At 43.8% G+C, this 72089-nt stretch overlaps 2 protein-coding genes across 4 annotated transcripts; one reads left to right on the top strand and one right to left on the bottom strand.

The window, feature by feature from the left end:
- The first annotated feature begins 28202 nt into the window (after nt 1-28202).
- LOC123448034 (cyclin-T1-3-like) lies at nt 28203-33000 on the top strand. 3 transcript variants are annotated; one of them, XM_045124803.1, is made up of 7 exons: nt 28203-28349; nt 29248-29513; nt 30128-30209; nt 30575-30709; nt 30895-31070; nt 31156-31307; nt 32117-33000. In XM_045124803.1, exons 2-7 carry the CDS (start codon nt 29278-29280, stop codon nt 32773-32775), a joined length of 1440 nt encoding a protein of 479 aa, XP_044980738.1. In that variant the 5' UTR covers nt 28203-28349; nt 29248-29277; the 3' UTR covers nt 32776-33000. The 3 variants fall into 3 exon arrangements, with proteins under 3 accessions (XP_044980738.1, XP_044980737.1, XP_044980739.1); XM_045124802.1 differs by having other exon boundaries at nt 28203-28385; XM_045124804.1 differs by lacking the exon at nt 28203-28349 and adding an exon at nt 28471-28547.
- A 1160-nt stretch (nt 33001-34160) lies between these two features.
- Nucleotides 34161-37127, bottom strand: LOC123448033 (pentatricopeptide repeat-containing protein At3g26782, mitochondrial). The gene has a single exon (XM_045124801.1). It carries the CDS (start codon nt 36986-36988, stop codon nt 34979-34981), a length of 2010 nt encoding a protein of 669 aa, XP_044980736.1. The 5' UTR covers nt 36989-37127; the 3' UTR covers nt 34161-34978.
- Nucleotides 37128-72089: the final 34962 nt, after the last annotated feature.

Raw genomic sequence — 72089 nt, 5'->3', positions numbered from 1 at the left:
CACCGGCGGCGAGGTCGTCCTCGCCGGCAGTGAGCCTCCGGCGACACTAGAGACGGAGGAGGGCATCGGAAACTCGTCTCCGACGACCAAACGCACGGCGGTGACCACAGGGAGATCGGCCACTCGACGGCGCGCATGATGGGGCAAACCCCAGGGGCTGGGGTGGCCGGAATCGACGCCGGCGACGATCTCGGCGGCGACCAAAGCTCGGCCATCGTCGAGGTCATCGGAAACAGGGTCAAATCGCGCGGGGGTGGGCTCCTAAAGCATCCACGCGATGGCCTAAAGCTGCTGGTGGCCTCAGATGGACCAACCCTTCACCGGAGGGCTACCGGCGACGAGCTGCAGCGGCGGTCCTCGTCGGGCTCCGGCGGAACTAGGCCTACAGGAAGATATCGACGGGGAAAACTTGGGGGAAAGCTGCACAAGCTCACGGGGAGTGCAGTGGTGGCGCTAGCTTGCTCGGGGAGGCGCTGTAGGCGACGAATCAATCGGAGCTCGCCGACGGCTGAAGCTTGAAGACGACGGTGCCGTGGGCGTTGCATGGCTCGGGGGACCTTCGGCTTCTGCAGGGAGGACCAGCTCGTCGAGACGGAGGGAATGGGGCACTCGGGGGGAGAACTAAGGTCCAGAGGCACGGGCAGCTCGAGCTCGAGCTCCTGTCAATGGCGACAGTGGGGGAGGAAGAAACCGAGAGGAGAGGGGGGAAATGGTGCATGGGAATGGATAGGCCAGAGCTCGGGGAGGTTATCCCTGTTGTCGCGCTGTCCTGGGGAGCACCGGAGCGTGCCACGGCGAAGCAGGAGGTGGAGGAGACGTCGTGGGCGTTCGCTCCTCTGCCAGAAGGCACGAGGAAGAAGACGCCCCTGGCCCTGCTGGGCTGGGCCTCCTCAGGGCGACAGGTAAGCTTCTTTCCATTTTCTTCTGTTTTGTTTCTTTTTGCTAACTATTTGCTTTGCTATTTATTTCAGCTCCAAAATAGTTTACAAAAAATATTTTGAGCACACCAGAATATTTGTTGGAATATATCCAACCATTCCTGAAGTTTTCAACATTTTTGAAAACTTAAAGTTTTTGAATTCAAATTTTAAACTTGAAACCAGTAGCTTTTTGCATTTATTTAAAATGCCAAATGTGTTATGAAAATAGTTTTCTTCACTGCTTATTTGCTTCCAAGAATTATCAGAAAAGTTGAACTTTTCTTGAGGCCATTTTGGGTTCATTGATTTGAACAAGTTTATAATTTCTGTGAATTTGAGAAGTGGCTAGGGTTTTTGAGTTTTGCTTCACCACTTGCTTTGATCTTGTTGAAATTTTCATGGATGCAATGCAAAGAAGATATGAGCACAATGCTATACTTGATTAGGGTTTCAGGGATGTGACACTTGCTCACGAAGACCTAGGGCAATTTTGAGGAAGCCCATCATTGGAATATACAAGCCAAGTTATATAATGAAGATTCCAACTAGCATATGGTAGTGACAAAGCAAGAAGCTCTCAATCATGAAGAACATGGTGCTATTATGAAGCACAAGTGTGGAAAAAGATAGTAGCATTGTCCCTTCTCTCTTTTTCTCTCTTTTTTTCATTTGGGCTCTTAGGCCTCTCTTTTTTCTCTTTTCTCTTTTTTGGCTCTTTGGCCTCTTTTTTTTTCCTCACATGGGACAATGCTCTAATAATGATCATCACACTTTTGTTTACTCACAGCTCAAAGCTTAGAACGATGATGACTCTATAGGAAATGCCTCCGGCAGTGTACCGGGATGTGCAACGATCTAGCTTGGTGTATGACGTTGAAACATCTCGCTAGCTATCTTATGATCATGCAATGGCAATATGAGAGTGACAGCACAAGTCATTAGACGTAACGGTGGGAGTTGCATGACAATATATCTCGGAATGGCTATGAAAATGCCATAGTAGGTAGGTATGGTGGCTGTTTTGAGGAAGGCATATGGTGGGTTTGTGCACCTCTGAGAATTGCGCGGCACTAGAGAGGCTAGCAAAGGTGGAAGGTGAAAGTGCATCTATACCATGGACTCACATTAGTCATGAAGAACTCACATACTTGTTGCGAAAAAATTTATTAGTAATCGAAACAAAGTGCTAAACGCATACTCCTAGGGGAAGGGTTGGTAGGTGTTAACCATCGCGCGATCCCGACCTCAACACAAAGGATGACAATCAATAGATCAATTATGCTCCGACTTCCTAACATAGCGGTTCACCATACGTGCATGCTACGGGAATCACTAACTTCAACACAAGTATTTCTAGATTCACAACACCCTACTAACATAGCTCTTAATATTACCAAATCCACGTCTCAAAACTATTTGAGAGGAATCTAGACTTCTCTTTCTACTCAATGCACATGAAGATGGAGGTTTTTGTATCCTCTTCGGGTACCTATCACCTTTGGAACTACTTTCATAGAATAAGCCAACTACCAAGTCACGCACCGTCGTGCTCTAAAAGATATAAGTGAAGCACATAGAGCAAAATTATCTAGCTCAAAAGATATAAGTTAAGCACTATGAGCATTCTTAGCAAAATCACGATGAGTGCATGTCTCTCTCTCAAAAAGGTGTGCAGCAAGGATGATTGTGACACAACAACAAAAAAAGACTCCTACGATGCAAGACGCTCCAAGCAAAACACATATCATGTGGTGAATAAAAATATAGCTCCAAGTAATATTACCGATGGATTGGAGACGAAAGAGGGGATGCCTTCCCGGGGCATCCCCAAGCTTAGGCTTTTTGGTGTCCTTGAATTTGGCTTGGGATGCCTTGGGCATCCCCAAGCTTGAGCTCTTTCCACTCCTTATCTCTTTGTCCATGAGAACATCACCCAAACCTTAAAAACTTCACAACACATAACTTAAACAGAAACTTGTGATAACATTAGCACAAGAAAACAAACTACCACCTCTTTTGGTACTGTAGCAAACTTGAATTCTATCTATATTGCTGTTGGGCTACTGTATTCTCACTTTTCCATGTGTTAGAGCATATATCTCCATATGTGGTTTTGGTAATTGATGACAATTCCTATGGACTAATGGTTGCCTTAAGTTATATTTATAGGATTTGTCCATAGGCACTTCTTGAAGTCCATCTGTTGGGTTCAAGGAGTTTATATGATGACCAAGATGTTATTCAAGGTATTATCCAAAGAATGTTCATAGAAATACTAGGTTGATCAAGACCTCATACAAAGAGTAAATCAAGATGATCAACACACAAAGCGTATAAGATGTACCGAGAGGGATCAAGTGATCCCATGGTATGGTAAGCATTGTCCATTACGTGTTTGTGTACTAACCCATGGTCTTTGTGAGACTCCTATGTGGGGGTTAGGTGTGCTTCCATTGGGCTTGCGTCAAAAGGAAGATCTCATACAACTCATGAAGGATGACGTCAAGTGGTGATCGTCATCATGATCGTGGTGTGCAAGTTCAAGTGGATCAGCACGAATATATCATTGAAACTATTGTCAATGATCATGTGTTGATAAGGACAACCTCATGTGCTAACAAGGACAAGATCAAGATAAGCATTCCTGAGCACTACATGCTTGATTCTTGTGGATGTTCACATGGTGGACAAATGAAGATGAATACATAAGCTAGGCTTTCCACATTGTGTATGGGAGATCTACTTGAAGACTTCATCATGTCTTGCTTTCAACTTGAGCTAAGAAGGAACAGCAACATCAAGCTCAAGTGAAAGGGCTAACTCAAAGGTATCAGTTCCTTTGACGTTAGTGGTGCGGAGTGATGATCAGCGAATAAAAGTATACACTCACATCATCAGTACCCTTTTATGATTCTTGAGTCCTTAGGGATCCCGCACTATTAAGAGGGGATCACAGGTTTTGCGATGAACTTGCTCAAACTACATCTCCACTGTTCTGCTCAGACCACATCTTCACTGCTCTCCTGTTATCTGGAAATAGAACCAGTGTCTCGGACATCCGGTTTCCTCCGGACATCCGAGGGCCGGACGACCGACAGCTTCGGAAATCCGGAATCCTATGCCAGAGAAATCAGAGCCATATAACTCGGACTTCCGGCTCCCTCCGGACGTCCGAGGCTCGGACGTCCGGGAAGCTTCGGAAATCCGGAGCCCTGCACCAGTAGAACATGAGCTCTATAACTCAGATTTCCGGCTCCCTCCGGACGTCCGAGGGCCGGACGTCCGACCCCCGTCGGAAATCCGGAACCTACCACCAGTAGAAGATGAGTTGTATAACTCGGATTTCCGGTCCCCTCCGGACGACCGGTCGCTGTTTAATTCAAAATAGTTTCAGTCGTATCTACAGGCCTCGGACGACCGACCCCTGTCGGACGTCCGACCCCTCGCGGACGCCTGGACTTCCGACAACTGTCGGACGTCCGGACCCTGTGTAACTTAAAGTGTCCCCAGTATTTTCAGTGATATCTTCAGGCCTCGGACGACTGACCGCTGTCAAACGTCCGACCCCTCGCGGACACCCGGACTTCCGACAACTGTCGAACGTCCGGACCCTGTGTGTCTTAAAGTACCTCCAATGGCTGGATTTCACTCCACACTATAAATACCCCCCTCCCACTTCGTGAGAGGGCAGCCCAACACAGCCTTATCCTCATACGAACACATTTCCACCTCACACACATTTGCTCACTCCAAATCTTAGATCCCAAGAGCATTTGTGAGCCCCTCTCCTTCTCTCAACCCAAGCTATTTGTGATTTGAGCAAGTTTTGAGCATTCCCCGTGATCTTGTTACTCTTGGAGGTTGGAGACTCCTAGGCGGTAGGAGTTCTTCGGAGAGGAATCAATCCGTGTGATTTCCCCCGGAAAAGTTTGTGAGGGTTTGGAAGCCACCTCAAAGGCTTACCACTGGTGGTTGAGAAACGCCTTCGTGGTGTTATCTCAAAGGGAGAATAGGGTGAGCCTTCGTGGCGTTGGTGTGCCTTCGTGGTAACATCCACCTCTCTAACGGTGACTAGCTTCCCTCCAAGGAAGTGAACATCGGGATACATCTTCGTCTCGGTGACCTTGGTTATCCTTAACCCTAACTCCTTACTTGTGGTTTACTTGTGTTATTTGAGCATACATACATTGCATATTGTTTGTTCTCATTATATTGTGTTGGCTATTTCTTGTACAAGATTAATCATTCAAGCATACCCTCTATATCCACACGTTCATACTTGCAGCCTTTGATATATCATGTGATATAGTGTGATCTAGTATCTTGTGTTGTTCACCTACTTGTCGTATAGCTCAAGTAAGTTTGTGTAACTTACATGTGCTTGTTAGTAACTGTATTGTGTCCATCTTTGTAGATCGTTTTGTTAATACACGTTCCAGTGCCTAGTGCATTTAGGATTTGTGCTTGACAAGTACCCTCTTAGTTTATTTCCGCATTAGGTTCAAGCCAAATCCGAAGAAGTTTTTAAATAGCCTATCCATCCCCCCTCTAGGCGTCATCGAGGTCTTTTCAATTGGTATAAGAGCTAGGTCTCTCTTTAATTAGGTTTCACGACCTAGAGAGTATCGATGTCGACTACTGGATTAGTGCACAATGGCATCTTTGACTTTGATGGCACAAATTATACCCTATGGAGAATTCGTATGCTTCATCACTTTCGGGCCATGGGCCCAAATACTTTATGAATTGTTCTTGTAGGGATTGCCGACAAAAAGGATGATGCATCTTCATCTACTAATGAAATGTATCTTGATTGTGAGGCTTTTCTTGCCATTCATCGAACCATAAGTCCTAAAGTGTTTAAGTCTATCTCGACTTGCAAGTCAGCTCATGAAGTTTGGACTAAACTTGAAGATATATATGGTGGGTCCAATCTTGATGAAGACAGTATTATGATGAAGGAGTTGGTGCATGAGCTCTTCACTCTTTTCGATATTAAAGAGTCTACCACTACTTCCATATCCGATTGCTTGCACACCTCAGCATCTTCAATCTCACAAGGTAATGAAATGGTGAGTGAAGAAATATATGTTGATGAAAATGTCATAGCCTCTATGGACACGAGCATATCTAGCACCACACATAGTGTAAATTATTGTGCTGATAGGTCATGCATTTCACCTAAATATTCCTCGACAAATGTCTGTGGTGATATGCCTGCTTCCTCGTGTCCTCTTGATCAAAATATCTTGTTTCTCCCTAGTTGCTCTATGACTAATCATTTAAGGGAAATCAAGAAATATGAAGTACTTTTGACTAATGAAGAATCTGATTCACCAAAAGAATTGTCATCAACTCCTCCAATTCACATGTGCCTCATGGCAAGAGGTAATAATGAGGTATCATCTTCCCTGTGCAATAACGATGATATTTGCGATGAGGATGATGATGATGACTTGACTGAAAATATATATGTGATTAGTAAAATTCTTCACAAAACTAAAAATAATGCTCTTCAAAGATTCCAAGATGTTCTTGCTTACTTTGAAAATTGTAATGATTCAGTTAATCATGAACAAGCTAAAAGTGAACAACTTGAACATGAACTTGAGAAGAGTCATCAAGCATGTAGAGACTTAAGATCTTCAAAAGGAGAGATTGAAGTTGCTCATGATAAACTTAAAAAGGATTTTGAGGTCCTTCTCCTTGAATGCAATAATGTCAAGGGAGAGCTCATCAAAACCTCTAAGATCTATGAGGAGCTTCAATCTACTCATGATAAGTCTCTATTTGCTACTTACTCCTCTCATATTGTTGATGATACTTGTACATCTAACTCTACCTCATTTGAAGTATCAACATTGAAGGAGAATGTTGAGCTACGTGCTCAACGTGATTTACTAACTAGCAATTATGGGAAGTTGGAAGGAAACCATGTAATGCTCACAAGCTCTCATGCCGATCTTCTAACATCCCATAATGTGCAAAAGTTAGCTCATGAGGCTATCATCACCAAGGTAACATCAAGTGAGTCTCATGTGGACAATGGCACTACTTCTAGTCAAAGTACTATATTTCCATGTGTTAGTCCTCGTAATTCGTCTACTCATAATATTGCTACCTCGTGTGATGAATTACTTTCCTTGCCTTGTTGCTCTAACATTGAAGCTTACACTTCCTCTAGTACTTGCATTGATACTAACCGTGCAGAGGAAATCAAAGAGCTCAAGGCCCAAGTCACTTCTTTGAAGAAATACTTGGAACAGTGTCATGAAGGGATGCCCACACTCAACAACGTCCTGTGTGAGCAAACATCTCCGAATGACAAAAATGATGTTGGAGTAAACTCAAACAAGAACAAGAGGGGCCTAGAACAAGTCAAGAATTCGGCCAAAATCATTTGCTTCAAGTGAAAAGTTAAAGGGCACCATGTTAGATCTTGCCCTCTGAAGACGAAGTCTAAAAGTCACAAGCAACAAGGGAAGCGGCCACAAACTCAATCACATATTCAACTACAACTTGAAGGAAGGCCTCTTCCCAATAAGACCCAAGCCAACACTCCCTGAGTTGAGAAATCAACTGGGAAGAAAGCAAAGGGTAGATGTTGCTACTTATGTCATGAGAAGGGTCACGTCGTTTCGTCTTGCACAAGAGGTAACTTATCCAACCCAATCACTATTTATGATATCTATTCCCTTGGGAAGGATAAGGTTGGCAATGTGTTTGCCAAGTTTGTTGGTACTCAAAATGGTGTCAAGAAAAGAACCATTTGGCTTGCCAAGCCTATTGTGATTAACCTCTTAGGACCCAACGTAGTTGGGGACCAACAAGCTCAAACTTGATCAATAGGTGACTATGGAGGACATTAGAGACTTGGATACATAATGAAGAATTAAGGGGTCTTCATCATTAATATTATCTCAAGCCAAGTCATTTGGATTATCGAGTTCTATCTTATATCCAATGTGCCTCCTTACGGTAACTTATACTTAAACTGTTTACATTGTTAGGTGCTTGCCCCTTTGCATGTTGTGGTTTTGTACCTTGCATGCGTTTGTATATGTTGTGCTTCCAACTTGCTTATCTTGAGTAATCGAGTATGTGTATGTTGGTTTGCACATCATGTACATGTGAGTCTTGTATTGAGCCTATTTGCATCTTGTCTGTATTTTTGTTGGCTCTTGTGAGAGATTAATGGATTATCCCATTGTGGGGGAGTGATGTGCTTTGCACACCTCACAATCCTATAAATGTGTATACATGGGAATACCACTTAGTTTTGATGCTTCAAGATTATCTAGTGTCTATGTGGTATGTCTTACTCATGAGAAATTCAAATTCTATATGGTCCATTAAGTATCTCCTGTTGGTTTTAATTTGCCACTTGTTAATGTTATTGGTTTATCACATTATGGGGGAGTAATATGCTATGTGCATATTACAAACCTAGAAAATGTGTACATTTGACGTATTGCCACTTAGTGTTGATATTGTAAATTATCTTGTTTCTAGGTGGCATGTTAGCTCTACAAGTGTCATTTGCTTGCATTTTTATGGGTAAAGATGATCTTTGACATATTTGTGATCTACCAATGAGTATCATTTCAAAAATACTTCTTGTCCTTGACAATTGGTATTCCCATCATGTGATTGGAATTGGTAAGCATCTTTACATTGGATTTTGTGTTTCGTTTGTCTTCCTTGCCTCTTATGAATCTATTTTTAACATGTCTAGTGTTTTTATAGATATAGAGAAAGTGATGATCCCATCGTGTGTGTTTTGTATTCAAATGCAAATTCTATATAATGCACGTCCCTTGGGGGAGCTATCCTATTCTCTTTAAAACACTCTCTTTATTCACCCATCATAAAATCATTTGATCCCCATCAAGTGTGTGTTGATGGGAGACAAGTCGTGCTCTTTATGATGCTTTGTGCCATCATGAAAATTTGTAGAGGGCTTTGTTTGTTGGAACCTAGCTCTCTCTTGGAAACTAGATACCTCGTGTTTGTTTTCCTTCAATTGGTTTCTTGTTGCCTTCTATTTGGCATGTGTCAGTGGATATCTCATTCCTTGAGGTATCTTTTAATTGATATCCTTCAAGTGATAGTTCTTTTTGTTTTAGGATCTTATTATCACTTGATACCTTGTCTTTTGGTGACTTACAACTTTGTGTTGAGTTGATTCTTGAGAGTCTTGAGCATGCGTATCTAGCTACTATATACAACTTCTTTTGCTTGCTTTCCTTCTTTGACCCAATATATAGGGGAAACTCCACCTTGTCATAAATTGGCTAAAGTGTGCATGAAATTCAAATTCATATCTATATGCACATATGTATGTGGAGTTTGTCCTATGTATTGCTGGTTTTCTAACTCTTTGGTCCCAATGAGTTTGGGCACCATTTTGTTTGTTTTGTTGTTCCAGGAACAACTGGAGATGCATTGGATGCTCGACTCACCTATAAGGAAGGTGTTGAGACCATGTGACTATTGGAGCCAAGTTAGGATGATCAAAGAACAACTATCTACTACATCAATCCAATGTTGTCTCGGTAACAAGTATCCACTTCATGCATTCTTTTCTTGCAAAGGACCCAACCTGCCTTTTCTTTTCCAGGTTGCATCATGGCATGAATCTCTTGATTTGTTCTCGTAGTACTTGTTTGCTTTCTCAAAGCATCCGAACGATGATGTCTTACTGCTAGTTGGGATGTCTTTGATGTTCGTATGTTGGAAGTTCATATTATACAATAAGAAAATATTAGGCCATGTGCTATGCTTCCAAGCAAAAGATCTCATTGATATATTTATGACTTCCTTTTTGGATATCTATTTTGTTCCTTCTTGTAACCATTTCGTGTGTACATCCTTCTTTGTGGATATATATCATCATGATTGTCTTCTACTTAGAATCTTTTACACATGAGAGAAGTTACATCTCTAATTGATATCCTCTTTTCTTTCACGTCCATCGTTGCATTTCCTTTTTCGGTTTTTGGTGGCAACGTGAAAGGATTTGTTTTGAGTGCGTATCTGATTTTCCTACATCTTGATGCACTCTCTGGCCGTGAAGATTATTTTTCCTCATGCTTGTCTTGATGAGGGTCTTGCCATTTTCAATTAGTATCACTCCTCTTGACAAGGTTCTTACTTCCTATCTTCACAATGGGGTGTCACAAGCGTTGGTTCTTATTTTGTTTATGAGTAAGCTTGTGAACCCATTTTCTAGTATGTGTGTGTGGGAATGATATGTCTTGCACTTTGTATCTCATTCCATCAAGACTATGTTGATGAGTAATGCTCATCCTTATCTTAGTCTTCTCAAGTGTTTTGCCATGACTCGCACACATTACTTTGTTTGAGCCTATTCTTAAGTTGCTTCTATTACATGTTGCTCAACCATTTGTTTTGTGCAATTGATATGCTTATTGTCTCATCTATATTCTTGCACTCATTGTGAGTTTTATAAATTCTGGGGGAGCAACGATCCTATTTTGTGCACCTGTGTCAAATACAAAAATCTCATATTAGTGCACAAATCATGGGGAGCTTCTCTAGTTTTTGATAAAGCACTATGTTGCCTTTATCATAATATCTTTTATTCATGTGGTTCGAAGGACCATATGATTGTTTGTTCCATCTGGAATCCTTTGATTGCTTGCCTCTATCTTTGTATGTCTTTGTGGCATACGATCCTTTTATCTGCAATCTTTGGGTCCTCAATATAGTTTGTTTTCCTCCAACTACTTATCATTGTATTTGTGTATTTTTTTTTGCACTCATTTGCTGAGAAGTACACACTTTTTTGGAGGACCACCTACTATATTGGCTTTCTAAACTTTTCGTCCATTTTGGCAATCGATGCCAATGGGGGAGAAGTTTAGAGAGTTTACTTTGGATATGTTTAGAGGGTTTTGCTTTTATTGCGTAAGCATTTACATCTTGCACACATGCATTATTACCTTGTATGTGTGTGCTTGGTTATGCTTATTTCCTTATATAAACTCTCTTGAAGTGGTTGTCTTCAATTACCAAAATGGGGGAGATTGTTAGAGCATATATCTCCATATGTGGTTTTGGTAATTGATGACAATTCCTATGGACTAATGGTTGCCTTAAGTTATATTTATAGGATTTGTCCATAGGCACTTATTGAAGTCCATCTGTTGGGTTCAAGGAGTTTATATGATGACCAAGATGGTATTCAAGGTATTATCCAAAGAATGGTCATAGAAATACTAGGTTGATCAAGATCTCAGACAAAGAGTAAATCAAGATGATCAACACACAAAGCGTATAAGATGTACCGAGAGGGATCAAGTGATCCCATGGTATGGTAAGCATTGTCCATTACGTGTTTGTGTACTAACCCATGGTCTTTGTGAGACTCCTATGTGGGGGTTAGGTGTGCTTCCATTGGGCTTGCGTCAAAAGGAAGATCTCATACAACTCATGAAGGATGACGTCAAGTGGTGATCGTCATCATGATTGTGGTGTGCAAGTTCAAGTGGATCAGCACGAATATATCATTGAAACTATTGTCAATGATCATTTGTTGATAAGGAAAACCTCATGTGCTAACAAGGACAATATCAAGATAAGCATTCCTGAGCACTACATGCTTGATTCTTGTGGATGTTCACATGGTGGACAAATGAAGATGAATACATAAGCTAGGCTTTCCACATTGTGTATGGGAGAGCTACTTGAAGACTTCATCATGTCTTGCTTTCAACTTGAGCCAAGAAGGAACAACAACATCAAGCTCAAGTGAAAGGGCTAACTCAAAGGTATCAGTTCCTTTGACGTTAGTGGTGCGGACTGATGATCAGCGAATAAAAGTATACACTCAAGTATGGATCATCAGTACCCTTTTATGATTCTTGAGTCCTTAGGGATACCGCACTATTAAGAGGGGATCACAGGTTTTGCGATGAACTTTCTCAAACTACATCTCCACTGTTCTGCTCAGACCACATCTTCACTGCTCTGCTGTTATCTGGAAATAGAACCAGTGTCTCGGACATCCGGCTTCCTCCGGACGTCCGAGGGCCGGACGACCGACAGCTTCGGAAATCCGGAATCCTATGCCAGAGAAATCAGAGCCATATAACTCGGACTTCCGGCTCCCTCCGGACGTCCGAGGCTCGGACATCCGAGAAGCTTCGGAAATCAGGAGCCCTGCACCAGTAGAACATGAGCTCTATAACTCAGATTTCCGGCTCCCTCCGGACGTCCGAGGGCCGAACGTCCGACCCCCGTCGGAAATCCGGAACCTACCACCAGTAGAAGATGAGTTGTATAACTCGGATTTCCGGTCCCCTCCGGACGACCAATCGCTGTTTAATTCAAAATAGTTTCAGTCGTATCTACAAGCCTCGGACGACTGACCCCTGTCTGACGTCCGACCCCTCGCGGACGCCCGGACTTCCGACAACTGTCGGACGTCCGGACCCTGTGTAACTTAAAGTGTCCCCAGTATTTTCAGTGATATCTTCAGGCCTCGGACGACCGACCGCTGTCGGACGTCCGAGCCCTCGCGGACGCCTGGACTTCCGACAACTGTCGAACGTCCGGACCCTGTGTGTCTTAAAGTACCTCCAACGGCTGGATTTCACTCCACACTATAAATACCGCCTCCCACTTCGTGAGAGGGCAGCCCAACACAGCCTTATCCTCATAAGAACACATTTCCACCTCACACACATTTTCTCACTCCAAATCTTAGATCCCAAGAGCATTTGTGAGCCCCTTTGAGAGTTGTTCCAATCAAAAGATAGATCGTCTCCCTCTCCTTCTCTCAACCCAAGCTATTTGTGATTTGAGCAAGTTTTGAGCATTCCCCGTGATCTTGTTACTCTTGGAGGTTGGAGACTCCTAGGCGGTAGGAGTTCTTCGGAGAGGAATCAATCCGTGTGATTCCCCCGGAAAAGTATGCGAGGGTTTGGAAGCCACCTCAAAGGCTTACCACTAGTGGTTGAGAAACGCCTTCGTGGTGTTATCTCAAAGGGAGAATAGGGTGAGCCTTCGTGGCGTTGGTGTGCCTTCGTGGTAACATCTACCTCTCTAACGGTGACTAGCTTCCCTCCAAGGAAGTGAACATCGGGATACATCTTCGTCTCAGTGACCTTGGTTATCCTTAACCCTAACTCCTTACTTGTGGTTTACTTGTGTTATTTGAGCATACATGCATTGCATGTTGTTTGTGCTCATTATATTGTGTTGGCTATTTCTTATACAAGATTAATCATTCAAGCATACCCTCTATATCCACACGTTCATACTTGCAGCCTTTGATATATCGTGTGATCTAGTATCTTGTGTTGTTCACCTACTTGTCGTATAGATCAAGTAAGTTTGTGTAACTTACCTGTGCTTGTTAGTAACTGTATTGTGTCCATCTTTGTAGATCGTGTTGTCAATACACGTTCCAGTGCCTAGTGCATTTAGGATTTGTGCTTGACAAGCACCCTCTTAGTTTATTTCCGCATTAGGTTCAAGCCAAATCTGAAGAAGTTTTTAAATAGCCTATTCACCCCCCCCCCCTCTAGGCGTCATCGAGGTATTTTCACCATGGCTAGTACCCCCCCCCCCCCCCGATACTAACCATAGTTTCATCAAAACAAGCAACCAACTCAACAAAAACAGAATCTGTCAAAAACAGACCAGTCTGTAGCAATCTGTATTCTTCGTATACTTTTGGTACCTCAAAATTCTGAAACATTACGACTACCTGGGAAAAAGGCATATCAACCAGCAGCAAAAAGAATCAACTCAAAAGCTCTTTCTGAATAAAAATGAAAAATCATCTCGTGAGTGAAAATTTTCTGTCTTTTTCCAGCAGGATCAAACAACCATTACCAAGACTAGTCATAAAGGTTTTGCTTGGCTCAAACACAAAAAGAAACACAAAAAACACAATCACAACAGAATTATGATGGTGTGGACGCAACAAAACAGAAAGAAAAAGATAAATTCATTGGGTTTGCCTCCCAACAAGCGCTATTGTTTAACGCCCTTAGCTAGGCATTGATAATTCAATGATGCTCACACAAAAGACAAGAATTGAAGCACAACGAGAGCATCATAAAGCATGTGAAAATCTCATCTAAGTCTAACATAGTTCCTATGCATAGGCATTTTATAGAAAAACAGATTGTCAAGACAAGCAATAACTGCCAAATGCAAGGAAGAAGAAAGAGACAAGAGCAATCTCAACATAACGAGAGGTGACTTAGTGATATGAAAGTTTCTACCACCATATTTTCCTCTCTCATAATGATTACATGTGGGATCATATTCGAATTCAACAATGTAACTATCACATAGGATATTCTTTTCATGATCCGCATGCATGCAAAGTTGACGCTCTTCAAAAATAGTGGGATTATCATCAACTAAAGTCATGACTTCTCCAATCCCACTTTCAATATTGTTGCAAATATCATAATCATCATGAGGCTTAAAAAAAATTTCAAGATCATAAGAAAAATCATCACCCCAATCATGATCATTGCAACAAGTAGAGGACATAGCAAAACTAGCATCCCCAAGCTTAGGGTTTTGCATATTTTTAGCATGATTGTCACTAATAGAATTTATAGTGAAACCATTGCAATCATGCTTTTCATCCAAGGAGCCCTCGTGAATCACTTCATAAATTTCTTCCTCACAATTTTCAGATTCACGCATCTCAAGCAAAACTCCATAGAGAAAGTCAAGTGCACTCAACTCACTAGCAATTGGTTCCTCATAAGTGGATCTCTTAAAGAGATTAGCAAGTGGGTGAGGATCCATATCACTAGATTTTCAGCAAGCGAAGATGCAAGCATATTGAAGGCACATAGCACAAAGGAAAAGGAAAGGCAAACGAAAAAAAAAGGGCAAATCTTTTTGTAAATTTTTGTTTTTCAGAAGCGGGGGAGAGGAAAACGAGAGGCAAAAAAGTAAATGCAAGAGATGAGTTTGCGACACTTACTTGGATGAGTTCTTGACTTGATCCTCCCCGGCAACGGCGCCAGAAATTCTTCTGCTGCGGCAACAAAAGTCCTTCCCCGGCAACACCAGGAATTCTTCTTGCTACTTCTCTTGGTTGTGTCGGTTTTTCCCTTGAAGAGGAAAGGGTGATGCAGCACAGGAGCAGTAAGTATTTCCCTCAGTTTGAGAACCAAGGTATAAATCCAGTAGGAGAATCTCGTCAAGTCCAGAGTACCTGCCCAAACACAAAAGAGCTTGCACCCAATGCTATAAAGGGGTTGTCAATCCCTTCAAGATTGATTGCAAAGTGAGATCTGAAGGCGGAAAGTGCAACGAAGAAAAAGTGTAAGGCTGAAAATATGGTGTGGAGTAGACCCGGGGGCATAGTGTTCACTAGAGGCTTCTCTCAAAATAGCAAATATCACGGTGGGTGAACAAATTACTGTCGAGCAATTGATAGAACCACGCAAAGTCATGACGATATCTAAGGCAATGATCATACATATAGGCATCACGCCCGAGACAAGTAGACTGATACTTTCTGCATCTACTACTATTACTCCACACATCGACCGCTATCCAACATGCATTTAGTGTATTGAGTTGATGACGAACAGAGTAACGCCTTAAGCAAGATGACATGATGTAGAGGGATAAACTCAAACCAATGATGAAAACCCCATCTTTTTACCCTTGATGGCAACAACATGATGCATGCCTCGCTACTCCTTCTGTCACTGGGTGAGGTCACCGCACGATATGAACCCAAAACCAAGCACTTCTCCCATTGCAAGAATCATAGATCTAGTTGGCCAAACAAAACCCACAACTCGAAGAGAATTACAAGGATATGAAATCATGCATAAGAGAGATTAGAATAAACTCAAATAAGATTCAAAGATAATCTGATCCTAAATCCACAATTCATCGGATCTTGACAAACACACCGCAAAATAAGATTACATCGGATAGATCTCCATGAAGATCATGGAGAACTTTGTATTGAAGATCCAAGAGAGAGAAGAAGCCATCTAGTTACTAGCTATGGACCCGTAGGTCTATGGTGAACTACTCACGCATCATCGGAGAGGTCATGGTGTTGATGAAGAAGCCCTCCGTATCCGAATCCCCCCTCCGGCAGGGCACCAGAACATGCCCTAGATGGGATCTTGCGGAGTTAGAAGCTTGCGGCGGCGGAAAAGTACTTTTGATGATCTCCTGATTTTTTATGGGATTTTAGGCAATATATAGGCGCAAAACCAAGGGCAAAGGAGGCTGAAAGAGCCCACAAGCCAGGGGCGCCCCTGGCCGCGCCATGAGGGCTTGTGGGGTCCCTGGTGGCCCCCTGCCCTGATTCTCCGACTTCCCAATCTTTTTCTGTTCCGGAAAAAATCTTTTTGGCAGTTTCATTACGTTTGGACTCCGTTCAAAATCCTCCTCTGAAAGGGGTAAAAAACATGGAAAAAACAGGAACTGGCACTTGGCACTGAGTTAATAAGTTAGTCCCAAAAAGTATATAAAAGGCATGCAAAACATCCAAAGTTTGACAAGATAATAGCATGAAACCATCAAAAATTATAGATACGTTGGAGACGTATCATTGTTCAACAACATGACCTCCAAGACAGGATTACCGTACCACTCTGGAGTAGTGTGTATCCTTGTCGACCTACGAGGTTTGTAGTAACTTGATCCGAAGCTTCATGATCACTATCATCAGCTTCCACTTCAATTGGTGTAGCGGCCACAGGAACAACTTCCTACGCCCTACTACACACTGGTTCAAGTGACGGTTCAATAACCTCATCAAGTTTACACCATCCTCACACTCAATTCTTTCGAGAGAAACTCTTCCTCGAGAAAGGACCCATTTCTAGAAACAAACACTTTGATTCCGGATCTGAGACAGGATGTATACCCAACTGTTTTGGGTGTCCTATGAAGATGCATTTATCCGCTTTGGGTTCGAGCTCATCATGCTGAAACTTTTTCACATAAGCGTCGCAGCCCCAAACTTTTAAGAAAACGACAGCTTAGGTTTCTCCAAACCATAGTTCATATGGTGTCATATCAATGAAATTACGTGGTGTCCTATTTAAAGTGAATGTGGTTGTCTCTAATGCCTAACCCATAAATGATAGTGGTAATTCGTTAAGAGACAGCATAGTATGAACCATATCAAATAGGACGCGGCTATGACGTTCGGACACACCATCGCACTATGGTGTTCCAAGTGGCATGACATGTGAAACAATTTTCACATTGTCTTAATTGTGTACCAAACTCGCAACTCAGATATTCATCTCTATGATCATATCGTACACATTTTATCCTCTTGTCACGAGGATCTTCAACTTCACTCTAAAATTACTTGAACCTTTCAATAATTCAGATGTGTGTTTCATCAAGCAAATACACTATTATCTACTCAAATCATGTGTGAAGTAACAACATAACGATATCCACTGTGTACCTCAACACTCATTGGACTGCATAGATCAAAATGTATTACTTCCAACAAGTTACTCTCTTGTTCCATATCACTGGAAAACGAGGCCTTCAGTCATCTTGACCATGTGGTATGATTTGCATGTCTCAAGTGATTCAAAATCAAGTGAGTCTAAACAATCCATCTGCATGAATTTTCTTCATGCGTTTACACCAATAGGCATGGTTCGCATGTCTCAAATGATTCAAAAACGAGTGACTGCAAAGACCATCAGTATGGAGCTTCTTCGTGCATTTTACACCAATATGACTCAAGCGGCAGTGCCACAAGTAAGTGGTACTATCATTACTACTTTGTATCTTTTGGTAACAATATCATGAACATGTCCATCACTACGATCGAGATTCAATAAACCATTGGAAGTATTTATTCAAGCAAATAGAATAATAATTACTCTCTTTAAATGAATAATTGTATTGCAATAAACATAAGCTAATCATGTTCATGCTCAACGCAAACACCAAATAACATTTATTTAGGTTCAACACTAATCCCGATGGTGGAGGGAGCGTGCGATGGTGATCACATCAACCTTGGAAACATTTCCAACACACATCGTCACCTCGCTTTTAGCTAGTCTCTGTTTATTTCGTAGCCTTTATTTCAAGTTACTAACACTTAGCAACCGAACCGGTATCTTATACCCCGGTGCTACTAGGAGTACTAGTAAGATACACATCAATATCATGTATACTTTCAGCGATTTTGCCAGCCTTCTTATCTACCAGGTATCTAGGGTAGTTCCGCTTTAGTGACCGTTCCCCTCATTACAGAAGCACTTAGTCTCAGGTTTGGGTTCAACCTTGGGTTTCTTCACTAGAGCAGCAACTGGTTTGCCGTTTCATGAAGTATCCCTTCTTGCCCTTGCCCTTCTTGAAATTATTGGTTTTTACTAACCATCAACAATTGATGCTCCTTTTTGATTTCTACTTCCGTAGTGTCAAAACATCGTGAATAGCTCAAGGATCATCATATCTATCCCTGATATGTTATAGTTCATCACGAAGCTCTAGTAGCTTGGTGGCAGTGACTTTGGAGAACCATCACTATCTCATCTGGAAGATTAACTCCCACTCGATTCAAGCGATTGCAACACTAAGACAATCTGAGCACATGCTCAACGATTGAGCTTTTCTCCCTTACTTTGTAGAGAAAGAATCTTGTCGGAGGTCTCATACCTCTCAACAAGGGCACGAGCATGAAATCTGAATTTCATCTCTTGGAACATCTCATATGTTCCATGATGTTTAAAACGTCTTCGGTGCCTTAATTCTAAGCCATTTAAGCATTACACACTGAACTATCATGTAGTCATCAAAAACGTGTATGTCAGATGTTCGCAACATCCACAGACGACGCTCGAGGTTCAGCACACCGAGCGGTGCATTAAGGACATAAGCCTTCTGTGCAATAATGAGGACAAACCTCGGTTTACGGACCCAGTCCACATAATTGCTACTATCAACTTTCAACTAAATTCTCTCTAGGAACATATCTTAAACAGTAGAACTACAACGTAAGCTACAACATTATTTGCAAAGACCTTTTGACTATGTTCATGATAATGAGTTCAATTAATCATATTACTTAAGAACTCCCACTAAAATAGACATCCCTATAGTCATTCGAGTGGCGCATGATCCAAATCCACTAACTCAAGTCCGATCATCACGTGAGTTGAGATTAGTTTCAATGGTGAACATCTCCATGTTGATCATATCAACTATATGATTCATGCTCGACCTTTCGGTCTCTCGTGTTCCGAGGCCATGTCTGCACATGCTAGGCTCGTCAAGTTTAACCCGAGTGTTCCGCATGTGCAACTATTTTGCACCCGTTGTATGTGAACGTTGAGTCTATCACACCCGATCATCACGTGGTGTCTCGAAACGACGAACTGTCGCAACGGTGCACAGTCGGGGAGAACACAATTTTATCTTGAAATTTTAGTCAGGGATCACCTTATAATGCTACCGTCGTCCTAAGATAAATAAGGTGCATAAAAGGATTAACATCACATGCAAATCAAAAGTGACATGATATGGCCATGAACTTGTGCTTCTTGATCTCCATCACCAAAGCACCGGCATGATCTCCATCGTCACCGGCGCCGCACCATGATCTCCATCATCGTTCTGCCATCGAGGTTGTCGCGCTACCTATGATGTTACTACTAAAGCTACTGCCTAACGATATAGCAAGAGCATGTGCAAGCGCAAAATAAATTTAAAGACAACCCTATGGCTCTTGTCAGTTTCCGTAGCATCGATGTGCAACTCGATATTTAACTATTACAACATGATCATCTCATACATCCAATATATCATATCATGGCATTGGCCATATCACATCACAAGCATACCCTACAAAAACAAGTTAGACGTCCTCTAATTTGTTGTTGCATGTTTTACGTGGCTGCTATGGGTATCTAGTATGATCACATCTTACTTACGCAAAGCTGATAACCCACAAGTATAGGGCATCGCAACAGTTTTCGAGGGTAGAGTATTCAATCCAAATTTGTTGATTCGACACAAGGGAAGCCAAAGAATATTCTCAAGTATTAGCAGTTGAGTTGTCAATTCAACCACACCTGAAAGATTTAGTATCTGCAACAAAGTATCAGTAGCAAGGTAGTGTGATAGTAACAGTAGCAACGGTAACCAGTAGCAACAAAGTGACAGCAGTAGCAGCAAAGTAACAGCAGTAGCAACAGAGTAACAGTAGCAGCAGTGACAGCAGTAGCGGCAAAGTAACGTAGCAAGGACCAGTAGGAAAGACTCGTAGGCATTGGATTGGTGATGGATGATTATGCCGGATGTTATTCATCATGCAACAGTTATAACACGGAGAGATATGTAACTAGCTCCAGTTCGTGAATGTAATGTAGGCATGTATTCCGTATGTAGTCATACGTGCTTAGGGAAAAGAACTTGCATGAAATCTATTGTCCATCCCTCCCATGGCAGCGGGGTCCTAATGGAAACTATGGGATATTAAGGTTCTCCTTTTAATAAAGAACCGGACCAACGCATTAACACTTAGTGAATACATGAACTCCTCATATTATGGTCATCTCCGGGAGTGGTTCCGACTATTGTCACTACGGGGTTGTTGGGTCATAACACATAGTAGGTGACTACAACTTGCAAGATAGGATCAAGAACACACATATATTGGCGACAACATAATAGGTTCAGATCTGAAATCATGGCACTCGGGCCCTAGTGACAAGCATTAAGCATGGCAAAGTAGTAGCAACATCAATCTCAGAACATAGTGGATACTAGGGATCAATCCCCGTCAAAACTAACTCGATTACATGATAGATCTCATCCAACCCATCACTGTCCAGCAAGCCTACGATGAGATTACTCACGAACGGTGAAGAGCATCATGGAATTGGCGATGAAGGAAGGTTGGTGATGACGATGGCGACGATCTCCCCTCTCCGGAGCCCAAAACGGACTCCAGATCTGCCCTCCGGAGGAAGAACAGGAGGTGGCGGCACCTCCGTATCGTAAAACGCGATGAACTCTTCTCTTTTATTTTTTTCCGGGCGAAAGGGACTAAATAGTGTTGAGATTGGAGGCGGTGGAGCTTCGTGGGCCCGACAAGCCTGCCAGGTGCGGCCGGGGGGGGCGCCTGGTGGGCTTGTGGGCTCTCAGCTCCACCCCTCCGGATGATTCTTGCGCTAGTATTTTTGATATATTCCACAAAAAATCCCTGTAAATTTTCAGGTCATTCCGAGAACTTTTATTTCTGCGCAAAAACAACACCATGGCAATTCTGCTGAAAACAGCGTTAGTCCGGGTTAGTTCCATTCAAATCATGCAAATTAGAGTCCAAAACAAGGGCAAAAGAGTTTGGAAAAGTAGATACGACGGAGACGTATCAAAAGCCACAACGGTGATATGCAAATTGCTATTTAACCTTCTCCAAGGACCGCCTCGGTCAAATCCGATTCAACTAAAGAGAAGAAACAGACACTCGCGAGTCATGTTTATGCAACAAGTTGCATGTCAGTCGATGAAACCGGTCTCTCATAAGCGTACGACTAAAGTTGGTCCGGGCCGCTTCAATCTAACAATGCCGCCGAATCAAGAAAATACTAAGGAGGGCAGCTGTCGTGGTTTTGTCACGGCAAATGTCCTCGTGAAAGGACTTCGTGGTGAAGCCATCGCAACCATGTGGCGACTCAAAGGGGTTGATCGGGAATGGGAGACGAGTTTACCCAGGTTTGGCCCCTTAGATTGAGGTAAAGCCTATGTCATGTTGTGTGTATATTGCAGTGGGAATCGATTACAAAGGTGCGAATTCGCCTGACCTAGCTCTCGATTGATCTTAACTTAACTCTATCAACCCTAGAGACTCGCCTTTATATACAGGTCGAGGCTCTAGGTTTACAAGAGTTTGACTCTCATTACAATTCGTAAGCCGGTCTATCTCTAACTCGCCTTGTCTCCCACTTAAGGAAGCTTCCGGTGTCTCCTTCCTCACGTGGGCCGTAAGTCGCCTATGCCGGGTCTTGGGCCAACCGCCTCATCTAGCGCCTTCCGCTTCTTAGACAGCGGCCCATCCTGTTCATAGAGGTAGAGCCGCCATTATCCTAACCCGGCCTCATAGGGCGGGTCTTATAACGGGGTAATATCCCCAACAACAGCAAATTGAACATCAACGCCCACAAACTCTTTTGTATTCTACTCGAGATATCATATACGCATGAACCTAGATCGTGATGCCACAGTTGAGGAATATTGCATGGGAAACAAAAAATTTCCTACGCACACGCAATACCTATCCATGGTGATGATCATCTACGAGAGAGGAGAGTGAATCTACATACCCCTGTAGATCGCTAAGCGGAAGCATATATAACGCGGTTGATGTAGTGGAACATCTTCGCGATTCAAATCGCAGCCCGTCCCGCTATCTCATCATGATCCGTCACGTGATCCCATCATGATCCATCTCGATCTAGTGCCGAACGGACGGCACCTCCGCGTTCAGCACACGTACAGCTCGATGACGATCCCCGCCTTCTTAGTCCAACAAGAGAGGCAGAGAGGTAGACGAGTTCTCTAGCATGGCAGCATGGTGGTGGTGGTGGTGAACTAATCCAACAGGGCTTCGCCTAAGCACCGCAGAAAACTAGACTAGAGGAGAAACGGATCTAGAGAAAGGGCAACACGTGGATGATTATTGTTGTGTCTCAAAAACCCTCAAAAGCTCTCGTATATTTAGGAGGAGAGGAGGGAGGCCGCCGGCCCTAGGTCTGCCCCTTTGGGTCGGCCGAAGTGGGAGGAGAGGAGGAGTCCTCCTCCAATCCTACTCCTAGTAGGATTCCCCTTCCACTTGGAAACCTTTTCCACCTTTTGTATTTTCCCCTTATTTTCCACTCCAGCCGCATGGGCCCTTAGAGGTTGCTTCGGCCAGCCCACCAGGGGCTGGTTTGCCTCCTCTCTTGGCCCATGAAGCCCTAGGGTCGTCACACCCCTCCCGGTGGTCCCCCGGCACCCTCGTGGCACTCCTGTTACACTACCGATGCGCCCGAAAACTTTCTGGTGACCAAAAGAGGACTTTCTATATATCAATCTTTACCCCCGGACCATTTCGGAGATCCTCATGATGTCCAAGATCTCATCCGGGACTCCGAAGAACCTTTGGTCACCAATACCTATAACTCAACTATACCAAAACATCACCGAAACTTAAGTGTGTAGACCATGCGGGTTAGAGAACTGCGCATACATGACCGAGACACTCTCCATCAATATCCAATAGCGGTACATGGACGTACATGTTGGATCCTACATATTCTATGAAGATCTTTATCGATTGAACCTCTATGTCAAGGATTCAGTTAATCTCGTATGCAGTTCCATTTGTCCTTGGTATGTTACTTGCCCGATATTCGATCGTCGGTATCTCTATACCTAGTTCAATCTTGTTACCAGCAAGTCTTTTTACTCGTTCTGTAATACAAGATCACGTGACTAACTCCTTAGTCACATTGCTTGCAAGGCTTGTTGTGATGTTGTATTACCGAGTGGGCCCCGAGATACCTTTTCGTCACACGGAGTGACAAATCCCAGTCTTGATCCATGCCAACCCAACAGACACCTTCGGAGATACCTATAGAGCACCTTTATAGTCACCTAGTAACGTTGCGATGTTTGATACACACAAGGTATTCTTCCGGTGTCCGGGAGTTGCATGATCTCATGGTCATAGGAACAGATACATTGACATGCAGAAAACAGTAGCAATAAACTGACACGATCATATGTTATATTCATAGTTTGTGTTTTGTCCATCATATCATTCTCCCAATGATGTGATCCCGTTATCAAGTGACAACACTTGTCTATGGCCAGAAAACTTTGACCATCTTTGATCAACGAACTAGTGAACTAGAGGCTCACTAGGGACAGTGTGTTGTCTATGTATCCGCACATGAATTTGAGTTTCCAATCAATACAATTCTAGCATGGATAATAAATGATTATCATGAACAAGGAAATATAATAATAACCAATTTATTATTTCCTCTAGGGCATATTTCCAACAATTACATCGATGTACTCGACAACACTAATCGCAGTCGATAGTGCTGACAAGCGACCGCTCCCATCGTTGCAGCGTCGGCCATGGTTGCGTCGCCGGCGAGGTGCGAGGTTGCAACAACGACAACATCAGTCGTTGTTCAACGCAGGAGGGCACGGTGTACTGCAGCCGTCGGTTGGAGCATCCCCGACGAGTTTCTCCGGCTACATCGTTGGTGAGCGTTGCCGCGAGCGGATCACCCATGGGCCTTGTAACGCCGACGAGATTAAGAGATTAGTGGGAGCGGTTTGTGGTCATGCACGTGGTGTACGAAGAGAAAAGAGTCGTGTGATGAGTGCTTCTCGGGTGGATAAGGATGAGAGGGTGGCAGCTATGATGTGCGTGGCCCACGGGGGCACATGACGAGCGCTAGACACGACTTACGATCGTTATAGATGAGCCGATCGATTTAAACACTTTTCCATCAATTATTTTTTTATTTTTATGAGCTTTTCAACTTCTACATATTAAATTAATTTTAATATAATTTTGGCTTCAGTATGATGTCATTCATTGCAATTACAAAACATAGAAAAAGAAAGGGTGAGATAAGAAGAGGACAAAAGGATATACGTTGTAAGGTCTTAACATCTCTCCCTAATAATAAAGCAAATACGGTTTCTGGTCGTCCGTCTTGAAAATTACCCCTAAAGTTTACATAAATTACCCATCATGCCACCGGTAAGTAATAGAAAACGTTTCACAAAGCGAAAAATCTTGGACTGGGCCGGCCCATGTAAAAACGTCCTATATTACGCTCTGCAGGCTGGGAGAATATCCAACACACCCTAAGTGTCGGGCCATGCACAGGCGCCTGCTTTTAGTTCCATTTATTTATTTCTTTTCATTTCCTTTTATTTTTTTATTTTAAATAATTTAGAACTCCAAATAATCTTTAAATTTTTAATAAACTGAAAATTATAAATTGACATATTTAAAAAATTAAAATGTTTGTGACTTCAAAAACTGTTCGGAGTTTTGTAAAAAATGTTCGCATGTACAATAAAATGTTTGCAATTTTAGAAAAATGTTTGTACAATAAGAAAAGTCCATGATCTCAAATACAATTTCATGTATTAAAAATTATTAAAGGCATTTAACAAAATGCTTTCTAATTCAAAATATGTTAATGCATTTAAAAAATGTCCTAAATTTTTTCAAAATAGCTAATGCCTGTTTTGGTAGTTTCTTTTTTTATTTAAAATTTTTCGTTCCATTTTTTTTATTTATAATTTAAATAATTTAGAATTACAAAAGCTTTTGCATACTAAAAAATAGGAATTTCGAATTAAAATGCTGACGAATTTCATTTTGAATTAAAAATAGGATTCAAAAAAAGCGTTGTATTTTTATATTTTTTTGCAAATTCCAAAACAACGTCCATGAATTTAATAAATATATTACTAATTTATAAAAATATTTGTTTATTCAATAAAACTTCATGCATTTCAAAAAATGTTTGTGAATTTAAAATAAAATCCTCCATCATCAAAAATCATGTTCGTCTTTTCTTAAATTGATTGTCGGTTCAAAAGAAAATATTTAAACCCGTTCGAAATATAAAAAATATTTATAGTTTTTAATAAATGTTTGTAAATTGTAAAAAAATTCTCGATTTTAAAATTGTTTCCATATTTGTAAAATTGTTCACGAAAGATCTAATGTATGTAGTTAAACATTAATGCTTCTAAGTCTATGTGACAATATAACTGTGTGAACTTTGAAAAATTAACTGTTGGATGGATCGGATTATTATTGTATGTTTTCTAAAAAAAAATCTTGAAATTCAGAATAAATCTTTGAGTTATCAAGATTTTTGACAACCATGATATATATTTTTTGAAAATGTAAAGATTGCTTCAACTTGTGAATAAATTTAAAAGAAGAAACATTTTCTTGCATGTGTGCATAAAAATTCTAAATCAAGGAATGATAGGTGAACATAATGTGGTCACCATAATTAAAGATTATGTTTTTTTTCTTCGCACGGACCATTTTGCTAGTATTTGCTAATCTAACAAAAACTCTATAAAAAACCCTGCAAAAGAAAAAAACACTATAGAAACCCAAACCTGTTTGGCCTAAATTAATTTCAATTCTCCCCTAATAATAAACCACGGATCGCTTCTGCCGTACGTCGCGGCTGTTTTGCAAAAAAGTCCTTCTGTTTTCGGCTATTCAACCCGCGGTCCCTCTTTAAGTGGTATCTGAGAAAACGTTTCAGTTTTGCAAATTAACCCCTGAAAAAAGGGATTCCTACTTGAGACCAAATCAAGCTCAGATCCAGAGTTAGACCAGAATGGGAACAGAAAATCAGGAACGCTGCGAGTCCCCACCTCTTGAAGCAGGCGAGCAGCTCGTCGACCTGGGCGGCGTCGACGTCGGCGAGCACCTCCCCGTCCCCGCCTTCCACCTCCCCGGCGGGCCTCTCCCCGGCCTGCGGCGCGGAGCCGGTGCGGTCGAGCATCTGGGAGCGCGGGGCGGGGCGGTAGAGGAAGAGGTCGTAGAGGATCCTGCTTTGCGGCGTGAGCAGCGCGGCGTACCGCGACGGCGGGGCCCGCGCGGGCGCGTTGGGCGTGGGCGTGTACCGCTGCGGCTGGGACGAGGCGGGGGCGCCCTGGGAGAGGAGGTCGTTGGTGAGGACCGAGTTGAGGAACCGCGCCGCCTCGGGGCCCCGGAACCGGACCACGGCGCGCGACGCCAGGCGGGTCGCCAGCACGCCCGGGTCCGCCGGCGGGCCCGCGTGGAGGGGCCGGCGGCCGCGCGGCAGCAGGCGGCGGGCGAGCTGCAGCATGGGGAGGGAGGAGATGGGGACTGGTGGCGCTGGGGTGTGGGTTTGGCGGTCGGGGTTTGGGGGAAATCTGAGGTGTCGGGTCACGGCGTTTTCCGGGGGTGGAGGCGGCGGCGGTGGTGAGGTGGGGGACGCGTGGGGAGGGACGTGGCGGGAGCGCGACCCGGTGCGTGCGCTCTGGCTTTGCGTAGAGATGTGTAGACGAGGGGTGTCGTGTGCCCGGCACAGTGAAAAGAAAATGGTAAACACATAAAGAGTTATCTCCTCTATTTTTTTTAATAATAAAGCAAATAGGGATTCTGGTCGTTCGACATGTCATTTTTGCAAAAAAAAAGTCCCTGACATTTTATGTATTCAACCCGCACTTCTTTTTTAAGTGAAGAAAATGAAAAACGGTTCGTTCGGTCTGATATATATAAAGTGTCACCTCTATTTCAGCACAGTCATGTACTTACTGTAGTGGTCGACGCACCGCCAGCTATCTGCAGAGACCTGAGTTTGAGTCCAGGCCGGCCTGTTTTTCGTTTCCTATTGCTTCATTTTTTTTAAAATTCAAATGGTTTTAAAACATTCATATCTTTAAAATCCTAACTCCAAATCTAACATGTTATATATATGAAAATCGTTTAGAAAAAAGTGAAGATTTCAAATATGCTATTATTTTATATGTTACTTTCCTGTTTTTCTTTTTCTATTGCTTCATTTCTTATGTAAATTCAAATGTTTATCAAACATTCATATCTTTTAAATCCTAACTCCAAATCTAACATGTTATATATGAAAATCGTTCAGAAAAAATTAAAATTAGTCACGTAATTTTCAAAATTCATATTTAAAAACCTGTGTTCCCGACCGTTTTAGCATATTAGTAGCCCATTTGGCTATAACTCAACCCTTGTACCCCATAATCCTCGATCAATCACACATAAGCTTATTTTGTTATTTTTTCTATTAAGCATGTATTTTTTATATTAATAAAACAAAGAACTGTGGGGGCGCTTTTAAGGGTTGTTGTTTCACGCACAAATTTAAATATATGACACATAAATTTTAAAACAGAGTGAGTACTTAAAATAAAAATATATGAAACACTGGTGAGCATAATAAAAGGTGTTGATAACCTATCGAGGTATTTAACGTGCTTCATAAATTAAGGTGGTCTTTTTTTCTTCTCCGAAGAGCATATACGAAAACCGTAAGAGTCTAAAGATTTTTTATTCAGTTGTAACACATGTACGTGTGACAAACTGAGACGAGAAAGAAGGGAAATAGCTATAGTCATAAGACATGTAACAATGTCTTCCGTTGCAAGACATGTAACAATGTCTCCCGTTGCAACGCATGGTCATTTGTGCTAGTATTTTAAAATTTAAATAGCCGCACGAGCAAATCGGGAGCGATCCGACGGTACATCCAGGTGCGCGCTGTACGCACAATCCCCGATACCTCCGCCGTCGCCGTCGTCGCCGCCCCCTCCCCGCATCGCCGTTCCCGGCTGCACCTTTCCGCACGCGACGACTATCCCGCCCCGTGACGCCCGCCGGTCGGTCCCCGTCCTAGATTACGTCTTATCTCTCAGGTTCTGATCTGACCCGATTTGTTTATCTTCCGAGACCTTCTTCTTATTTTTGTTAAAAAATTGCTTCTGCGTCTCTCGGTTTCTGCGATTGTGCCTGCTAATTGACAGATCCAATGCTCGAAAGCGCACTTCCTATATTGTACTACCATGCTATGCGACTTGGTTCGTGGTTGCTGGAGCTAAATTTACTCGCTTGAATCCCGACGGGCTTATTAACATCGTAACCGCGTGCTCAATTTCGGGTCAATATATGTGTTTTTTGTGATGTAGCCAAATTTCAAGAGGAATTCATGGTGGCCACTTGTAATACCGAGTTTTAGAGTATTTCAACGATTGCTTGAAAAATATCCAGCTTTGCTTGCTGAACTGCGTTACTCCTGTATCAAGAGGTGGAGTGGGGTTTGTGTTGGTGCTGGCTAATTGTTTCATGAATGATCTGCATTTCGTTAACTCGTTATCCTTGTAAATCAAGGGGACTGCATTGACATGTTGTATTTGAGAAAACCCTTTTATTCGTTATATTATCATCCATGTGTCACACATTCCTTGCATACGTGAAGGGCAGGCAGTTCATCAAATTCAGAGCTATATGGACATGTACCTATTTGCCTTCATTGTTATAATCTGGCAGTCATCTGGAATCCTTTGCATGCCAAGTTATCTTGTGCACAGAAAAGGCTTCTTTTTAGAGTTAGAACATTGTGAATATAGGTTTGATGTCTTTTTAGCTCTTACAACTTCCCCGGTGTTAAATTTAGTAGTAATGTGTATGCATTCATTTTTACGCAAATAGCCGCGCCCTTTTATGTATGCTTATGATGTTAAGTTTGCAGTGCTGACATTATACATCTCACTTGTTCAGATTCTTTAGAAGAAAAGAGGAAAATCATACATGGATACCATGCAGACAAGTGACTCTTCACATCATGGAATTGTAGAAAACAGCCCTTACAGAACTCCCTATGGTAGACATGTGGAAAGTGGCAACCTTGGTGGTTCGTGGTATTTTAGTAGAAAAGAAATAGAGGAGAATTCCCTTTCAAGGAAAGATGGCATTGATCTGAAGGAGTCTTACCTTCGCAAGTCATACTGCACTTTTCTTCAGGATTTTGGGATGAGGCTGAAAGTGTAAGAATATTTGTCATCACTAGAATAGCTGTTTAATAGCATTATAGAATCGTACCTGTTGTTATCATGTTTGTGTAGACTACTTGTCATTTTCTGATAGCTTAATTTCTTTTAAGTGGCATTTCTTTCTTTCTCCTTTGCCCGTTCGCAGTATTTGAAACCCGTCATGATTGTTTCACATGCTCATTTTATTTTGCAAGTCGAAGGAAAGTCTAGTGCACATCTAAAGCATAAATCATTGCATTCTGTTAATGGCAGTGTTGTATTCTAATTGTACATGACTAAATCTGTACCCTAGGTTGCACCCTTTACAGACAGAATGTTTAGCCCGTAGCCCCAGTGTTGTATTCATTGATTCGTTACTTTAGGGGTCGCTCATGCTTGGTAGGCATACAGCGTTGGGTGATGACATCCTTGTTTGGGTAGAACAGAAAAGATCAAACTCTGTTTAGTATATCTTTTTAGGCTTTTGTGTTCTTCAACTACTTGCACCGTGAATGTTTATGAATCAGTAAATATCCCTGTATATTAATTACTGCATAAATTATGCTCTTTAGCATGATAATTTTATATATTATATGTTTTGCCTTATGGTGAATGGCTTTAAAATGTAGGCCTCAAGTGACAATTGCTACCGCTATAGTATTCTGTCATCGTTTTTTCCTTCGTCAATCTCATGCCAGAAATGATAGGCTGGTAAGCCTTACTGAAATTTGTATATGCTTGTACATGTTTGCAGTCAGACAATATATTTTCGACTTCACATGTGAATGGCAGGCAATATTCTAATATGGGTTCAATCATGAAAATACTTGCCACCAATTTGTGAAAGACATCAGAAATGGTTTACTGGCACTTATAAATAATATATTACTGAATTCTATGATATGGTGAATTTGTTTGGCTTTGCAGAAGAGATATGTAATCTTTTTTTGTTGTGTGTGTCTATAGCCTACAACATAGATCATGCTGCTTGCAGTTTGTTATTTTCAGGGGTAGAGGTTTTCTTATAATCAACTGCTCGTTGTAAGTTCTCAATGTAAGTTAGTTATAACCTACAGACAATAGCCACAGTTTGCATGTTCTTGGCGGGTAAAGTTGAAGAAACTCCCAGACCCCTTAAGGATGTCATACTAATTTCTTATGAGATCATCCACAAGAAGGATACTGCCGCAGTTGCTCGGATCAAGCAAAAGGTGAGATATTTTATTGCGAGCATTGTCTTGATATTTCTTTTGTAGTTGCCAGTGCTATCCTTGTTTCCCCACACTTCTATTATTTCACCAATCTGCAATTTTTTGCTTACATTCAATATATTTTTATCCCCTGATTCCTATGATAAGAATGGCTGTTGAGGATGTTTTTGTGCTGTTTCGTGCAGGAGGTTTATGAACAACAGAAGGAGCTTATTTTAATCGGGGAGCGTGCTGTTCTTATAACACTTGGTTTTGACCTGAATGTGCACCACCCTTACAAGCCCTTGGTCGAAGCAATAAAAAAATTCAAGGTTGCTCAAAATGCGCTTGCTCAAGTTGCCTGGAATTTTGTCAATGATGGGTATGCTGAAATTACACCTATTCTTCCAAAAATAGTTACCCCCAATTATGCCTATTTAATTACTGCGCCTTAAAGGGGTGTACAGGCTACGTACTTCGCTTTGTCTCCAGTTTAAACCCAATCATATTACGGCCGGAGCAATCTTCCTTGCTGCGAAGTTCCTCAAAGTCAAGCTTCCATCAGATGGTGAGAAGGTCTGGTGGCAAGAGTTTGATGTAACCCCTCGGCAGTTGGAAGGTTGGTCTCCAGATTTAAGTCAGTAGTGCATATTTGCACTATTGTACTATTCAATCTCCTAAGAATAGTACTCTCTCTGCAAAGTAATATAAGACGTTTTAGATCACTAAAATAGTGATCTATTGATCTAAAACGTCTAATATTAGTTTACAGAGGTAGTATTTCGCATCCTCGTGACTAGCAGCAGCTGTTGGCATGCTTTAACTTTCTAGGAGCCTGTGTGGATTGGATGATCAAATTTTCATCATTTGCTCAGAACTAAGTGTAGGTTGCCTAGGTCAAGCAACACACATGCTGTTGCTTGATTTGCTCAAGGGAATCTTTTAATTATTACTCCCTCCGTCCCATGTCAAAAACACCCTTATATTATGGGACGGAGGGAGTAATGTTCTGGGATACATTAGGAAATGTCATGTCAGGAGCATACCATGTGAACTTGGCCTGTGGTGTGGAACTGGAAAGATTTGGGTTTGTGTCTTGTTTTTAGTGTATTGGTAGACCTTATCACTTTTGTTATACATACATTAGCTTAGTGGCATCGCAAAGAGACCTTATCACTTTTGTTATACATACATTAGCTTTGTGGCATCGCAAAGAGATGTAAATGGAAAATACCATCAAACATGAGGATGACACTTCTATTTTGGTGATTTTGCAATGCTAGCAAGCAGTACTTTTTGTTAGTTATATTCATTACTAGAAGTGATGCCACTTTTTTTTGCCACTGTTACTTTTGATGCTCTTGTGAAGTAGTACATACACACCAAGCACCCATGCTTATATTAGTTTCAATTATTACTCTTTTCCAGAGGTCAGCAACCAAATGTTGGAGCTGTACGAGCAAAACCGTGTGGTGCCACCACCATCCCAAGGGAATGATACTGAAGGCAGCTCTGCAAGTGTGGTTAATCCACGTGCTCTTGGAAAGGCTCCTGGAGCTGCAGAGGAGCGCCATGGTCATGAAAATCATCAAGCACCTAGACAGTCGAGCATGGCAGGCCCCCCTGAAAAGAAAAACTCAAACCAGAGGATACCCAAGGTGGAAGCAAAGGATGGTATTGCCAGCAGCAACGAAGGCCCTAATATGTCATCCTCAATGGATGCAATGAAAAAGATAGACAAAGATAAAGTGAAAGCTGCGCTTGAGAAACGGAGGAAATCAAAAGGTGATGCTGGTAGAAAGGTTGACATCATGGATGACGATGACCTGATTGAGAGGGAGCTGGAGCATGGCGTGGAGATGGCTGCCAAGGATGAGAAAAAACACGACAGAAGGCAGAGCTGGCCCCAGCCCCTGCACCAGAGTGCTGGTCGCACGGCAGAGAACGCCGAGGAGGGCGAGCTCTCGATGGACAGTCAAGAGTACCTTTCCTCCGTGACTGAGCTCGACGACCGGAAGAGGAAGGATGCATATGACCACAGGAGCCATGATCACGTCGAGAGGGACCATAAAAGGGTGAGGTCGTGAAAGCGAGTACACGTCACTGCCCCCCTCCCCTGCGTAGAACAACTGGCAGATTGTAATCTGATATGTTGGGAGATTTTAACTGTTAATGTATTGTACTATGTAATTGAAAAATGAATTCTCCCAGGTAGGCGTGCATTGGGCAGCAGGTCCATGCTGCGAAAATGGTGTGAAATGGAGAGACTATTATGCAGTTTTGACGCCCCGGTTTTGATGGGTGTTTGATGAGCCCTGGCATCCATGGAAGTTCGTCCATGTGTAGAGAGAGATGCCAACCTTTTGTATGATCAGATGGTGCAGATTATGTTAGAAGGATGATGCTGGTTGATCCGGCCACTAGAAGACTCGAGCCATGATGGAACAAGATTACAGGAGAACTCGCACTCTGGTTCATGCACCGTCCAGTCTATTCTGTTTGTTTGTCTGAACCAATTGAATCAAAATTCATTATGTGCCATCATCGTTCCATATGATTTGTCTGCACCAGAACAAGAAACATGTATTCTTATTTTGAGGGAAAGCCACTTGGTGGACTTTATGCGATCAGGTAATAGTTAGACAGTTTATCATCCGATAAAACATAGCTAGGGGTTTCATCATCCCAATACACGGGAGAATTAAAATTAAACATGACCACTTCCATAGTTCCACCCCTTGACCAAACAAACCATTGCATGCTTGAATCACTTCCTGATAGGCAGACTCGACGACGATGTTGTTACATCCAAGTTTTCAACCAGTGACCGAGGCCCAGTCCAACATGTGATCAAGAATCCAATGACCGAGTTCATCATGATCATTGCGGAGGACCGCATCAGCTGCCTCTGTTCCATTTCATTCAGTTTATAAGAATTCCTTGGAGGCTCCTCCCAACGTATCAGGGTTGGTTGTGAACTGCTGAAAGCTTTTGCATAGTTCGCGCTAATAGCCTGCTGCCATTGGAATGTTGGATTCCTTTTCCGACTGTAAATGTTTACACTTGTATCTTACCAGCATCTAGTAAAATCCGGTTGTATTTCTTTTCCGGATGTAAACACTGCTGTAAAGTACATGTTTCCAGCCGAAATCAAATTCCTTTCCAGCCTCCGTCACCAACGTCCGTCGACAGAAGCCGCCGGATCTGGACGTCCCATGGACAGCAGCTGCCGGAGGCCCGACCACTTGAGAACTCCTCTGAGTCCGCCGTCGCCCACCGCGCTCGCCCGCGGCCCTCGCCGCCGCGCACCACCGCACCACCGCCATCCCCGGATCGAGGTGAGCTTTCGTCGGTTGGAGCCTTTGGCAGCGGCGAGACAGGAGGGGCGGAGGGGGGGGGGGGGGGGGGTAAGGAAAATGGTCTGATCGAATACCGGCCTAATCCGAGTGTAAGCGAGAGAACCGGTGTAAAATTTACAGCTCAAAAACAACATGCCAAGCAGCAACGCGAGGCCCTTCCGTTTTTATTTTACATGTGTATATTTTACAGGTGTATTGGGCCTCAAAACGATGAACCAAACGGCGCCTGAATTGCAAAGGCAGTTAACTGAGCAGGTGCCACCTTTCCTCCATTAACAACCTCCCGCCGATGCCACCAGATATACATATCATGGCCCCACCGCGATCATCTCTTGTACACTGTACCGACCCATCACCGCTGAATGTTTGACAGTACTACTCAAAATTTCCTCAGGAAACATTGACCTTGATCGATCAATCTGTGTTGCTTGTTCGATGAACACCTCCAAGTCCCAGCGCTTGCCAAACCCTCCTCTGCTCCCCAGCAGCGGCAGATGGGACACTGGGGAGAGGTCTTGATATGCCTACGTGCAAGAACAATCATCCCAGGTATCACAATGCGAAGAGCCCTCCACAGGAAAAAGAAACCTTGCTGGGGACATGCATGTTCCATATGATCTCCTATACTGGGTTCGGCCTCGAGCTGCCCTGTCCATCTGACCAACGTGTCCATTCTCCAAAATGGTTGTGCCATTCATTATAGTAAGCAGATCTTACAGAAAAGGCATAATTTTTTGTTTTATGCCAAGCTATAAAATCTTCTAAGTTCCCGGTGTTCAGGGCAGTGAGGCAATGTCATTAGCCTAATTGAAATGACAAGGTGTAACAATATGTCTTGGATATAAATCGCCCTGTACATAATATAACAGTGTTATGACTATAACGGACAGCGAAGATGGTATCACAACCTCAGCCCTCTTGTACAACGCTATCACCAATAATCTCCACAAGAGCATGATCCGTCCTTGAAATGATGAAAGCGCTGTAAATCTCTAACGATAATTTCTCGTTCAGTGGACTTTGAAATAAACTTGATTACTTCGTGGCAATCAGTACAGACCCGGAGATTCTTTATCACATGGATTACTGAGCCCGGGACAGAGTTCATCAGAGCAAAAGCAACTGCAAGCTTTTCACTGTGGAAGCGCAACGCAGATTCTTTCTCCTCTTCATCCAAATCATGATGAACAGAACCCGTGTTTGGTACATAGCCTGCTTCTTGCGCTATCTCAAGCAGTTTCCCCAAATAAGAATATATCTCCTTGTGTTGAGGATGAACCGTGTCGCCAACATAAAACACATGAGTTTTACCTTTCAATTCAACTGAGCTATACCCTGGAGGCTTTTCTATTCCTCTTGTTTTAACCAGAACTCTCATTCTCTCCACATCTTTCCACATTCCAGCTTCTGCATATATATTGGACAATAAAACATAGTACCCACTGTTAGTTGCATCCAACTCAAACAATCTTTTTGCAGAAATTTCTGCCAGCTCAACATTTTTATGGACTCGGCATGCACTAAGAAGTGCTCCCCAGATAGCAGCATCAGGTTTGACCTTCATTTCTTTAATGAGGCCATAAGCCTCATCAAGACAACCGGCACGGCCAAGAAGATCCACCATGCATCCGTAGTGTTCCACTCCAGGTTCAATCCCAAACTTATTTTTCATGGTTTTGTACCAATAACGGCCCATATCTAAAAGACCAGCATGACTGCAAGCAGCTAAAACTGAGATAAAAGTTATGTAGTTAGGATTTTGCCCTGATCTGCACATCTCATTGAAAACTTGAAGGGCGTCGTGTCCATGACCATGCATGCCATAACCAGTAATCATGGCAGACCATGAGAGGACATTCTTCTCCTTAATTTTGCCGAAAGCCTTTCTTGCCATTTCCACTCTTCCGCACTTGCTGTACATATCAACTACAGAAGTTCCAACATGGGTATTTTCCTCCAAACCCATTCTTACCACCTGACTATGAATGCGCTTTCCAGTCTGTATCGTCCCAGCATGCGCGCAAGCCAGTAACACAGCAGAGAAGGTCACAGCATTGTACCTAATGCCTCCACCAATATTCAGCATCTTGCCATACAGCCCGAGGGCCTCCACCGACAACCCATTCTGAGCATACAGCGCAATCATCGTATTCCAGGACACCACATCCTTCTCCATGGTATCAAACACCTTCCTCGCAGCCGGCAGGTCACCACCGCCGCCTTTGGCATAAGCGTCTAGCATCGTATTGACCACACCAGCATCCACGTCCAAGCCAATCTTGACAATAAGCGCATGAAGGCTGCCAGTAATTCTGCGGACAGGGACACGGGCCGACGAGGAGAACGCCACGAGTGCAGCCGCCTCGTCCACCGCCATGGCAGAACCAGATGCGAGCAAGTCGCGGAAGAGAGCGAGCGAGGGGTAGACTAGATTGTTTCGTAGGTAGCCAGAGCACATGGCCGTGACAATGACGGGGTTGGGGCTGGGAATTTCATCGAACGCCTTGCGGGCGTCGAGGGGGCGGCAGCAGTGGTGATACATATGGAGAAGAGCGGAGGCGGAGAACGGGTCAGAGGGAAAGAGGCCGGAACGGAGGGCAAGGAGGTGCAGCTGGCGGCCAGCGGCGAGCGAGGTGGCGGCGGCAGCTGCGCGGAAGGCGGGGGGAAGGGCCGGGAGGAGCGCGGCCGGGTTAGCGCGGAGAGCGGCGGCAAAGGTGGCCAGAGCGGCGACGGCGTCTCCGGAAGCAAGGAGGTCGGCGACGGCGGCGGACCAGGAGGCGGGACGGGAGGGGTCGACGGCGCGGAGGAACAGCGCGCGGACGGAAGGGGTGGAAGTGTGGATGGCCGTGCCCTGTAGGCTTCGGGTGTTGGAAGTGGGGGCTGCCGTGCAAGGCGACGCCGCTCGTGGGTCGACCGGAGGCTGCACTCTTGCTGCCGCCATTGCTTAGATGCCGGTGGTGGCAACAACGCGGCCAGGAGCGGAGGTTTATGACCGCTTTCCTGAGAGGGTTCCGCCGCCGGGGGGGGGGGGGGTGGGGGGGGGGTGGAAGTTTGATGTCATGGCATACTTTTTTGTTTGTTTGATTACATGACGAACAACTCCAACCCGACATGCTCTAAGAAGAGCAAATTGATAAGAGCAACTCCAACCCGGTGACTATATTATTTTTTCCGTTCCGGCTGCGTCCGTTCACTCCTACATTTGGATCGGTCCATGCGTCCAACACGTAGACCTAAATATCATTTGCAAATAACATTAAAAAAGGACCCGCGGCCATGCCATCGCCCTCGCATGGACGCTATGCCACCGGCCGGCATACATGTCTGCCATAAAAAACACCACATAGTTTATTACTGATGCATTTGCGAACGGTCGACACACATGCCAGCACATAAAAAGGGTTGAAGTTCAACCACACTGTCATCTCGGCTCTGATCATGCTGGCATATAAAAAAAGATGGCATCATGGGTCATCATTGATCACTCGTCATCAAACTTGAGCATGTCAGCCTGCATCTTCTCGAACCAAGGCCTCTTTTTTGGGGACACCTTGCTCAAGTCCACAAGTCCACTTTCATGATCTCCACCCTCCCATCATCATGGGAGCGAGGGTCACTTCTTTTGCCTTGGTCTTTGCATTGGTGGCCTCCATCTCGAGCATATTTCTTTGCTTCTCCGCCTCCATCTCGAGCTTCTTTATTTGCTTCTCCGCATCGAGCTCAAGTATCCTCCTTTGTATCTCCATGAATGCCTTCATATGCTCTATTTTATCTTGTCGTGGTTTCTCTTCCCTTGTTTCCTTCTTGGTCATCATGCCTTCCAAAGTGGCATGCAAGGCAATCGACGCCACATCACGCTTGTCGGCTTTTTTGTAGTTGCCCCCTTGCTCGCGACATCTCTCCCTCACCATGCTCCTTGACGGCTGTCTTCTCCATCTTGGCTTTGGGTCTCCTCGGGATCGAAGGGAGAGGCATCTGCAACACCTTTGAATATGATGTTCTCAATGATGAAACGGTTGGCCGTGTCGTCGTCCGTGGTCGGCATTCTATCGAATGGGTTGCGGGCGCCCAGAAGCATGCCGACTGGGGGCTCCCACGGGCGTTTTCCCGGCCCCCTGAAGGATGATCCACCTGCCACAGGTGTGACGTTGAGGTCGATGGCCATGGGCGCAGGCGTGGCCGCCTGAAAGCACGACTTCTCCCTAGGTGGTTTTAGTAATTAATAACAACATATATTTTATTGGACTAATGATTTTACCAAGTATATTTCAGGAAAAGTTCAATGAATGGATTGGTAAAGGATTGTGAGGAGATCCCCTAGATGCTTGGACCATCAATTGGCAATAAACTTCAAGACTCTACATTTTGCATTTTGTGAGAAAACACATTTTAGCTCATAGGAAAGTCAATACTATTAAAAGGGAATGAGGTATCTATGATGATCTGGTTGCTCATGTGCTTAGAGTTAGCCACCGAAAACCCACATGAATTCTCCCACAAAATATCTCATCAAAACCCTAACACTCAAATTCGGGGCCACCAACTATTTCAAATCGGCCATACCGAGTTTTTTCCTTAGACGGAATCCAGAGCCAAACCCTAACCTCTCGATGACACCAAGTCCCATTTCGGTGCAACTAAAATCTAGTGACCGACTCCCTAGTATCCATTTGCTAAAAGTTAGAATCTTTGAGTTTTACAAATCAGTGTCGCCGAGTCTGTTAACTGCCTAGGCTAGCCTAAATCGGACTCACCGAGTTTTATATATCGGTCTCACCAAAATGCCGAAAGTTGCCACATTTTGCACTAGTCGGTGTAATCGAGTTTTACTTCGGTTCCACTAAGTTGGGCAATAATGTTGTAACGGTTGGATTTTTGGAGATGCCTATATATACACATCCACCTCCCTCTCATTCGGAGAGAGAGAGAGCACCAAGAACAAGCCAACACTTGCCCTATCATTTTCGAAGAGAGAACCACCTACTCATGTGTTGAGATCAAGATATTCCACTCCAACCATATGAATCTTGATTTCTAGGCTCCCCAAGTTGCTTTCCACCCAATCAATCTCTTCTACGAAGCCAAATCTATGAGAGAGTGAATGAGTCTTGAGGAGACTATCTTTTGAAGCACAAGAGCAAGGAGTTCATTGTCCATACCACATCTATTACCTTTTGGAGAGTAGTGCCTCCTAGATTGGTTAGGTGTCGCTTGAGAGCCTCCGACTTTGTGTGGAGTAGAACCAAGAAGTTTGTAAGGGCAAGGAGAATGCCTACTTCGTGAAGATCTACCCCGAGTGACACTAGTCCTTTGTAGACATAAGCCATGGTGGAATATACAAGGTTGCTTCTTCGTGGACCCCTTGTGGGTGGAGCCCTCCATGGACTCGCGCGGTCGTTATGCTCCGTGGGTTGACGTACCCATCAACGTGGATGTATGATAGCACCACCTATAGGAACGACGCCAAAAATCTTCGTGTCATCTTTGCGTTTGACCTTCCTATCCTTCCCCTCTACTTACATGTGCATGTATTTATTTTCTGTTGTTATAGTCTTAGACTTGCATGTGTAGGATGTGCTTGACTTGGTATAATTGCTAAAACTTGCCAACTATTAAAATTGAGAAAAGGTTAATTTTTATTTGGTCAAGTAGTCTAATCACCCCCCCTCTAGACAAACTTTGGATCCTACACCGGTGCCACCATGCTCACCTCCGGCGAGCTATCCCCAAAGAAACAAGAGGCTTGTAGGTAGGGATGGAAACTGGCAATCAGCGGCGTGGTAGACGTGCACGCTGACTCTGGTAGTGACACACGAGGAAAGGCCGATGAGCCTGTGGTGGCCACTGTTGGGGAGCGTCGCATGGGAAACAAAAAATTTCCTATGCACACGCAATACCTATCATGGTGATGTTCATCTATGAGAGGAGATTTCCGATCTACGTACCCTTGTAGATCGCACAGCAGAAGCGTTAAGAAACGCGGTTGATGTAGTGGAACGTCCTCACGTCCCTCGATCAGCCCCGCGAACCGTCCCACGAACCGTCCCGCGATCCGTCCCACAATCCATCCCGCGATCCGTCCCACGAACCATCTCGCGATCCATTGCACGAACCGTCTTGCGATCCATCTCACGATCCGTTCCGATCTAGTGCCGAACAGACGACACCTCCGCGTTCAGCACACGTACAGCTCGACGATGATCCCGGCCTTCTTGATCCAGCAAGAGATACGGAGAGGTAGATGAGTTCTCCGGCAGCGTGACGGCGCTCCGGAGGTTGGTGATGATCCATCTCAGCAGGTCTCCACCCGAGCTCCGCAGAAATACGATCTAGAGGAAAAACCGTGGAGGTATGTGGTCGGGCTGCCGTGGCAAAGTTGTGTCTCAAAAACCCTCAATACCTCTAGTATATATAGGAGGGAGGGAGGGGAGGAGGCAGTCTCAAACCCTCAAGGTTTGGCCGAAATTGGAGGTGGAGGAGTCCTACTCCAATCCTACTTGGAGTAGGATTCCACCTTCCCACTTGGAAACTCTTTCCACCTTGTGTTTTTTCCTTCTCAAACCTTCTGGGCCTTAGTGGGAACTTATTCCAGCCCACTAGGGGCTGGTTTATCTCTTCCCATAGCCCATGAGACCCTTGGGGCGTGACACCCCTCCCGATGGTCCCCGACACCCCTCCCGGCACTCCCGGTACACTACCGATGAGCCCGAAACTTTTCCGGTGACCAAAACAGGACTTCCTATATATCAATCTTTACCTCCGGACCATTTCGGAGCTCCTCGTGACGTCCTGGATCTCATCCGGGACTCCGAACAACTTTCAGTTACCAACACCTATAACTCAAATACGCTTAAAACATCATCAAACCTTAAGTGTGCAGACCCCGCGGGTTCGAGAACTATGTAGACATAACCCGAGAGACTCTTCGGTCAATATTCAATAGCGAGACCTGGATGCCCATATTGGATCCTACATATTCTCCGAAGATCTTATCGGTTGAATCTCAGTGCCAAGGATTCATATAATCCCGTATGTCATTCCCTTTGTCCTTCGGTATGTTACTTGCTCGAGATTCGATCGTCGGTATCCGCATACCTATTTCAATCTCGTTACCGGCAAGTCTCTTTACTCGTTCTGTAATACAAGATCCCGTGACTTACACTAAGTCACATTGCTTGCAAGGCTTGTGTGTGATGTTGTATTACCGAGTGGGCCCCGAGATACCTCTCTGTCACACGGAATGACAAATCCCAGTCTTGATCCATACTAACTCAACGGACACCTTCGGAGATACCTGTAGAGCACCTTTATAGTCACCCAGTTACGTTGTGACGTTTGATACACACAAGGCATTCCTCCGGTGCCAGTGAGTTACATGATCTCATGGTCACAGGAATAAATACTTGACACGCAAAAAACAATAGCAATAAATCGACGCGATCAATATGCTACGTTCATAGTTTGGGTCTTGTCCATCACATGATTCTCCTAATGATGTGATCCCGTTATGAAGTGACAACACTTGCCTATGGCAAGGAAACCTTGACCATCTTTGATCAACGAACTAGTCAACTAGAGGCTCACTAGGGACAGTGTGTTGTCTATGTATCCACACATGTATTTGAGTTTCCAATCAATAAAATTCTAGCATGGATAATAAACGATTATTATGAACAAGGAAATATAATAATAACTAATTTATTATTGCCTCTAGGGCATATTTCCAACAGTCTCCCACTTGAACTAGAGTCAATAATCTAGTTCACATCACCATGTGATTTTAACGAATCCAACACCCATATACTTCTGGGGTCTGATCACGTCTTGCTCGTGAGAGAGGTTTTAGTCAACGGTTCTGAATCTTTCAAATCCGTGTGTGCTTTACAAATCTTTATGTCATCTTATAGATGCTGCTACTACGTGCTATTCAGAAATACTCCAAATATATACTCTACTATACGAATCCGTTTTACTACTCATAGTTATTTGGATTAGTGTCAAAGCTTGCATCAACGTAACCCTTTACGACGAACTCTTCAACCACCTCCATAATCGAGAAAAAAATCCTTAGTCTATTAGTTACTAAGGATAACTTTGACCGCTGTTCAGTGATTTAATCCTGGATCACTCTGTGTACCTCTTAACAGACTTGTGGCAAGGCACACATCAGGTGCGGTACACAACATGGCATACTATAGAGTCTATGGCTAAGGCATAGGGGACGACCTTCGTCCTTTCTCTTTCTTCTGTCGTGGTAGGGCTTTTGAGTCTTACTCATATTCACACCTTACAACACAGCCAAGAACTCCTTCTTTGCTGATCTATTTTGAACTCCTTCAAAAACTTGTCAAGGCATGCATTTCATTTGAAAGTTCAGTTTAGCATTTTTTATCTATCTCCATAGATGTTGATGCTCAATGTTGAAGTAGCTCTATCCAGGTCTTCCTTTGAAAAACCCTTTCAAACAACCTTTATGCATGACAGAAATTCTACATTACTTCCGATCAACAATATGTCAACCACATACACTTATTTGAAATTCTATAGTGCTCCCACTCACTTCTTTGGAAATACAAGTTTCTCATAAACCTTGCACAAACCCAAAAGCTTTGATCATCTCATCAAAGCATATATTCCAACTCCGAGATGCTTGCACCAGTCCATAAAAGGATCGCTGGAGATTACATACTTGTTAGTATCCTTAGAATCGACAAAACCTTTTGATTGTATCACATACAATCTTTCCTCAAGGAAACCGTCGAGGAAACAATGTTTTGACTTCCTATGTGCAATATTTCACAAATAATGCAGCAACTACTAACATAATTCCAACAGACTTTTAGCATCGCTACGAGTGAGAAAGTCACATCATAGTCAACTCTTTGATCTTGTCGAAAACATCTTTGTGACAAGTCGAGCTTTTCTTAATAGTGACTTATCACCATCATTGTCTGTCTTCCTTTTTAAAGATCCATATTTACTTAATAGTCTTACTACCATCAAGTAGCTCTTCCAAAGTCTATACTTTGTTCTCACACATGGATTCTCTCTCGGATTTCATGGCCTCCAGGCATTTGTCAGAATCCGGGCCCACCATTGCTTCTCCATAACTCGTAGGTTCATTGTTGTTCAACAACATGACCTCCAAGACAGGGTTACCGTACCACTCTGTAGTAGTATGCGACCTTGTCGACCTACGAGGTTTGTAGTAACTTGATCCAATGCTTAATGATCACCATCATCAGCTTCCACTTCAATTGGTGTAGGCGCCACAGGAACAACTTCCTGCGCCCTGCTACACACTGGTTGAAGTGATGGTTCAGTAACCTCATCAAGTTCTACCACCCTCCCACTCAATTCTTTCGAGAGAAAGCTTTCCTCGAGAAAGGACCCGTTTTCTAGAAACAAACACTTTGCTTCCGGATCTGAGATAGGAGATGCTCCCAACTGTTTTGGATATCCTATGAAGATGCATTCATCCACTTTGGGCTCGAGCTTATCAGACTGAAACTTTTTCATATAAGCGTCGCAACCCCAAACTTTCAAGAAACGACAGCTTAGATTTCTCTAAACCTCAATCTATACTATGTCATATCAACGGAATTACGCGGTGCCCTATTTAAAGTGAATGCAGTTGTCTCTAATGCATAACCCATAAATGATAGTGATAATTCGATAAGAGACATCATAGTATGCACCATATAAAATAGGTCACGGCTATGACACTATCACACCATGGTGTTCTTGGTGGCATGAATTGCGAAACAAGTTCCACATTGTCTTAACTGTGTACCAAAACTCGCAACTCAGATATTCATCTCTATGATCATATCGTAGACAGTTTATCCTCTTGTTACGACGAACTTCACTCTGAAACAAAATTGAACTTTTTCAATATTCCAGACTTGTGATTCATTAAGTAAATACTCCTGTATCTACTCAAATCTTCATTGAAGTAAGAACAATAATGATATCCACTACGTGCCTCAGCACCCATTGGACTGCATAGATCAAAATGTATTACTTCCAACAAGTTACTATCTTGTTTCATCTCAATGAAAACAAGGCCTTGCTCATGTGGTATGATTTGCATGTCACAAGTGATTCAAAATCAAGTGAGTATAAAGATCCATCAGTATGGAGCCTCTTCATGCAATTTATAGCAACATGACTCAAGCATCAGTGCCACAAGTAAGTGGTACTATCACCATTACCTTGTATCTTTTGGCACCAATATCATGAACATGTGTAACACTACGATCGAGATTCAGTAAACCATTGAAGGTGATTATTCAAGCAAATAGAGTAACCATTATTCTCTTTAAATGAATAACCGTATTGCAATAAACACGATCCAATCATGTTCATGCTCAACGCAAGCACCAAATAACAATTATTTAGGTTTAACACCAAACCCGATGGTAGAGGGAGCGTGCGACGTTTGATCATATCAACCTTGGAAACACTTCCAACACGTATCGTCACCTTGCCTTTAGCTACTCTCCGTTTATTCCGTAGCTTTCATTTCGAGTTACTAATCACTTAGCAACCGAACCGGTATCGAATACCCTCGCGCTACTAAGAGTACTAGTAAAGTACACATCAATATCATGTACATCAAATATACTTCTGTCGACTTAGCAAACCTTCTTATCTACCAAGCATCGAGGGCAGCTTTGCCTCAGTGACCGTTCCCCTCATAACAAAAGCACTTAGTCTCGGGTTTGGGTTCAATCTTGGGTTTCATTAGAGCAACAACTGGTTTGCCGTTTCATGAAGTATCCCTTTTAGCCCTTGCCTTTCTTGAAACTTTAGTGGTTTTACTAACCATCAACTATTGATGCTCCTTCTTGATTTCTACTTTTGCAGTGTCAAACATCGCGAATCGCTCAAGGATCATTTGTATTTATCCTTGATATGTTATAGTTCATCACGAAGCTCTCTCAGCTTGGTGGTAGTGACTTTGGAGAACCATCACTATCTCATCAGGAAGATTAACTCCCACTTGATTCAAGCGATTGTTGTACTCGCACAATCTGAGCACACACTCAACGATTGAGCTTTTCTCCTTTACTTCGTGGACAAAGAATCTTGTCGGAGGTCTCATACCTCTTAACAAGGGCACAAGCATGAAATCACAATTTCATATCTTTAGAACATCTCTTATGTTCCGTGATGTTTCAAAACGTCTTCGGCGCCTTGCTTCTAAGCCATTAAGTATTTTGCACTGAACTATCGCGTAGTCATCAGAAATGTGTATGTTGGATGTTCACAACATCCACAGACGACGCTCGAGGTGCAGCACATCGAGTGGTGCATTAAGGACATAAGCCTTCTGCGCAGCAACGAGGACAATCCTCAGTTTTAGAAACTCAGTCCGTAAAGTTGCTACTATCAACTTTCAACTAAATTTTCTCTAGGAACATATAAAAACTGTAGAGCTATAGCGCAAGCCACATCATAACTCGTAAAGACCTTTTTACTATGTTCAAGATAATTAGAGTTTAACTAATCAAATTAATTTTAAACTCCCACTCAAAAAGTACATCTCTCTAGTCATTTGAGTGGTACATGATCCAAATCCACTATCTCAAGTCCGATCATCACGTGAGTTGAGAGTAGCTTCAGTGGTAAGCATCTCTATGCTAATCATATCAACTATATGATTCATGCTCGACCTTTCGGTCTCATGTGTTCCGAGGCCATGTTTGTACATGCTAGGCTCATCAAGTTTAACCCGAGTGTTCCGCGCGTGCAACTGTTTTGCACCCGATGTATGTGAACGTTGAGTCTATCGCATCCGATCATCACGTGGTGTCTCGAAACGACGAACTGTCGCAATGGTGCACAATCGGGGAGAACACAATTTGAGCTTGAAATTTTAGTGAGAGATCACCTCATAATGCTACCGTTGTTCTAAGCAAGATAAGGTGCATAAAGGATTAACATCACTTGCAATTCATAAGTGACATGATATGGCCATCATCAAGTGCTCCTTGATCTCCATCACCAAAGCACCGGTATGATCTTCTTGTCACCGGCGCCACACCATGATCCCCATCATCATGATCTCCATCATCGTGCCGCCATCGAGGTTGTCGTGTATGCTATGCTATTACTACTAAAGCTACGTCCTAGCAATATAGTAAACGCATCTGCAAACACAAACGTTAGTTTAAAGACAACCCTATGGCTCCCGCCGGTTGCCGTAGAATCGACGTGCAAGTCGATATTAACTATTACAACATGATCATCTCATACATCCAATATATCACATCACGTCGTTGGCCATATCACATCACAAGCATACCCTGCAAAAACAAGTTAGACGTCCTCTAATTGTTGTTGCATGTTTTACGTGGTTGCCATGGGTATCTAGTAGGATCGCATCTTACTTACGCAAACACCACAACGGATATGTATGAATTGCTATTTAACCTCTCTCCAACGACCTCCTCGGTCAAATCCGATTCAACTAAAGTTGGAGAAACCGACACGCGCCAGTCATGTTTGAGCAATGGGGTTGCTCGTAGCGATGAAACCAGTCTCTCGTAAGCGTACGAGTAATGTCGGTCTGAGCCGCTTCGATCCAACAATACCGCGGAATCAAGAAAAGACTAAGGAGGGCAACAAATCGCACATCACCGCCCACAAAAACTTTTGTGTTCTACTCGAGATAACATCTACGCATGAACCTAGCTCATGATGCCACTGTTGGGGAGCATCGCATGGGAAACAAAATTTTTCCTACGCACATGCAATACCTATCATGGTGATGTTCATATATGAGAGGGGATTTCTGATCTACGTACCCTTGTAGATCGCACATCAGAAGCGTTAAGAAACGCGGTTGATGTAGTGGAATGTCCTCACGTCCCTCGATCCGCCCCGCGAACCGTCCCACGAACCGTCCCGCGATCTGTCACACGATCCGTCCTGCGATCCGTCCCACGAACCATCTCGCGATCCATTGCATGAACCGTCTTGCGATCCATCTCACGATCCGTTCTGATCTAGTGCCGAACAGACGGTACCTCCGCGTTCAGCACACGTACAGCTCAACGATGATCTCGGCCTTCTTGATCCGGCAAGAGAGACGGAGAGGTAGATGAGTTCTTCGACAGCATGACGACGCTCCGGAGGTTCGTGATGATCTATCTCAGCAGGGCTCCGCCCGAGCTCCGCAGAAATACGATCTAGAGGAAAAACCATGGAGGTATGTGGTCGGGCTGCCGTGGCAAAATTGTGTCTCAAAAACCCTCAATACCTCTAGTATATATAGGAGGGAGGGAGGGGAGGAGGCAGCCTCAAACCCTCAAGGTTTGGCCGAAATTGGAGGTGGAGGAGTCCTACTCCAATCCTACTTGGAGTAGGATTCCACCTTCCCACTTGGAAACGCTTTCCACCTTGTGTTTTTTTCCTTCTCAAACCTTCTGGGCCTTAGTGGGAACTTATTCCAGCCCACTAGGGGCTGGTTTATCTCTTCCCATAGCCCATGAGACCCCTTGGGGCGTGACACCCCTCCCGATGGTCCCCGGCACCCCTCCCGGCACTCCCGGTACACTACCGATGATCCCAAAACTTTCACGGTGACCAAAACAGGACTTCCTATATATCAATCTTTACCTCCGGACCATTCCGGAGCTCCTCGTGACGTCCTGGATCTCATCCGGGACTCCGAACAACTTTCGATTACCAACACATATAACTCAAATACGCTTAAAACATCATCGAACCTTAAGTGTGCAGACCCTTCGGGTTCGAGAACTATGTAGATATGACCCAAGAGACTCTTCGGTCAATATTCAATAGCGGGACCTGGATGCCCATATTGGATCCTACATATTCTCCGAAGATATTATCGGTTGAACCTCAATGCCAAGGATTCATATAATCCCGTATGCCATTCCCTTTGTCCTTCGGTATGTTACTTGCTCGAGATTCGATCGTCGGTATCCGCATACCTATTTTAATCTCGTTACCGGCAAGTCTCTTTACTCGTTCTGTAATACAAGATCCTGTGACTTACACTCAGTCACATTGCTTGCAAGGCTTGTGTGTGATGTTGTATTACCGAGTGGGCCCCGAGATACCTCTCCGTCACACGGAGTGACAAATCCCAGTCTTGATCCATACTAACTCAACGGACACCTTTGGAGAAACCTGTAGAGCACGTTTATAGTCACCCATTTACGTTGTGACGTTTGATACACACAAGGCATTCCTCCGGTGCCAGTGAGTTATATGATCTCATGGTCATAGGAATAAATACTTGACACGCAGAAAATAATAGCAATAAAACGACACGATCAATATGATACGTTCATAATTTGGGTCTTGTCCATCACATGATTCTCCTAATGATGTGATCCTGTTATCAAGTGACAACACTTGCCTATGGCCAGGAAACCTTGACCATCTTTGATCAACGAACTAGTCAACTAGAGGCTCACTAGGGACAGTATGTATCCACACATGTATTTGAGTTCCAATCAATACAATTCTAGCATGGATAATAAACGATTATTATGAAGAAGGAAATATAATAATAACTAATTTATTATTTCCTATAGGGCATATTTCCAACAGCCACGGCCATGGCAACGACGTTGGTCAACCTGTGCTGACTTGGTTTTAACCCAAGGTAGATCTGTGCCTCCCACGCCGGACCACTGACTCTGTCATTGGTGTGAGATTCTATCAATTCCCCAATAGTAATTTTTTTACCCTCCGTATGCCATTCTATTAAGAGAGAAGCCTCTAGTGAAAACTATGGCCCTCAGTTCTACTTTAATCATATTTTAAAAACCGAAATTACCTTGCCGCAATTTATTTAATTTGCAATTTATCAGCCTATTATTATCATATTTAATCCTTGTCGCTAATGATTACAAGGGGATTGGCAACCCTCTTGCCCATGTTGGGTGCAAGTATTTGCTCTTTTGTGTGTAGGTGTTGCCGACGGTTGTTTGTCTTGGTTCTCATAATGGTTTGATAAACCTTGGTTCTCAATTAAGGGAAATACTTGCTGATACTATATTACTTCATCCTTCCTCTTCGGGGAAATATCAACACCATCACAAGTAGCAATAAACAACAGCTTTCGGGTGAAACTCTTCACCAGATGGAAGAAGATTTGTGAAGTCAATGAGTTCACGAGTGGGAGCCTTTATGTGTTCATCACAAGTCATAATATCTAAGAAGCGTGTCTTCGGATCTTTGCTGAAGCCTGAGATGTGGATAGTTGCATAAAATTGAAGAATGAGTCCTTCACTCCAATGTTCCTCATCGATGATAAATGGCAACAAGCCAATAGTTGTGAAACATTATAGGGCATGATGAATACATGGAAGTCCAGCCATGGATTCATAGCTTCATATCCTGTCCATACATCACACATATATAGTAGGTCCTTTGTTGTTGACTCCAGAATCAAATGGATGGAATGCAAGGATGAGCATATGGATTCCTGGCAGAGTCAAAGAAGGTGTTGTTGTGCCTAAAGCTATTCACACTAAACTGCATGCGATTAAGAGGGTGAGAGTTGCAAAGACTTAGGCGTGGATTTGACTTGAGGACTAAAGGACTGTGCTGGATGTTGAATTCATACTATGGTGTTATCCTCTCAAGTAATCGAAGCCTTGGCCATTTGACACAATATCGGTGGCCTTCTTTGTCATGCACCACCATAGTGGCATCCATATTATCTTCAGTGGAGAGCGAAGCACTCACTTGAGGGCGATCTAGCGAGCGGGTAGGAGCAGTGGCATCCTAAGCAGCTTTGGTTTCAGCTTCAGCAATTGTGTTGACTTCATCTAATGCAGCATGAGTGGATTCAACAAGTTTTGCTTCGGGCTCTTCTAGACTTGGAGCAACATCTTCGCATGTAATGGTTTAAATGACTGATGGAGTGATTGTATATCTTCTTTTGGAATACTTGCCATAGAACAGGAGGTTGAGGGCCTACGGCCTTTGTGAATCCTTTTGACGGGCGACGTTTTTTAGTGGTTTCAACCTCCATGTCTTTGAGAGGTGAACCAGGTGACTCATGCACTGGGGTGGCAACAAAAACAGGTGGAGTGCGAGGTATGATTTCATGTAGGGAGGAGTTGGGATGCACTTCTTCCCAAAACTATCTCGAACAATTGGCGTTCCAGGTTCGCCAATGTCCACATCTTCACTGACCTCACGAGGAGGCGTGATTGTTGGAAATATGCCCTAGAGGCAATAATAAATTAGTTATTATCATATTTCCTTGTTCATGATAACCGTTTATTATCCATGCTATAATTGTATTGATTGGAAATTCAAATACATGTGTGGATACATAGACAACACTATGTCCCTAGTGAGCTTCTACTAGACTAGCTCGTTGATCAAAGATGGCTAATATTTCCTATCCACAGACATGAGTTGTCATTTGATAACGGTATTACATCATTAGGATAATGATGTGAAGGACAAGACCCAAACCTTAAGCATAGCGTTTGATCATATCTAGTTTACTGCCATTGCTTTCTGCATGTCAGTGTATCTGTTCCTATGGCCATGAGATCATGCAACTCACTGACACCGGAGTAATACTTTGTGTGTATCAAATTTCACAACGTAACTGGGTGACTATAAAGATGCTATACAAGTATGTAACGCCCAAGATGCGATCCTATCCTTAATTTGGCATGAAGGCCTCGTCAGGGATAGAAGCACATCTCGTCGTTTCGCAAGAATGGATATCGTTACAAGTACATGTACTGAAAAGATGAGATATATGGTATTGGCTTACACTCGCCACAAGCTACATCAGAGTCACTTCAGCACAATACATAAACATCATGAAGAAGAGCAGGGTCTGACTACGGACGAAAACAAACGAGGAAAGAAAACGACGTCCATCCTTGCTATCCAAGGCTGCCGGCCTGGAACCCATCCTAGATCGATGATGAAGAAGAAGAAGCAACTCCAAATGAACAATCAACGCGCTTGCGTCAAGTAACCCTTTACCTGTACCTGCAACTGGTGTTGTAGTAATCTGTGAGCCACAGGGGACTCAGCAATCTCATTTCCAAAGGTATCAAGACTAGCAAAGCTTAATAGGTGAGACATGGTTAAGTTGTGAGGCTGCAACAAGCGACTAAGCATATATTTAGTGGCTAACTTACGAGTACAAGAATAAAGAGGGGGATGATCTACGCATAGCGGATGTGAACTACTGATGATCAAATGAATGATTCTGAACACCTACCTACGTCAGACATAACCCCACCGTGTCCTCGATCGGAGAAGGAACTCACGAAAGAGACAGTCACGGTTACACACTCAGTTGGCATATTTTAATTAAGTTAACTTCAAGTTATCTAGAACCAGTGTTAAACAAAGTTTCCACGTTGCCACATAACCGCGGGCACGACTTTCTGAAAGATTTAACCCTGCAGGGGTGCTCCAACTAGTCCATCACAAACTACCACAAGCCGCATAGAAATCCTCGATCACGAAGCTCGCGATCTCGTCGGACTCCTTAGTGGAAAACCTGAACTCTGAGATTACTCAAAGCATCACCGGAATCCTATGCACAAGACATTCGTCAAAGGTAAAACTAATACAGCAAGGCCGCCCGGCATGTCGACGATCCCGATAGGAGCCGCGTATCTCGTTCTTAGGACACGACGGATGAGCGCAACGTACAGTGGCCTGATAGAAATCTCCGAGTTGCCCCGGGTTGACCCCGCAAACGGCTCTGTTTTGGACCAGCACTGGCCCTCCCTGTATTATGTAGAATTACTCCTCGGGTTCATGACGCCCTATGCTTTCAGTATTAACAAAATTATTATGTTGGGCAAATATAGTACCAATGATGGGCCTTGCCAGACCAGCTTTAATCTAAAACAAATTATCAAGGGGGTCCCCATAACAACCCCGATCGTTTTAGGAGCGCTCAATTATGGAACATAACACCGGTAGCTGAAACTAAGGGGGCAAGGTGGAACAAAACACCAGGCTAGAAAGACCGAGCCTTCCACCTTTTACCAAGTATATAGGTGCATTAAATTAAATAGTATTTAATATGGTGACATAACAAGGAACCCATGTTAACACATGGAAGCAACTCCACCTGCAACTAGCAACGCTAACACATGGTAAAGCAAGCGGTAACATAGCCAATCAGTGGTTTGCTAGGTTGTGAACATGTCGAAGGATTTCATGGCAATGTTGGGAGGCTGATATTTAACATATGGTAGGCAACGAGACATAACGATAGAAACGGTAAAACTAGCATGGCAATGATAGTAATGGTATCTAGGGAAATGGTCATCTTGCCTGAGATCCCGCTTGGAAGAATAATGACTCCGTGAAGCAGACGGACCGATGTAGTCGAACGGGTCCTCACTTTCCGACACGCTTGCGGAACTCTATCGAGACGAAGCAAACCTGAAACAAGAATCAACACACGATATACACCACACGATGCACAACACAAATGATGCATGAGCGACTGAATATATGCAAGACGTGGCATGGCAATTCACAACAATCAAACACTACACATTAAGTGAAGTTTAATATGCCATGAGTTGCATATTGACGAAACTCCACATACGAATTGTTTAGTTCTATCCCGATTAGATACACGGCAATATGAAATGTGGTTAAACATGGCAAGAGGTGAAGCGTAATTAAACTAACTATCTAGACATTTTAAATGAGGTCGGAAATGACATATAGCATCTCCAAGATGACCTCATATGTTAATTTGTAATTCTGTCCAGATCTGAACTAACACGTTTAAATGTTTGTTAAACCGTAAAATAAATAGGCTCACGTGATTCTACGCATCGTTACAATCAATTTACACATAGAGAACATCTCCAACGGAGCTACGGTTCAAAAGATACGAACACCGCAAGATATGATGACATGAATGCAAAATGTGTGCAACGACAGTCACAAGCATCCCAAGACATACAACCAGAAAGATAATATGAAACTACACGAGATTCTAAGCAAGTTTCATATAGGACACGATCAAAACGGAGCAACGGTTCAACATCTACGAGCTAAACAAGAAATCACTACAATCTGCAAAATCAGCCACATAGCATTTTCGACATCCCACAAGTACGAGCTACACAAAACCAACAGGCTCAAACAAGGCATGAGGCAATAGAGGGCAAGAAGCACTACAACATACAACTAATAACACCTAGCATGGAAGCATGGATCACTAGGAAAATAAGTCACAAAAGGCATCTCACACACAGTTTCAGACTTAGCGAAAAACGCAGTTTATGACAGTGCAGTTTTTGATCTAAAGGCATATTGACAGCAGCAAAACCATAAGCTATAGGACTCCAAATGGCATGAAAATTGATAGCATGCTAGCGAATCGTAAAGTCTACAAGTAACTCTATTGCACCAACCTCAAAAGAGCTACAGATCACCAAATAAACTCATGCAAAGACAACAACAAAATATAACAGATTCCAGACTTAGAAACATTTCAGCATCTCCAAATCAGCACTATTTTCTAGCAAGTTGAGGAGAAGCAAACCACACCTAAACATGGATTTCTATTGCAACCAAAATTACCAGGGGCTAGTCTACACATCCAAGGGCATATCTCTAGTTGACAACTCCTTCATATCACACACGGATTAAATCACACAAAATAAACAAAAGGGCAACATGGCAAAACATCACGCGAACTAACTTGCTCAAAAGCTAAAACTAAATGCACAGTTAAATTCTATGGATTTTTCTACCCCGAAAACATATATAACATGTGGGGTTGCAACACAAAAATATCGCCACACGTATATGCGAGAATATGTCCTAAACGCGGTATAGCAAACTAGCAACGAAATCCTACATGCTAAAATACAAACAACTACTTTAAAATACATGGAAAAAAGTCCCTAAAAACATGAGCATTTTATCTATGGGGTTCGAGCAATCCGGACACGCCCGAAAATAAATACGGGGTAATTCCCTACTGGGACATCACGCGTTTCTAGGCATATGGCAAGTCAAATCACTTCAAACATGCATGCAAGTTGCAAATTCATAATCTACGCGAAATTCTACACGATTTACATATATATTTCGATGCGATCCGACGCACGGTTTAGGAACTACGGGCATTTGAAATTTAGCATTTTTCTGAAGAAAAAAATAAACACAAGTTAATTAAAAAATCTCCATGGGCCGAATCTGGAGCTTAATGGGCCTAGCAGGGGAAAGCGCAATACTCTAGCGGTCGCACAAGGCGAGGATTAGGGCGACAGGGGCGGTTACCTCGGGCTGGGCCCGGTTGGAGGGGACGGTCTGGAGGCGGCCTGGGGCTGGCGAAGGCGGGCCGGCGAGGCACCTGGCAGGCCGAGGGAGGCAGCATGCTGGGCCGACGTGGCCCAGGCGCTGCACTACGCCAGAGCAGTCAACGGGGCGAGCGGCCTTCGGCCCCCCTCCCGATCCAGATCGCCAGCGCGACGGAGAAACGCTCCCGGAGCGCGGGGATGGGACCGACGGGGTCGGCAAGCAGGGGATGGCCGGATCCGGACTGGATCGGACCGGGGCGAGGCTCGCCGGCGGCGACGGCAGGCAGCGAGGCTAGCGGTGATGATCCACAAGTATAGGGGATCAATCTTAGTCCTTTCGATAAGTAAGAGTGTCGAACCCAACGAAGAGCAGAAGGATCTGACAAGTGGTTTTCAGCAAGGTAATACCTGCAAGCACTGAAATTATCGGTAACAAGTGATTGTATGGTGAGATGATTCGTAACAAGTAACAAAAGTAGCAACGGTGCATAAAAGTGGCCCAATCTCGTTTGTAGCAAGGGACAAGCCTGGACAAAGTCTTATTAGAGGAAAAACGCTCCCGAGGACACACGGGAATTTCTGTCATGCTAGTTTTCATCATGTTCATATGATCCGCGTTCGTTACTTTGATAGTTTGATATGTGGGTGGACCGGCGCTTGGGTACTGCCCTTACTTGGACAAGCATCCCACTTATGATTAACCCCTCTCGCAAGCATCCGCAACTACGAAAGAAGAATTAAGACAAAGTCTAACCATAGCATTAAACTAGTGGATCCAAATCAACCCCTTACGAAGCAACACATAAACTAGGGTTTAAGCTTCTATCACTCTAGCAACCCATCATCTACTTACTACTTCCCAATGCCTTCCTCTAGGCCCAAATAATGGTAAAGTGTTATGTAGTCGACGTTCACATAACACAACTAGAGGAAAAACAACATACAACACATCAAAATATCGAACGAATACCAAATTCACATGACTACTATTAGCATGACTTATCCCATGTCCTCGGGAACAAAAGTAACTACTCACAAAGCATAATCATATTCATGACCAGAGAGGTAATGAGTAGCATCAAGGATCTGAACATAAACTCTTCCACCAAATAATCCAACTAGCATCAACTACAAGGAGTAATTAACACTACTAGCAACCTTACAAGTACCAATCGGAGTCGTGAGACGGAGATTGGTTACAAGTGATGAACTAGGGTTTCGAGATGAGGTGGTGCTGATGAAGATGTTGATGGTGATGAGTCCCCTCCGATGAGAGGAGTGTTGGTGATGACGATGGCGATGATTTGCCCCTCCGGGAGGGAAGTTTCCCCGACAAGATTGTCCTGTCGGAGCTCTAGATTGGTTCTGCTCAAGTTCCGCCTCGTGGCGGCGGAGGATCCATGAAAAAGCTCCCTTCTGATTTTTTTCCAGACGAAACCCTTCATATAGCCAAAGATTAGCGCCGGAGGGGCAACAGGGGGCCCACAAGCCCTCCAGCCCCGGCTAGGGGGGTAGGCCGGGCCTGCCAGGCTTGTGGCCTCCAGGTGGCGCCCCTGTGGTACTTCTTGCGCCCAGTATTTTTTATATATTCCTTAATAATTCCACGTTGATTTTCATGGCTTTTGGAGTTGTGCAGAATATGCATCTCAAACTTGCTCCTTTTTCAGGCCATAATTCCAGCTGTCGGCGTTTTCCCTCTTCATGTAAACCTTGCAAAATAAGAGAGAAGGCATAAGTATTGTACCGCGAAGTGAAATAACAGCCCAAAAAGCAATAAATATCAACATGAAAGCATGATGCAAAATGGACGTATCAACTCCCCCAAGCTTAGACCTCGCTTGTCCTCAAGCGAAAGCCTAGTTCAATAAATATGTCCACATGTTTAGGAAGAGAGGTGTCGACAAAACAAGATACAAACATGCAGGCATCATGATCATGATCAGAACAGCAATACCACATATAATCTCTCATGCTAAAGTGACAAATTCTTCACAAAGTAAAGCATGAATCAAGAACCTTATCGAGAAGTAACAACCGATAGCCTTTAGTCATAGAAGCAATTGCAATTTATCACAACATCAGAAAGAGTCAAATAAGAGCTTGTAAAGCAAATCCACATACTCAATCATCTTTTCATTCTCTACAATTTCTACTACTCACGTGGTTCTCATGAGATCAAAGTTTCAGTTGGACACAGAGAAAGATAGGGGCTTATAGTTTTGCCTCCCAACTGCTTACCTCAAGGGTAATGTCAACAATAATAATTCATGAATACTTACCTCCAAGTTGACATATGAATATAGATCTTTCCCTAGCATGTGACGTTAGCCAAGATAAAGGGAAACAAGGAATTGGTGAAGGTCACCATGACTCTTTCAAGGGAAAAACGTAAAGGTACAAGATAGGCCCTTCGCAGAGGGAAGCATAGGTTGTCATGCGCTTTTGAGGTTTGGATGCGTGTCCTCTTAGTGCGGAGGAACGTCACTTTATATTGCCTCCTATGGTAAAGAACTTTATTATGCAGTCTGTCTCTTTTATGTCTTCCTCATCACAGGTTCGTACAAAGCTTATTTTCCACACACTAATAGATCATACATATTAGGGAGCAATTTTTATTGCTTGCACCGATGACAACTTAGTTGAGGGATCTTATTTAATCCATAGGTAGGTATGGTGGACTCTCATGGCAAAACTGGGTTGAAGGTTTATGGATGCACAAGTCATATCTCTACTTGGTGCGGGAGTTTTGGCTGATATGAGGTGGAAGCAATCGTCACATGCTACGGGATCTCTAATCATATAACATTGTTCGGAATCAAGCAAACACAATTCATTATGTTGTCTTCCTTGTCCAATATCTACTTCTAGGCATGTAATAGTTTAGTGAGTGTTCACAATCATAGATGGTGTCAAGGATGATATATTTATATGTGAACCTCTCCTTCTTTATCACTTCCTATTAATTGCAACAATGACCAAGGTCTACGTTTCTCTACCCTCAACAAGTTTCAATCATCATCCTTTTTATATGTGAAGCCATCACTTCCCATAAGATCACTACATGATCTTTCATGCTTTTGTTCTTTCTCAATCTTTTGATCATGGCAAGAGGCAAAGCCCTTCAACTAAGATACTCTTTATTATATGGCTCACGAGCTCGAATACAAACGGGGGAGACACAAAGCAAAACCTCAAGACTAAAACACTAAGACCTTTATTCTACTAGAGAAAGAGAAAACTGAAAAGGAACAAACTAAAATAAAAGGTAAAGGCAAAAGATATGATGGTGATACGATAACGGGGCAACTCCCCCAAGCTTGGCACAAGCCAAGGGGATTGCTCATACCCATGCTCAGTTGTCTTCCTTTGGAGGTGATGGTGATGGAGTTGTTGAAGAGGTCTTGAGCTTGTTTAATTTCCACTTGAGCATCAAATTCTGCTCCCTCAGATCGTCATTTTCCTCTTCAAGCTTCAACACCCTTTGGCATAATTCCTGCTTACTCTCGTGCAAGAAATGAGAAGGGATAAACAAAGTCTTAGGCTTCTTCCTTGAGTCGAGGAGGCTCGACTTCTTAAACTCCACATGCGTGTCTCCAATTTGATGTAGAGGAGCCTCCTCCTCATCGGAACTCGTTTGCTCCTTCCCCTTGGGATCATAATCTTCCTCCTCCTCAGTGGTCCAGCCATAAGGATCCAAGTCCCCATAGACCTTGGGGTTAGCAAGGTAATCTGCCACATAGCTCTCCCCCTGCGAATCTTGGGAAGACATCTTGCCCTAATTCTGCGGCAGAAAACAAGCTCGAAACGAAAACAGAGGGAATTTGCGTGATACAGAGTCAGACCTTTCGGGAGAATATATAATGATTTTTTTCAGACCAGAAGGAGTACTCCGCATGAAAACGGAGTCCGAGAGGCGCACGAGGTGGCCACAAGCCGTCCAGCCCCGACCAAGGGGGTAGGCCGGACCTAGGAGGCTTGTCGCCTCCTCGGGCACTTTCCGGACTGCTTTAAATTTTTCTATTTTTTCAAATATTCCAAAACAGAGGAAAATTGCTACGGGAAATGATTTGGAGTCGACTTACTTACCGAATCACATACCTCCTCGTTTTCGGAGTCTGAAACAGGCTGATAAATATCCCTTATGTACTTCTCCGGAGTTATGGTATTGATAATGTTACTCTCAACATTTATGGGAGTACCTGAGATATAATGCTTGATTCTCTGCCAGTTTACCACTTTCGGACAATTACCTTCCGTGTTGTTGATTTCGATAGCACCAGAACGGTATACTTCCTCAACAATATAGGGACCTTCCCATTTAGAGAGAAGCTTGCCTGCAAAGAATCTTAAACGAGAATTGTATAGCAAGACATAGTCTCCTACATTGAACTCACGCTTTTGTATCCTCTTATCATGCCACCTCTTAACCTTTTCTTTGAACAACTTGGCATTTTCATATGCCTGAGTTCTCCATTCATCAAGCAAGCTAATGTCAAATAACCTCTTCTCACCGGCAAGTTTGAAATCAAAGTTGAGCTCTTTGATTGCCCAATAAGCTTTATACTCTAACTCAAGAGGTAGATGACATGCTTTACCGTACACCATTTTGTACGGAGACATGCCCATGGGATTCTTATAGGCAGTTCTATAAGCCTACAGTGCATCATCGAGCTTCTTAGACCAATTCTTTCTAGACCTGTTGACAGTCTTTTGCAGAATCAGTTTAATCTCTCTATTGCTTAGCTCTACTTGACCACTGGACTGAGGGTGATAGGGCGACACAATTCTATGGTTGACATCATACTTATCAAGTGTTTCATGGAAATCACCATGAATGAAATGTGAACCACCATCGGTCATTAGATATCTAGGGACTCCAAATCTAGGGAAGATAACTTCCTTAAGCATCCTGATAGAGGTGTTGTGATCAGCACTACTAGTGGGGATAGCTTCTACCCACTTAGTGACATAATCAACAACAACTAGGATATGCGTATACCCGTTGGATTTTGGAAAAGGTCCCATATAATCAAAGCCCCACACATCAAATGTTCAATGACAAGTGAATAGTTCATAGGCATTTCCCGACGTTTGCTAATATTACCTATTCTTTGACATTCGTCACAAGACAAGACAAACTTACGAGCATCCTTGAAGAGAGTGGACCAATAGAAACCTGATTGCAATACCTTGTATGCAGTTCTATCTCCCGCATGGTGTCCTCCGTAGGCCTCGGCGTGACACTTCTATAGGATCTGTTCCTGTTCATGTTCAGGTACACAACGTCTAATAACACCATCTACTCCTTCCTTATAAAGGTGAGGATCATCCCAAAAGTAATGTCTCAAGTCAAAGAAGAATTTCTTATTTTGCTGATATGTGAAACTAGGTGGTATATATTTGGCGATGATATATTTTGCATAATCAACATACCACGGTGCCCTACGTGAAGCATTTATGACATTCAATTCCTCATCGGGAAAGCTATCATCAATAGGTTGTGGGTCATCAAGAACGTTCTCCAACCTAGACAAGTTATCTACTACGGGGTTATTAGCACCCTTCCCGTCGACAACGTGCAAATCAAATTCTTGTAGCAAGATAACCCATCTGATAAGTCTAGGTTTAGCGTCCTTCTTCTCCATGAGGTACTTAATAGTAGCATGATCAATGTGAATAGTGACTTTGGAATCAACTATGTAAGACCTAAACTTTTCACATGCAAACACGACTCCTAAAAACTTCTTTTGCGTAGTAGCATAGTTTCTTTGGGCACTGCATAGAGTTTTACTAGCGTAGTGAATAACCTTCAACTTCTTATCAACTCTTTGCCCTAGGACAGCACCAACAGCGTAATCACTAGCGTCACACATGATTTCAAAGGGTAAGTTCCAATCAGGTGGTTGATCAATAGGTGCAGTTATCAAGGCCTTCTTAAGTATTTCGAAGGCTTCCTCACAATCATCGTAAAAAACAAAAGGAATATCCTTTTGCAAGAGATTGGTAAGAGGCCTAGAAATCTTAGAGAAGTCTTTAATGAACCTCTATAGAAACCAGCATGACCAAGGAAACTTCTTATACCTTTGATATCTGTGGGGTATGGCATTTTTTCTATTGCATCAACCTTAGCCTTATCGACTTCATTAACCATAAAGTGGCACTTCTCCCAATTCAAGACAAGATTGGTGTCTTTGCATCTCTGCAAGACTCGATCAAGGTTGCTGAGGCAATCATCAAAAGAAGACCCATAAACGGAGAAGTCATCCATGAAAACCTCAACAATCTTTTCACAAAAGTCAGAGAATATAGCCATCATGCATCTTTGAAAAGTGGCAGGTGCATTACATAAGCCAAAAGACATACGTCTATAAGCAAAGGTACCGAAAGGGCAGGTGAAAGTGGTTTTCTCCTGATCAGATTGTGCAACTGGTATTTGGGAGAAACTAGAATAACCGTCTAGAAAGCAGAAGTGTGTGTGTTTAGACAGTCTTTCTAGCATTTGGTCGATAAAAGGCAAAGGGTAATGATCTTTCCTAGTGACTTTATTCAATTTCCTAAAATCGATCACCATCCTATTGCCAGTAATAATCCTCTGCGGAATCAATTCATCCTTATCATTAGGGACAACGGTAATGCCTCCCTTCTTAGGGACGCAATGCACCGGACTCACCCAATCGCTATGAGCAATAGGATAAATAATACCTGCCTCCAGGAGCTTTAGTATTTCTTTTCTTACTACTTCTTTCATCTTAGGATTCAATCTCCTTTGATGATCAACAACTGGTTTGAAATTAGGATCAGTTTTAATCTTGTGCTGGCATAGAGTGGGACTAATGCCCTTAAGATCATCAAGAGTATATCCAATAGCAGCATGGTGCTTCCTCAGAGTTTTTAGTAGCTTCTTTTCTTCATGCTCTGAGAGGCTAGCACTAATAATAACATGATATATCTCTTTTTTATCAAGATAAGCATACTTAAGAGTATCAGTCAACTGTTTAAGCTTGAACACAGGATCACCTTTTGGTGGGGGCGGATCCCGAAGCAGTTCAAGAGGCAAATTATTCTGAAGGATATGATATTGTTCTAAGACAACTCTATCTATCTCATCCCTTTCATCCATATGCATATCATTTTCATGCTCAAGCAAGTATTGCTCTAAGGGATCAGTAGGAGGCACAACAATAGAATCTAAGGCAATAGTTTCATCCTTACTGGGCGACTCCTTTTCATGAGGTTGTCTACCAAACTTGGAGAAATTTAACTCATGTGACACACCTTCAAAGCCAACAGTGACGGTTTGCTTCTCACAATCAATATGAGCATTGACGGTATTGAGGAAGGGTCTGCCAAATATGATGGGACAAAAGCTATCTTGGGTGGTAGCAAGAACGAGGAAATCAGTAGGATACTTCGTTTTACCACACAAGACTTCAACGTCCCTAACAATTCCCACAGGGCAGATAGTATCTCTATTGGCGAGCTGAATAGTGACATCAATAGGTTCTATTTCAATAGGTGCAATCTCGTCTTCGATTTCATCATATAAGGATCGAGGTATTGCACTAACACTAGCACCCACGTCACATAAACCATGATAGCAATGATCTCCTATCTTAACAGAAACAACATACGTGCCAACAACAGGCCTATGTTTGTGTCTAACGTGAGGTTTAGCAATTATAGCAGCATCTTCACAGAAGTGAATATTATGTCCCTCAACATCGCCGGACAAAAGATCTTTGATAATAACAATGCTAGGTTCAACTCTAATTTTCTCAGGGGGTGTAGGTGTTCTAATGTAGCCTCTACGTATCACAGTTGAAGCTTTAGAATGATCCTTTATCCTAACAGGGAAAGGTGGTTTCTCAATGTAAGCACTGGGAACAACATGATCATTATAGGCAATGACTCTCTCTTCAACTGGATTGGGTTTAACTACATTGACTTCTAAAGGAGGATGATATTTAAGCCACTTCCCTTTGGGGAGATCAACATGAGCAGCAAATGACTCACACAATGAAGCTACTATCTCAGAGTCAAGTCCATACTTAGTGCTAAAGTCACAAAAAGTATTTGTTTCAACAAAGGATTTAATGCAACCGAACTGGAAATTCATACCTGACTCCTTACATTCTTCAAGCTCCCGATCTTCAGAGTTGCGTTTAATTCTCCAATAAAATCCATTTCAAGTCAATATCTCTCTTCATAAAAGAACCGACACAAGAAGTATCAAGCATGGTGCGATCATCATGAGAAAGCCGAGCATAAAAGTTCTAAATGATAATTTCTCTCGAGAGCTCATGGTTGGGGCATGAATATAACATTGATTTAAGCCTCCCCCAAGCTTGAGAGATGCTTTCTCTGTCACGAGGCCAAAAATTATAAATATAATTCCGATCACGATGTACTAAATGCATAGGATAATTGTTTTGATGAAATTCCAATTTCAACCGATTGTAGTCCCATGATCCAGTATCATCACATAGCCTATACCATGTCAACGCCTTATCCTTCAAAGATAAAGGAAAGACCCTCTTCTTGACCTCATCCTCGGGCAAACCTGCAAGCTTAAATAAACCACAAACTTCATCTACATAGATTAGATGCAAGTCTGGATGTGATGTTCCATCTCCTGTAAAAGGATTAGCCAGCAGTTTCTCAAGCATACCCGAAGGAATTTCAAAGAAAATATTTTCAGTAGGTGCAGCAGGTTGAGGAGCAACTCTTTGTGCTTCTGTTCGAGTTGAAGATACCCCGAACAAGCCCCTCAAAGGATTAGTATCCATAGTGACAAGCGACAATAAATTTCAGCACACTATATGAATGTTTCCTTACCAATCCCCACTTACCAAAGGCGCTTCACTCCCCGGCAACGGTGCCAGAAAAGAGTCTTGATGACCCACAACTATAGGGGATCAATCGTAGTCCTTTCGATAAGTAAGAGTGTCGAACCCAACGAGGAGCAGAAGGATCTGACAAGTGGTTTTCAACAAGGTAATATCTGCAAGCAGTGAAATTATTGGTAAGAAGTGATTGTATGGCGAGATGATTCATAGCAAGAAACAAGTAACAAAAGTAGCAACAGTGCAGCAAAGTGGCCCAATCCCTTTTGTAGCAAGGGACAAGCCTGGACAAAGTCTTATAGGAGGAAAAACGCTCCCGAGGACACACGAGAATTTCTGTCATGCTAGTTTTCTTCATGTTCATATGATTCACATTCGTTACTTTGATAGTTTGATATGTGGGTGGACCGTCGCTTGGGTACTGCCCTTACTTGGACAAGCATCCCACTTATGATTAACCCCTCTCACAAGCATCCGCAACTACGAAAGAAGAGTTAAGACAAAGTCTAACCATATCATTAAACTAGTGGATCCAAATCAGCCCCTTACGAAGCAACGCATAAACTAGGGTTTAAGCTTCTGTCACTCTAGCAACCCATCATCTACTTACTACTTCCCAATGCATTCCTCTAGGCCCAAATAATGGTGAAGTGTTATGTAGTCGACGTTCACATAACACCACTAGAGGAAAAACAACATACAACACATCAAAATATCAAACGAATACCAAATTCACATGACTACTATTAGCATGACTTATCCCATGTCGTGACGAACAAAAGTAACTACTCACAAAGCATAATCATATTCATGACCAGAGAGGTAATGAGTAGCATCAAGGATCTGAACATAAACTCTTCCACCAAATAATCCAACTAGCATCAACTACAAGGAGTAATTAACACTACTAGCAACCTTACAAGTACCAATCGGAGTCGTGAGATGGAGATTGGTTACAAGTGATGAACTAGGGTTTGGAGATGAGATGGTGCTGATGAAGATGTTGATGGTGAAGAGTCCCCTGCGATGAGAGGAGTGTTGGTCATGACGATGGCGACGATTTCCTGCTCCGGGAGGAAAGTTTCCCCGGCAGGATCGTCCTGCCGGAGCTCTAGATTGGTTCTTCTCAAGTTCCGCCTCGTGGCGGCGGCGAATCCACGAAAAAGCTCCCTTCTGATTTTTTTCCGGACGAAACCCTTCATATAGCCAAAGATGAGCGTCGGAGGGGCAACAGGGGGCCCACAAGCCTCCAGCCCCAGCGAGGGGGGTAGGCCGGGCCTGGCACGCTTGTGGCCTCCAGGTGGCGCCCCTTGACGTCAGCTGTGCTTCCTCGACAACGGCGCTAGAAAAGGGTTGATCATGCCATCTCTGGCGTTAGCTAGACGAATGCTTATAACAACTAACCTTCTCCTGCAACGGCACCAAAAGAATGCTGATAGCACTCCCGGCAATGAAACTGGAAGAATGTTGTTGATGGCCCACCAGCGCGTGGGTTCGTAGCAGTTTTCGAGGGTAGAATATTCGACCCAATTTGTTGGTTTACCAGTCAGGAGGTGAGAGTATAGTCTGAAGTATTAGCAGCTGAATTTGTCAGATTCAACCACACCTGAAAGATTAGTATGTGCAAGCACAATAGTAACAACAGAGTAGCGAGTAACGACAGTGTAACGAGCAATAGAGTGGCAAGGAACAACAATAGTGACAACAGTAGCAAGTAGCAACTGTAGCAAGCGACACTAGTAGCAACAGTAGCAGCAGCAGCAGGAGAGCAAAACAAGTGACAGCAGTAGCAACAGTAGTAGCAGCAGCAGAGCAAGACAAGTAACAACAGTAGTAGAACAAACTCGTAGGCAATGGGTCGGTGATTTGTTTGGATGATATTCATCATGCAACAGCTATAACACGGAGAGATATGTGGCTAGCTCCCGTTCGTCAATGTGATGTAGGCATGCATTCCGTGTGTCGTCATACATGCTTAGGGAAAAGAACTTGCATGCCATCTATTGTCCATCCCTCCCGTGGCAGCGGGGTCCAAAAGGAAACTATGGGATATTAAGGTTCTCCTTTTAATAAAGAACCGGACCAACACATTAGCACTTGGTGAACACATGAACTCCTCAAACTATGATCATCACCGGGAGTGGTTCCGATTATTGTCACTCCGGGGTTGCCGGATCATAACACATAGTGGGTAACTATAACTTGCAAGATCGGATCTAAAACACACATATATTGGTGACAACATAATAATTTCAGATCTGAAATCCTGGCACCCGGGCACTAGTGACAAGCATTAAGCATGGCAAAGTAGTAGCAACATCAAATCTGAGAACACAGTGGATACTAGGGATCAATCCCCATTAAAACTAACTCGATTACATGATAGATCTCATCCTACTCATCACCGCCAGCGAGCCTACGAATAGATTACTCACAAACGACGAAGGGCTTCATGGAATTGGAGAGGGAAGAAGGTTGATGATGACGATGGTGACGATTTCCCCTCTCCGGAGCCCAAGACAGACTCGAGATCTGCCCTCCAGATGAAGAACAGGTGGTGGCGGCGCCTCCGTATCGAAAACGCGACGAAAAACTTCTCTTTTTATTTTTTCTGGGACGAAAGACAACTTATAGAGCTGGAGTTGGGGGCGGCAGGTGCCTGTGGGCCCCACAAGCCTGCCCACCGCCACCAGGGGGGTGGTGGCGGAGCAGGGGCTTGTGGCCCACTGGCCCACCCCCCGAGGTGGAACTTGGCGCAGATATTTTTGATATTTGCCAAAACTGCTCCCCGTAAATTTTCAGGACGTTTGGAGAACTTTGGTTTCTGCACAAAAATAACACCAAGGCAATTCTGCTGAAAACAGCGTGAGTCCAGGTTAGTTCCATTCAAATCATGCAAATTATAGTCCAAAACAAAGGCAAAAGAGTTTGGAAAAGTAGATACATTGGAGACATATCACCCCTCTGGTACTTCTTCCGCCCAGTATTTTTTATATATTCCCAAACAATTCCACGTTGATTTTCACGACTTTTGGAGTTGCGCAGAATAGGCATCTCAAACTTGCTCCTTTTTCAGGCCAAAATTCCAGCTGCCGGCGTTTTCCCTCTTCATGTAAACCTTGCAAAATAAGAGAGAAAAGGCATAAGTATTGTACCGTGAAGTGAAATAACAGCCCAAAAAGCAATAAATATCAACATGAAAGCATGATGCAAAATGGACGTATGAGGCGGAGCGGCGGCTGTTGCGGCATGGAGCTTCGGCAGCGGACCCGCAGCAACACAGGTCACCCGCGGGGCTGCTGCTGGCGGCATCACGCGAACAGCGGCGCTAGGGCCATGTTAGGGTTTCGGCGAGGCGCTCTCCGGCGAGGTCCATGCGGCTCCGGCAACAGGGAATGCTTAAGGGGGGGCTGTATCGGGCCTGCGCACGGGAGCAGGGCTCCAACCGCGGGAGGCAGGGACCGGGAGCTGCGGCTCCTTCCGAGGGCGGCGACGGCGGTTCGTGCCCGGCGGGCTAGATCTGGGCTCGCGGGCCCGTGTGGCTGTGGAGGAGAGAGGAGGTGTGAGGAGGGTGTGGTAGATGGCTAGGGTTTGGGGTTAGCACGGGAAACAAGGTGGGAGAGGGGTTTGGTGACTATATATAGAAAACGGGCTAGGGTTATCTGAATCCGGCTCCGTTTTCGACCACGTGATCGCGATCAAACGGCCACGGACACGAGAATGTCTAGGTGTCTGTTTAGAGTGGCTAGGAGGAGGTGAAAGGGAAATAGCGCTCTCGGCAACGCGATTTAAAACACCAAAACACGTCCTACGAATAACCGACGACGGTGCCGCTACAGTCGACCGTTCGGGTACTAGACGGACTCCGATTGCGACGAAATTTGGCAGGCAGCCTACCTATATGTAAACACGACCGCACGCCAAGTTTCAACCGAATCAGAGAAAGTTTTACACACACTTTTAAAAACAAGATTTAAACGGTGCCGCGGGCGCGAGCGAGTATGGTCGGGCTCAGAACGGGAAACGACGAACACAGAGAGAACCGGCAACTAATAACAAATGCAACTTTTGAAAACTAGCGGCAACGGGATGCCGATGCAATGCAGATGATGCGAATGATGCGATGATGATGCGACAAATAAAAATAACAATTGACGAAAATGGAAATAAAGGGGAATCTTATGGAATGTCGGTCTCGGGCTGTCACAAAGTATCTCTGAGGGTGTTTGTGGAGTTGGCATGGATCAAGGCTATGATTTTTCACTCCATGTGACAAAGAGGTATGTCAGGGCCCACTCGATAATATAGCATCACAATAAGCTTGCAAGCAATGTGGATAAGGAGTTAGTCATGGGATCTTGTATTACGGAACGAGTAAAGAGACTTCCCCGTAACAAGATTGAACTAGGTACGGATATACCGACGATCCAATCTGGGGAAAGTAACATACCGATGGACAAAGGGAACAACATACGAGATTAGCTGAATCCTGGACATCATTGGTTCGACCTATATAGAAATTCGTGGAATATGTGGGAACCAATATGGGCATCTAGGTCCCGCTATTGGTTATTGATTGTAGAGGTGTCTCATTCATGTCTGCATGGTTCTCGAACTCGCAAGGTCTGCACACTTAACATTCGGTGACAATTTGGTATTGTTGAGTTATATATGTTGGTGACCGAAAGTTGTCCGGAGTCCCGGATGAGATCCTTGACGTCACGAGGAGCTCTAGAATGGTCCGGAGATAAAGATTTATATATAGGAAAGTGGTATTCGGGTTCCGGGAATTTTTCGGGTGTTTTCGATATTGTAGCGGGAGTGCCGAAAGGGTTCCGGGGGTCCGTCGGGAGGGGCCCACCCACCCCATGGGGACAAATGGGCCTAAGAGGTGGTGCACCAGCCCCTGGTGGGCTGGGGAGAGGTCGTGGTTTTGTCATGATAAATGTCCTCGTGAAAGGACTTAGTGGTTAGGCCATCGCAACTATGTGGCGACTCAAAGGGGTTGATCGGGAATGAGAGACGAGTTTACCCAGGTTCGACCCCTCCGATAGAGGTAAAAGCCTACGTCCTGCTTTGTGTATATGATGAGGATATCGATTACAAGGGAGAGGATTCGCTTGACCTAGTTATCGATGGATTGTAACTTAACCCTATTGACCTCAGGGACTGGCCTTTATATACAGGTTGATTCCCAGAGTTTACAAGAGTCCAGGTCGTTCTATGATTCGTGACCTGATATGTCTTTGACTCGCCTTGCCTCCTAAGCAAGGAGACTCCTGCAGACACTCCACCTCATGGGCCATCAGTCGCCATCTTCATGTCTTGGGCCGCCTGCCGACTTACTCTGTAAGCCGCCTTGTAACTCTGATGAAGAACGCGAAGGCCGATCTTGAGTGTAGACTTTAAGCCGCCACAATATGACCCGGCTGTTAGGGCATATTTCTCTCTAACTGGTTTAAGTGATTGATGACAATGCATGTGCGGACTAATCATGTGCATTGAGAATTTCAGATAATTCATATCTAGGCACAAGACGATTCGATGCCCCTTGGAATCTCTCGAAGACGGTTGCTTTCTACGTTTCTCTTTGGTGGATTTGAGTCATAGGAAAGCCGTACTATTAAGAGGGGGTACGCGTCAGAAAGGTTTGGGTGGAATCATCACGTACATGTTTACTGCATTACCTTTCCCTTGTTATAATGGAGCTCCATCCCTATCTTTGTTGCTTATGCAAAAGGGCTAGCGGTAACGGTAGTACCACTCTAAGAGTGGTACTATCGCCCTCGGGGCGGTAGTAGTTTTTTACTACCGCTCCGACGGACTTTTTCGCATACTTTACCCCCCACAGTAGTAGGCATGGTAGTATTTTATTACTACCAAGGTTGGTGAGATGCAGAGCGGTAGTACTGCTTGGCTATTGCTGTGGTGGGTGTGTAACAGTTGTATTTACCCTCCCCACTATATATAGGTGTCTTCTTCCTCTAGAAGCTTACCTCTTATCTCTCCAAGCTCCATTGTTGCTCCATAAGCTTATTCTTGCCCGATATCTCTCCCTAGCCAATCAAACTTGTTGATTTTCTAGGGATTGCTTGAGAGGGCCTTGATCTACACTTCCACCAAGAGATATTTGATTCCCCCACTAATCCCTTGCGGATCTTGTTACTCCTGGGTGTTTGAGCACCCTAGACGGTTGAGGTTACCACAGAGCCACATTCCATTGTGGTGAAGCTTCGTGGTCTTGTTGGGAGCCTCCAAGCTTTGTGTGGAGATAGCCCCAACCTTGTTCGTAAAGGTCCGGTCGCCGCCTTCAAGGGCACCAATAGTGGAATCATGGCATCTCGCACTGTGTGAGGGCGCGAGGAGAATGCGGTGGCCCTAGTTGTTGGTGATCGTAGTAATAATTCAAAAAAATTCCTACGCCACACCAAGATTATCTAGGAGATGCTAGCAACGAGCAAGGGGTACAACATCTTCATACCTTTGAAGATCGCTAAGCGGAAGCGTCACTATCAACGCGGTTGATGGAGTCGTACTCGTAGCGATTCAGATCACGGAAGATTCTGATCTAAGCGCCGAACAACGGCGCCTTCGCGTTCAACACACGTGCAGCACGGTGATGTATCCTTCACCTTGATCCAGCAAGGAGAGAGGAGAAGTTGAGGGAGAACTCCGGCAGCACGACGGCGTGGTGAAGGTGGAGCTGCATGGTACTCCGGCACGGCTTCGCCAAGCTCTACGGAGGAAGAGGAGGAAGAGCAAGGCTGCGCCAAGGGAGGGGAAATTTGTGTGTCCATCCCTCCCAAGTCCTCCACAATATATAGGAGGGAGGGAGAGGGGGTGCACCACCCCTAGGGAAACCCTAGGAGGTGCGGCAACCCTAGATGGAGGAGGGGCGGCTCCCTAGGGGGTGGCTTGTCACCCAAGGCAGTCACCACGCCCTAGGGTTTGGCCTCCTTGGCCTCCTTATGCGCCTTGGGCCTTGGTGGGTGGCACACCAGCCCATCTAGGGGCTGGTTCCCTTCCACTTTTGGCCCACGTGACCCTTCGAGGCTGGTGGCCCCTCTCGGTGGACCCCCGGGACCCTTCCGGTGGTCCTGGTACAATACCGATGATCCTCGAAACATTTCTGGTGATAAAATCTCCACTTCCTATATATGAATCTTTACCTCCGGACCATTCCAGAGCTCCTCGTGACGTCTGGGATCTCATCCGGGACTCCGAACAACCTTCGGTTACCACATACTATTCCCATTACAACTCTAGCGTCATCGAACCTTAAGTGTGTAGACCCTACGGGTTTGGGAACCATGCAGACATGACTGAGACACCTCTCCGGTCAATAACCAACAGCGGGATCTGGATATCCATGTTGGTATCCCACATGTTCCACGATGATCTCATCAGATGAACCACGATGTCGAGGATTCACTCAATCCCATATGCAATTCCCTTTGTCTACCGGTATGACACTTTCCCGAGATTTGATCGTCGGTATCCCTATACCTTGTTCAATCTCATTACCGGCAAGTCTCTTTACTCATTCCATAACACATCATCCCGTGGCTAACTCCTTAGTCACATTGAGATCAGTATGATGATGCATTACTGAGTGGGCCCAGACATACCTCTCCGTCACACAGAGCGCCAAATCCCAGTCTCGATTCATACCAACCCAACATACACTTTCGGAGATACCTATAGTGCACATTTATAATAACCCAGTTACGTTATGACGTTTGATACACCCAAAGCACTCCTACGGTATCCGGGAGTTGCACAATCTCATGGTCTAAGGAAATGATACTTGACATTATAAAAGCTCTAGTAGACAAACTACACGATCTTGTGCTATGCTTAGGATTGTGTCTTGTCCATCACATCATTCTCCTAATGATGTGATCCCGTTATCAATGACATCCAGTGTCCATGATTAGGAGACCATGATCATCTATTGATCAACGAGCTAGCCAACTAGAGGCTCACTAGGGACATGTTGTGGTCTATGTATTCACACATGTATTACGGTTTCCGGTTAATACAATTATAGCATGAACAATAGACAATTATCATGAACTAGGAAATATAATAATAACCACTTTATTATTGACTCTAGGGCATATTTACAACACTAGTGTCTTCTTGGGGAGCATTGTGCCTCCACACCGCTCCAACGGAGACGTATTTCCTGTCAAAGGGAAGCATCTTCGGTAACACATCCTCGTCTCCACCGGTTCCACTTGCGGTTATCTCTTACCTTTACTTTGTACTTGTTATTGTTGTGGTGTATTCTTTGCTTGCACTTGTTATCCTTGTAGTTAGCATCATACATGTTGCTCACCTAGTTGTTCAGATAGAGAACCTTTTATTGCTAATGCTAATTTGTTAAGACAAGCTAAAAATTGGTAGTTGCCTATTCACCCCCTCTAGTCAACCATATCGATCCTTTCAATTGGTATCAAAGCCACGTCTCTTTATTAAGGGTTTCACCACCCGAAGAGTATGGTTGACGATGGTGAGGTTTGGCCCGAATGGTCCGAGGCCGTGGAGGTGGTTTCGGCCACACGAGACGATTTGGATGATGAGGCCATGGCTTCACTCAAGACGTCTGTGACGAGCGAAGTCAAATACATGCTTAAAAAATTACTTGAGGGGATGAGGAATTCTCCCGACCCGGTGCTGTTGGTTAAACCCACCTCATCGGTGTCGGAGGACAATTCTGACAAGGAAGCAGTTAAAGGTACTCAAACTTCCTCCCCTCATGACAAGAATGGGACGGTGGATTTTGCCTCGGTTCCCCCTCCCCCGGTCTATGGAGGACCGGTTCATACCTCGCATATTAATAATCTAGGACATCCTCCAAAACTTGTTAAAGGTGATTTCGCTAATT

The sequence above is a fragment of the Hordeum vulgare genome, chromosome 4H (genome assembly GCF_904849725.1).
Source record: "Hordeum vulgare subsp. vulgare chromosome 4H, MorexV3_pseudomolecules_assembly, whole genome shotgun sequence".
NCBI lineage: Eukaryota > Viridiplantae > Streptophyta > Magnoliopsida > Poales > Poaceae > Hordeum > Hordeum vulgare.
Note: the sequence above shows the minus strand (reverse complement) of the source record. Positions and strands in the feature narration are given on the sequence as shown.

Excerpts from the sequence above, each read along its gene's own strand:
- LOC123448034 (XM_045124803.1), top strand. The coding sequence starts at position 29,278 with ATGGATACCATGCAGACAAGTGACTCTTCACATCATGGAATTGTAGAA. Across the intron at positions 30,210-30,574 it reads ATGCCAGAAATGATAGGCTG|ACAATAGCCACAGTTTGCAT; the intron begins GTAAGCCTTACT and ends TATAACCTACAG. Across the intron at positions 31,071-31,155 it reads TGGAATTTTGTCAATGATGG|GCTACGTACTTCGCTTTGTC; the intron begins GTATGCTGAAAT and ends AGGGGTGTACAG.
- LOC123448033 (XM_045124801.1), bottom strand. The coding sequence starts at position 36,988 with ATGGCGGCAGCAAGAGTGCAGCCTCCGGTCGACCCACGAGCGGCGTCG.